This window comes from Glycine max, chromosome 6 (assembly GCF_000004515.6).
Source record: "Glycine max cultivar Williams 82 chromosome 6, Glycine_max_v4.0, whole genome shotgun sequence".
Taxonomy (NCBI): domain Eukaryota; kingdom Viridiplantae; phylum Streptophyta; class Magnoliopsida; order Fabales; family Fabaceae; genus Glycine; species Glycine max.
In genome coordinates, this window is record NC_038242.2 from 20560653 (window position 1) to 20632741 (window position 72089).

The 72089-nt window shown below is 34.7% G+C and overlaps 3 protein-coding genes across 3 annotated transcripts; 1 reads left to right on the plus strand and 2 right to left on the minus strand.

Moving 5' to 3' along the window:
* Window positions 1-7645: 7645 nt before the first annotated feature.
* LOC102669584 (uncharacterized) lies at window positions 7646-8562 on the minus strand. Its single transcript, XM_006581991.4, has one exon. It carries the CDS (start codon window positions 8438-8440, stop codon window positions 8036-8038), a length of 405 nt encoding a protein of 134 aa, XP_006582054.1. The 5' UTR covers window positions 8441-8562; the 3' UTR covers window positions 7646-8035.
* A 12847-nt stretch (window positions 8563-21409) lies between these two features.
* On the plus strand, window positions 21410-21973 carry LOC113001862 (uncharacterized). Its single transcript, XM_026128730.1, has one exon. It carries the CDS (start codon window positions 21410-21412, stop codon window positions 21971-21973), a length of 564 nt encoding a protein of 187 aa, XP_025984515.1.
* Window positions 21974-26373: 4400 nt separating this feature from the next.
* Window positions 26374-36545, minus strand: LOC100779773 (general transcription factor IIE subunit 1). Its single transcript, XM_003527086.5, has 11 exons — window positions 36266-36545; window positions 35998-36120; window positions 35503-35623; window positions 33938-34066; window positions 33645-33754; window positions 33371-33554; window positions 31583-31777; window positions 29282-29518; window positions 28951-29146; window positions 26739-26849; window positions 26374-26653 (listed from the first exon to the last, which is right to left on the minus strand). Exons 1-10 carry the CDS (start codon window positions 36283-36285, stop codon window positions 26755-26757), a joined length of 1410 nt encoding a protein of 469 aa, XP_003527134.1. The 5' UTR covers window positions 36286-36545; the 3' UTR covers window positions 26374-26653; window positions 26739-26754.
* Between the last annotated feature and the right edge of the window lie 35544 nt (window positions 36546-72089).

Below are 72089 nucleotides of genomic sequence, written 5' to 3' on the forward strand. Positions count from 1 at the left end.
CCCATTGCCGTATCATATAGTCACACTTTGTGCATGTCCTTCATGTTTTACATGCCTCATGACACATAAGCACACTTAGTGGAGAATCTTGGACTTGATCTTGGATTAGTGGGTTGAACCATAGCTAAAATTCACTAATCATAATTAGTGAAATTTTGGCTCCAAAATTTGGCGTCTCCAATCATCTTTCTTCCATCTCCATTCTGTTGTCATTGATCTTCAAGAAGCAAAGAACTCCATTGATGAAGAAGATCCAAGGCCTACAAGCTCCACATGGAGCTACATCATGTGGTATCAAGACCATTTTCGTCTAGGTGATGTTCTTTTGCTTCTTCTATCTTTTTGTTCGGTCAATTCACTTTAATTCCTTGTTCTTCATCTTATTCTCTATGTATATCCTCCATTGTCTTGTGGTTTGGTGCTGTTTAGACTAGATTAAAAAAAATAAACCGATTAAATCTTAGATCTACACTTGTTCTTGCATTTCTGTGGTTCAAATTTTATAGATCTACTCTTGAATCATGTTTTTGTGTTGATTTTAGGTTCTATCATTTTTCAGTCATAATCTTCTTGTGCTGAACCTTTAGATCTAAATTTTCTTCCAAAATATTGATTAGAAAAAAAAACAAAAATCTAATTGTAAATCTCTTAATCCATGTTTAGTCATAATAATTGTCACATTATGTTCTAAGTTTGTGTTGAATTTTGATTTTCGTTGATTGAATTCTAGATACATTTGGTCATGTATTCTTGTCATTCTTAGCCTATCTTTTGTATTTTGAGTCTAATTCATGCATGTTATTTAGTTCATAACATGTTCTAAATCAATTCCTAGAAGTAGTCTTGTTGTTGAACTTTGTTTTGTTTTCTAAGTTTCCTATATGATGCCTATGAAGAAATTGAGTTGTGGCTGGATTTGTGAATCAAAATAAGTCTTAAGCTCTTTTGAATTGTTTTATTCAAGACATTTGAGCATAAGCAAACACAAATTGTAATTATACAAGCCTTAAGCAACATAAACACTACTCTTGATTTCTAGGTTGAAATCGCTGGTGCTGGCAGCTTGAACATATGAACTTGTAAATATTACTGGGAATTGGCCACTATGAATTTTGAGCTGAAGTTTTTACTAAATTTTCTAGACATCTGGACCAAAATAAGAAAAAAAGAACCAAGTAATTTGGATAAAAGGAAAAAATAATAAAAATCACACACGTTGGCAGAAAAAATTAGTGTCTAGGAAAAAAAAGTGAAAGGGAAGTGTGCTTGTTATTTTAGCTCGAAATTTGTTCTATAATTGGTTCCTATTTTATACCAATCTTAGATATGAAATTTCAAATGAAAATTATTGTGAAAAAAATTGTCAAAACTAGAGGTTTCTTGAGTCTTATTTTTTTTAGTTTTTTTTTACTCTACTCTAGAGCCATTCTAGGTTTCTCTTTGAGTCCTAGCTTGTTTTTGTGTGCTTTTTATTACTTTAATTGTTGAATAATCCTTGAAAATTTGTCTTGTTAAAACTCTATGGGTTTAACTTTCATTTCATTTTTTGGTCTTTGGTTATTGCTTCTCTCTTTGTTTCGTTGTTTGTGAGTTGCCATATAGGGAATTGGAAATGAGGATTAGTGCCATCCCTTGAAGAATTTGAGTCAAGAAGCAAGGGGCCGCCTTAAGAGCTATTGGACTAAGAAGCACTCCAAATTGAGTGAATCACCAAAGAGAGCACAAACACCAAAATTAAGGATTGTTTTGTAATTTTGTAATTGGAAATTTACTTACCTTCATTGCTTTCAAATTGAGTGAATCACCAAAAAGGCCTTTCATTGGAAGTGTGTTGGGAGCCTCCAATAGGTTACCAAACTTCCATTTGTGTGTAATAATTTTAGGCAAATTTTCCATTAGGATAGTGAGTGTTTTGTTGGAAACCTTAAATGTGGTTATCCAAACACTTTTAGGATTCGCCTAGTTTACATTTCTTGCACTTTAATTTTTTTGCTTACTTTCATAGCTTATTTTCTTTACTAGTCACGCCTAGTTTATCTTGTTATTACATAATACTTTCTTCTTGCTTATCTTGAGTTCTTTTGAACCCTAGCTTTTACCTTTTTCAAACCCCCAACAAGAAAGAACCACAACTTAGGAACCACATGTTTCAACATTCATTTACTGTTAATGGTGAGGGTACTAATCATAAGGATCCTCTATCTAGAATCTTAGATGAGTTGAGTTCCCTCAAGTTATGGAAAGAAAAACTAGAAAGAAATGAAAAAGGAAAAGGGAGGGTAGAAATAAATCAAGATGAGAGAGAACAAATAAGAGAGGAAGAAAGAAGAAAAATAATGAAAGAAATGAAAAGAGAAAAACATGTCTCCTATAGTAGTCATGACTCTTGCAAGAGTTTAAGTGAAGAACTTAGCGACTATTGTAGAGGGCGTCATTGTTCACATACTAAACATCATTCCCAAAGAAGAGAAAAGGATAGAAGGCCTCAAGAGGTTAACATTAGCCTCCCATATTTCCATGGAAAAGATAATGTTGAGGCCTACTTAGATTGGGATATGAAGGTTGAACAACTCTTTGCTTGCCATCATATTAGCGAAGAGAGAAAAGTTCCATTGGCTAAGGCTTTCAAGGGTATGTCCTCTATTGGTGGACTTCCCTTGTTAGGGAACAAAGGATTCATGGGGATCCTCCAATAGAGTATTGGAATGATCTTAAGAGTGCCTTTAGGAAGAGGCACATTCTCTCCTACTATGAAAGGGAGCTTATGGATAAGCTCCAAAGGCTTAGACAAGGGAGTATGAGTGTTGAAGAATATAGACAAAAAATGGAACTACTACTTTTAAGAGCTGGACTTAGGGAGAAGGAAAGAACAAGCATAGTTAGGTTCCTTAGTGGGCTTAATATGGAAGTGAGGGACAAGGTTGAACTCCTTCCATATAAGGAACTAAATGAGATAGTCCAACTTTGTATAAGAGTGGAGCAACAACTTAAAAGAAAGCCTTCTTCAAAATCTTATGGCTTTCACTCTTATCCAAGGAAGGACCAAGCCTAAGGAATTTTGGGGGCTGCACCTTCAAAACCCAAGGAAGATAAGGGTAAGACCATAGAGAAATCCACCCCTAAGACTAGTTCCCAAGAAAAGACTAGCAACATTAAATGCTTCAAATGTCTTAGGAGAGGTCACATTGTCTCTCAATGCCCCACAAAGAAAACCATGATTATGAGGGGTCAAGACATTTATAGTAGTCAAGAGGAGACTACTTCTTCCTTTTCCTCTAGTGGAAGTGAAGATGAAGTAAGGGGTGAAGAGTCTAGTGAGGAAGTCTACCCCCATGAAGAAGGTGACCTCCTAATGGTTAGAAGGCTCCTTGGAGGTCAATCTTGTGATCTATCTCAATCCCAAAGAGAGAACATCTTTCACACAAGATGCAAAATTTTAGATAAAACTTGTTCTCTCATTGTGGATAGTGGATCTTGTTGCAATTGTTGTAGCACAAGGTTAGTTTCCAAGTTGAATCTCACTATCATTCCCCACCCAAAACCTTATAAACTTCAATGGCTCAATGAGCAAGGGAAAATGATAGTTAACCAACAAGTGAATGTATATTTCTTCATTGGGACATATAAGGATGAAGTTAATCGTGATATAGTTCCCATGGAGGCAGGGCATATTCTTTTAGGAAGGCCATGGTAATTTGATAGGAAGATCATTTACAATGGCCTAACTAAAGAGATTACTTTCACCCATCTTGGCACCATATTTGTGTTGCATCCTCAAACACCTTCACAGGTGGCCAAAGATCAACTAACTATGAAAGATAAGAGGGATGAGGAAGAAAAACTAGAAAAACAAAAGAAAAATAAGGATAGCAAGACCTTGTCTTCAAAGGCCAAGGGGAAGGAAAAAGAGGAAAATAATTCCTCCAAGAAGATTTTTAAGAAGGAAAATCATTTTGCAACAAAAGGTGATATCAAAAGAGCGCTCCTTCTTAAACAATCTTTCTACCTTCTCCTATCAAGGGAAACATCCTTTAGCACTGCCATACCTCTTCAGCTTGAGGTTATTCCTCAAGTAAAGGATTTGTTGGATGAGGGTTTGGTTTGTAAGAGCTTAACTCCTTGTGCTTTGTTGGTGTCCAAAATAGGTATTATGAGGCATCGAACCCCTATGATAGGTGGTATGATGAATGTGTTGAGTAGTGCAATCCTCTTTTGTAAAATCACCCATGCATCCAACATCTTCATGATTCGCATACATAGGGACTCATTAGGTAGGTTTGTTCTTATTTTTAGCTTCAATACAAACTTAGGTGCTCATATGGAACATCTTAGGTTTGTTGTACTTTTTGGTAGGAATAATCAATGTGAAAATACAGAAAAATGTATGTTTTATTGCATTACTTTCCTTAATTTTTTAAATAGTGATCAAGGGGTTCCCACGAACCCTAAGAGAATAAAGGTTCTTCCTGAGTGACCCATTCCACCAAGTATAAGGAAAATTTGGGGCTTTCATGACTTAACAAACTTATACAAAAGATTTGTCCCATATTTTTCTATACTTATAGCACCACTCATTGAGTTGGGGAGGAACCGTGTTCCCTCATGGGAAGATGCCCAGAAAATGGGTTTTCAGAAATTACCTTACTCCAACATACCAAACACCACAAATATATATGTTTTTATTCTTTTTACAAGTGTTGAGGGAAGAAGCCTAGAGTTTTAAGAACCTCTGAATTTGAGGTCAAATCCTTTTCAAGGGGAGGGAATAATGCAATCTTACCCCCCAAGGGCATTGGATAAAAGACTCCAAGAAGATTGAGCCAAAGATGCAAGAGAAGGTCCTAGGGTTCTCATGAGCCTTAGGATAGATTTTGGACCCATGGGCTAAGTATGAGCCCACTTATCTTTGTACATATTAGATTAAGGTTTCATTATTTTTGGGCCTTGTATTTAGGGCTCCATAATGTAGGTAGGGTACCCTAGAAATGTAGGATTTTTCAGTCCTTGTATTTTAGGGCACCTAGACTAGTTTTTGTATTAGGGATAATTTTATAATTTCACATGCATTAAGTGAATATTTGATGTGTGTCAGGAAATAAATTTAATTGAATTGGGAGAAGCCCAATCTAATTAAATTTTAGAGGGAGAGGTGAGCATTTGCTTGCTACATCCCATTGCCACATCATATACTCACACTTTGTGCATGTCCTTCATGTTTTACATGCCTCATGACATCAAAGCACACTTAGTGGAGAATCTTGGACTTGATCTTGGATTAGTGGGTTGAACCATAGCTAAAATTCACTAATCATAATTAGTGAAAATTTGGCTCCAAAATTTGGCTCCACAAATTCAATTTCAAATTCAAGTGAAATTTGAATAGAAATTTAAATTTTCCTCTAATTTTGTGTGACACTTAGGCTATAAATAGAGGTCATGTGTGTGCATTTTTTTAACTTTGATAAATGAGAGTCTTGTGAGACACATTTCAAAGTTCAACTTCTCTCCCTCTTTTCCTCCTTCAATTTCATGCTCCTTCTCTCCCTCTCCCTCCACTCATCTTCTCCTACCTTTAAGCTCTTATCCATGGCTTCCTATGGTGGTGAACTTCTTCTTGACTCATTTTCTCCTTGAAGTGGAATCTCCAATCATCTTTCTTCCATCTTCATTCCACTGCCATCTTCAAGAAGCAAAAGACTCCATTGATGAAGAAGATTCAAGGCCTACAAGCTCCACATGGAGCTACATCATGTTATTTTGAGACTCTAAAGAGTAGAATGCACAACAACCTTTGGCTAACCAATGACCAATTTATGCATGAAATCTATTACCAACAGTCATCCATAGATGCAGGCCAACAATCTTTTTTCATTCTTTGCAATTGAAAAATGATGATGATGTTTGCACAATGTTAATGTGCAATTAGCAATATCCGTGTGTTGGCCCTATAGAATTATCATGTACTTTCAACAAAACACCCGACGGTATACTCAACTTACTTCAATCTATCATCACTTCTGCTCATGATGCAATGTTGTATTACAATGACAAGTGGAAGATACTACGACGAGACAATTTTTTGGGTTACTCCTTCACTGGAAAAAACCCAATAAAATTTGAAATTCCTTCGGGATGCAACATCGAGACACTCAAGATGTCATCAAGCAAGTTGCACCTCTAGGAGTTCCCCCTTATGGAATTCACAAATCACAAGTGGTCAGACAATTGTTCTTTCAACAATCAGAGCATACAAAATATTTAGAAAAATTAATCGAATATCAAATAATAGAATTGAAAAATGATAAAGACGTGTTAAAGGTGTTAACAAAATCTAACTACTGAAAGCGTTTTTATACAATAGAAATTTTAGTTATTTTTAATAAATCAGTAATCCAACTATAGGAAGAAGACATGTTTATTGCACGACACCTTTCAAACTATGATTAGTTTTGTCATTTTCATATTTCAATTGTTATTGTTAATAAGTTCTGTTATTTATGTTCAATTTATTATGTTTGTCTCTCTAATTGTTATTATTTTTTATTATTTAAATGTTTTAATTTATTCATATAATATAACTGGGATACGATAACTATATATTTACTGTGTTTTTAATCAATTTTTTTAATCACTTTGTCTTTTTATTTATTTTAAGACTATTAATAAATTATTAAATAAAAAATATTCTCATTATTTTAAAAATAATTGTTTTCTATTAAAAAATATTTTTTTAATAAAACCACTCGTTCAAGGTTAGATTTGCTAACTCCAACTTCTTAACTTTGAAAAAAAAATATTTTTTTAAAAAAATTAATTAAAAAAACCGATTGGAAGTCAGATTTCCCGACCCTAATTCTCTCCTTAATAACTTAATAAAAAAAAGGTGTAGTTGGAAAAATATTTTTAAAACATGTGTAATTAGTAAATATTGAAGAAAGAGAGTGTCTAATTGGGGAAAAAAACCTTGTATGGGTATTGCTGGTACTACAAACATTTTGTATCTCTTTTCTATATACATATTCTTTTGGTTGACAAAAAAAAAATTGAGGTGCATTGAAACTGCGTTTAGTGGACGCAGCAAAGCATTAAGAATGCCACGACCACAATAAATACAAAGTTGACTTCTAGTGGACACCACTGCCTAGAAAAGTCAATGGTCTTTCATGCGCAACCCATGAGTCATGACATGACATTAGCTCGCAGACATTGACCCATGAATTCAATGGAGCTAATAGCTAGTTCGTGCAAATGTTTGAACAATTATTAGCCGATCCTTTCTTTTCTCTCCATTATTTTTTTTTCCTGAATTTATTAGATGTGAAAAACTAGTGCCCACAAGTAACTAGAGAATGTTCAAAAGAGAAGCAACAAGGTTAATGTGAGACTGCTTTATAATTATATAAGTTGACTTGAAAACCAATTACTTGTTAAAAGTAATTTGGAATATAGCTATATGATTGATTTAACATGTCACAATTTATTATTTTTGTGCTACGATTTATTTCACATGTGTGCTAAGTTGTTTAACTACTCCCTCAACATTTTGAGCTTAAGGTCCTTATAAAATTTTCATTCTAAAATGGGATAAATTTAAAATCTCATTTATACATAAAGTAAAAATAACTCACACTTGTATACCCAGATAAATTCAGAATCATCACGTAGTAATCATATAACAATTTCTCCCACCACACTCCCTTAATACAAAGAGAAGAAAAGCAAAGAGAAATTTAAAATCTAAACATACTGTAACACAAACTAGATTATTTATCTAAACACTAAGAACTCATTAAAGGAACAAGTCTCCCCCACTTTCACATATCCTATACAGATTTTTTTCATTCAACTTTTCTTAATCCGATCCATTAGAACTTGTGATAAGTCGGAATAACTCATGGGATTCGGACTCACTTTATATCTCTGTCTAACAACCACAAAAATAAAATAAAAGACGCATGTGCAACAACAAATGTAAGCGCGTGTCCTGGCTTATAATCGTAGGGTGCATCATCATCATCATCATCAATGATTTGATTCATTGGTGGTGATAGTAGTGATGGCTATGGTGGATAAAATAGTGTCCAGGCGGCACGGGACTGGCACGTGGCGACCTGAGGGGCATCTCGTTCACCTGCTTCCCGTTACTATCGTAATAAATGACGCCCGAGAAATCCAACGGTTCACACTTGTCCCCCATCAGGATCGCCTTCTGCCACACCCCACCCTTCCCCCAATCCTCCTCACCCCTCTTCTTCTTCCTAAACGGCAGCGTTTTGCTGCTTATGTTGCTCAGAAGCTTCTTCGGCGACCGCAGCTCCATCCTCCACTGCTCCCTCACCGCCAGCCTCCGCTGCAGCCGGCTCACCCGCTTTACCACCACCGCCGCCACCGCCGTCACCGCCACCAGAAACTTCTGCCCCTGCCGCTTCGGCGAGTCCATGCTGAACGAAGAAAATATAAGTAACAAATATAACAAAGAGTATAGTATGAGACTTTGAGGTTTATGGTGCAAAGCGAAAATATTCGAGCATATATATAAAGTGCCGGAGTCCCTGGTTCTTTGAATATGAATTTTGTTAAGTCAAATATTTTATAACTTAAACCATAAAGTTTGTTATGTCATGCTGAGTATGTATTTAATTTTGTTTAAAATAATTAATTATTTTTAATTAGTTCTGATTAAATATGGATTTGGTTGTACAGATAGTTTTTTTTTTCTAATCAATAAAATAATTTCTTAAAGCAATAATTAATTTTTATTGGATAACCTTGAATGAATAAAAGGTGAATATTTTTTTAACATAATTTATTTCATATTCATGTATAATCCAGAGTAAAAATCTTAAGAAACACAAATCATTATATTCGTCAACTAATTTTTTTTTGCATGTAATAAAGATAAATTTGACCAAAAAGGCATTTTCAGTTTTACGGTATTTTTAATGGGATTCTTTGAGTTCAAGAGTTAGCTATCTTGAAGTTCGATTTCAAGGGAATAGCTACTTTTTAAAAAAAAAATAGTTTTTTAATATCATTTGAAAGAAAAGAGAGACTCTATTTTTTCTTTAAATAAAATCCAAGATTTTAAGTTGAATTCAAATATATGATATTATGAGACCCATAAAAAGTGGTCAAATAACTCAAAATGGATTTTTTTTACTAAAAATACTCTTAAATCCTTTTAAACAAATTTTTCATTATTTAATAACTAATTAATGTACCCATTAATTTTGCTTATTAATGAAGATTTGAGTAATTTACAGAAGATTCTAGGTTTAAATACTGTTATCATCATTAAAAAATGATTAATTAATATAGCCTAATAAAGTAATTCTTTTTTTTGAGAGAACCTAATAAAATAGTACAAATTTCATTGCAAAAATTACAAAAGAATAAATAATTAAAATATATATGCTATATCTTTTGGACGTTAATATTGTTTTAATCATTATATTATTATATTAGTAAAACAGCAATAAATATTCATTAGAAACTTGAATGCATCCAATTGAGTATTTTTTTAATATGATTTATTTTATACCCACAAATTACTAGGATATGAATTCTCAACCACTTGGTTAAGCCAAGTGGATATGAAGTTTTTTTTTTCTTTCGATAACGGGTATGAAGGATTTAATGCTCGATAAGATAAGAATAAATGATGTTTCCACGATGACAATAGCTTTTGTTCTTGATATATATCAGCATCTTTTTTTTTAAAGCAATATATCTGCATCTATTAATTGCGTATTTGATAAGATTTCAAATTTGTTATCTACAGATGTATTACCATATTAAGTAGGATACTGAAATCTAATGACTGATACCATTTATAAAAAAAATTATGAAGCGCTTTTGTTTTCCAATGGACTTTTAGGAAATTTATCTGAAAAATGTTTCCCATTTATAGAAAAGGATAATTATATACGTATAATTTCTTGTTCGACATCTTAAAAAAAAAAAAAAAACTTCCTTGGCACAAGACTAAAACATCTATGTATGATTGCTTAAATAAATTACTTGTGAGTCTTACAATATTACATAAATTTAAAAATTTTATACAAAAATTTATTTCAATATGAAAATTATTAGAATACTGTTTAACTTGGGTAACATTAAATTTTATAATTAAAAATTATTTTTCTAATAACTAAAAATGAATTAAGCATGGCTTATATAAGCAACAAATCATCTATTATAATGATAAAAATTTATAAGGTAACAATACTTAATTTTAAACGATTCATAAATCACCTGCCCTGTAGATGCTCGAATTACATTTATATAATAATTTCACTTGATTTTAGTCACTATTAATTATGAAGACTGTATACGTTCAGTAGACTTGATCTGATAAACTTTGTACAACTTGAATGGTGAATATGGAGATAAAAAGATCATGGCATTGGATGCCATAGCTTTAAGATTGTTCAATAACAGGATTTTGTTGTTTTACCTAATTTTTATAATTACTATTTACAAATTGGGGGTGGATTTTAATTATATCTATTTGATTTTGAAGGATATTATTTTGTGTTGAGATGTTTAAACGTGAAAAGAGGGAAATGAGATAAACTAAATAGTGACAGTGACCCGATGCTAGTGTGAACGGCTATTTAAATATGAAGATATTTTTTTATTATTATAGGATTTTATTGGTGAATAATCGATAAGTAATTTTATAAAAATTCTTTGAATCTTGTGATTTTGTGCTAATTCTGTTGAGTTCCCAATATCCCACTGATCTAAATTTTACTATATATTTTTTCCCTCTTAATGATAAGTAATTTTAATATTTGGTTAGATATGCTATGCTTCCTGAGTTCCTGTACATGGTAACGTGTCTTTGTGGTTTCTTCTTAGGTATTTGGTGCCAAGTGGTCCTTTTTGGTCTCTGTTACATTTTGTGGTGCCAAGTTCGGTGGGTTTTGTTTTTGATATAGGTAACAACAACGTAGGCTATTGCCTCCGTTTTTGTACGCTTTGCACATCTTGTGCTTTTTTTACAGCCATAAAAAGGTTGTGAGGTTATTCCAATCTAATGAACACGCTAATTACATGTCTTACAGATTTTTATATATCAAATCCATTTTTTTGTCTTAATCAGTAAAAGAGAATTTTAATCTTGTTAACTATTTTGGATGGACAGATATTAAGTTACTACAGAAGTAACTCTGTAATGTTCTCTTCATAATAAATAAAAAAAAATCTGTGTGATGTTACTTTATTTTTAAAAAATGTGTATATTAAATTTTATAAATCCAAGTTTAAATATTTTGATATAATTTCAGTTATCATGCACATAATTTTTTTTGACAAATCAGACATTTATAATTATGTATTTTTCTTACTTGAATACAGTATGTAATTTTATAACCAACATTAACTATACTATTTTTTTGAAGAAAGAAAAAAGTTTAACATACATTAATTGCGTACTGGGTATGGATGTATTGACAAGATCAAATTAACCCGACGAACCAGGTTGAGCTCATAAGACAAAAGTAAAAAATGGGCATGTTTGACCCCATTTTAATATTTATTTATTTATTTATTTGTAAATTTATCTATCTACCTATCTATTTATAATAGTGAAGCTTTGCAAAATAACAAAAGAAAATAATTTATAACTTATATAAAAATGATTTAATCATATTTTGTCTTCGGCTATAAAATCATTTTAATTAAACATATAACAAGAACTTATTCAATAAATATTTAATTAAGTTATTTATGCAAATACACCTTAATCATATAAGAAAATCACATGAACATAGATATATAGACTTAGAAAGATATTTTGATTAAGGAATCTATAGTACTGAATACAAATCGATGCAAGTTTTTTTGTGAAGTACTTAGAAAATCGAGTTTTAATGTACATTGTCATTGACATGAACAATTTAATTTTAAGTGATATATTTATTAGGTCAGCTAAATTATGTTTACTGCCGGGGAAGAACCTAAATTCCTACTAAAATAAACGTACTGGAATGAAGTTACGATTTAAAAACGAAAAATTAATGTAATGTGATCAGCGACATGTCAAGATAGGTCACCAAAGTTTCTAAGATCATCATTATGTTTTTCACGTGTCGAGATCCCAGCAACTGTGAGTGTAATGGGAAAGCACAAGTGGTTGAGTCAAAGTAGGTGGTGTCCTTGTCTAGACACATTGCGGTTCATGTTGGAATTTTTTTCCCCAGTTCGATTATTTATTTGTTATTATTATTAGGTTTAATTGTAATTTTTATAATCAATTTTTTATTATTTTATGAATTTTATTACTTAAGTTTTATTTTCACAAACTTTATCATTTAATTCTCATAATTTCATGAATTTTATCATTAAAATTTCTTTTTCACAAATTTTACCTTTCAAATTTTTTATTTTTATATATTTTATCATCACATTAATGATAAAACAATATAAAAAATTAATTTTCTAAATTATTATATATTAGTTATAGATATAACTGATCTAAAAATTGATTTTTTTATATTGACTGTAGTTAGGACGGATGTAAAAATTTACTTTTTACATGGATGATAATTACAAATGATATTCAAAGTCAAAATTATTTATCTTAGGTTAACAATACATAAAAATTGAAAATTTTTGTGATAAAATTTGTAAAAATAAAATTTGAGTGGTAAAATTTATAATTAAACCTTATTATTATTATTATTATTATTATTATTATTAAATATTTATTTTTTAGAAAATTATAATTATCAATGATAGCATAAAAAATTCATTCGTATTTCCTTACTGAAATAATATTTTATTTTTCTGGCCAGCAGATAATTTAGAAATTAATTTTTAGCTTATGGGGATTGACTCAATTGAGCACTTCGCGGGCCAAGTGGGTGCTTCTCATGGCATAGATAGCATTGGAGGCATAATCAACTAATTCACAAAATCGTACAATGTTCTTGCGTTTCTCATTTGCATTGGTCCCACCAACTCGCGTGACACATTTACCACCATCAACATCCCACCTTATAAATTATAATTGTTTAATTTAAGTTCTAAATGGCGTGGAACCATGCATAGTGATGTTTTCAATGAGGCCACTTTGGGGTGGCATTTGTAGGATTTGTTTCATTTTTTAAAATGAGTATAAAGTTATAGTTTTAGATTTTTTTACTGGTTATAATTATAGATTTAAAGATTAAGAGAATTTTCGAAAAATAAAAGATTACGAGAATTAATTTAGTAATAAGTGTTGAAGGGAGGCTACACAGAAGGATCTATTTTGTAAAAGGGTTTTGGGGTACCCTTGTCTAATTAAGGAGGTTTATTTAATTATAATTTTAAAATATTTTTTTATTTTAATTTTTTTGACGTATTTAATAAAGATTTTTAAATAATAGAAATAAGTTTTGTAGTATTCAATTAATATTATTAGGATTTTTTAAGAAATTCAATAAAGTTCTTTGGTGTTTAATTGAAAATTTTTACAACTTAAAAAAAGTCTTCTCATATATAAAAGTATACAAATTTTGATAGATTCTTTCTTATAATAAATTTTAATGAATTTCATAAGATTTTTTATAAAAAAAAATACATATTAAATAATCTCATTCAAACCCTTAAGATTTTCGGAGACTTTCTTTTTTCTTTATTTTCTTTCAAATTGACATATTTTTCTTTTTTCATCACACATAATTCCTATCTTTTCGTTGAAAGTAATAAACATTTATAAATTTTTTTTACTCTTTCGACCAATGGTTAACATATCTTGGAACATGTAATATGAGAGTTTTTTCAATTCTTTGAATTTGAGAGTCATCTTAATTACGTGCTTATAGATATAAATGAATGTGAATATATATGACAAATGAGAAATATATAGTTCTAATGAAAGTGAAAAGTTGACTGATATATAAATGAATAAATATATAAATAAGATTTAAAATAATTATTTGACATGTTTTTTGTTTGATGAGATCATTATTGTAGGAATAACTATAAATATTTATACTATTCACATACATATATAATTTTTATATAATTGACATGATTGATTATTGGAAGGGAATGAATTTATTGTGCTTGTAAATATGTTGGGCAAAATTGATTTGTTATATAGCATGTTTATGATTCTTTGTATAAGATGAGTTTTATTTAAAGTGTTAAAAGAATTTATGGATCTTTATCAATAATTTTGAATGTTTTAAAAAAATTTACAGAATCTTTTTAAATCCTAAAAATTTATATTATTCTTTTAAATCTTATGAATTCATATTTTATAAATCGATTAAAATCTAAACTACAATATCCTAATCAGAAAAGTCTTTTTTTTTTTTTTTAAATCATTACATTCTTACAAAGTCTTTTAAAATCTATAGATTCTTTATGTCAAAATAGTATTTTAAAATCCTAATTTAATATACTCCCCTAAATCTATTATTTTGCTGATAAAAAATTAATTTTTACAATCTTATATTATTATTAGGATCTGAATCTCAATCATAAAGCTTAAATCAATAATTTAATTTATAAATTCAAAGTTGATAATTGGTATGAGTACGATTTTACAGAGAGTACAAATTTACGTAGTATGTTATTGTTATCTCATATTTTCATAATTATTTGTATGTATTTTTTTTTATCTTGTAACCAATTTTTTTCTTTTATCTTTATGTATCACGTCACTCCTACGTTTTTTTCTTTTTTGTCTTCCTGCCTTATGTAAAAATTACAGTAAAAAAATATATTGAAAACTAATATGGACTATTACTTTTTGTTATTTGTCAATTTGAGTTAGTACGCTTTTCATAGTAAACTTTTTGTTATTTCTAACATCATTATTCTTATAATTGATACTTTTGATTTTTCCCATTAATAAAAAAATTGATACTTTTGAAAAACATATCATGTTTTAAAGACGTTATATATTTATTTGTTTATTTTAACTACTTTTTAAGTTCTGGATGAATCCATGACGTATCAGTTGTGTGATTAATCTTTAGTCCCTTTTAAATTTGTCTTTCTGAATTCTGATGATTACCGAACTCCCCACACGAAAATCACTTCTCTCCCCATGTGTTTCACTTTAGAAATTCTAACCATGATTTTTTTATTTTATTTTTTTATCAGAATGAACGATCACGAATACTTCGTCCACAAATTCGAATCTCCCAAAACGGATTAGACAATAAAGATAGCCTTTCATTCGGAGAAACACAACATTTGTTGCCATTTCTACAAACAGAAAGAAAATAAAAGAAGGAATTTCATAACATATGCTAATAAAAGGACCACACGCTTACGGAAAACAGTGAAATGAGCTTCCAAAATAGAATGGTATCGAATTAATTACAGAACAGTAGGTTATCAACTTCCATTTCGTTTAACGTGCGTGTATTTGCAACCATTAAAAATGTTAACTAAGTTTAGGTCAAAACTTGTGTCATGCTCTTTGTTAGGTCGCTGTCATGCAAGCTTCAACTCTTGCCAAATTGCCCAATAATATATATATATATATATAAACCTTATTCACTAAAAAAATTAATAACTAAGTTTGTCTTTTAAAGTGTGAGACACGATAAATTTATCTCTGTAAAAAATGCGATAATTTAATGACAAATTGATCTTTAAATTTTGTAACTTAATGTTAAATTGATCCTAAAAAATATAACTTATTATTAAATTGATTTTTGAACATTACAATTTAATAATAAAATTATCTTATAAATATAATGACAAGGTTAATTTGTTATACTTTTTTCACATCAAGAGACTAAATTTGTATTTTCATCTTTTAAGAATTAATTTATTACCGCAACACATTTTTTAGGAAAAATTTAACTATTTATTTTTTTTTTAAAAAAAACATTATTCCCTTGAGTAGTATCAATGGATGTCATGCTTGATTCCCATCTAACCCATCCCTTAATTTAGTGGTATTAATAGGGCAACTTTGGATGATGCATAGGAATCGTTTATTATTATGTTTTTAAAAAAAAAAAAATAGAAATCATTACCATCCATTAGTTCTGACCAAGTGCGCTTTGGGATTGGCTGAGAAGGATGGACAACAATCTTAGCATAAAACAATCTTAGTTCTAGACAACATTTACTTATTGATCTAATTAAAATACACTTATGGTGTTGCATTCCTATCTTAACATAAATAACATAAATTATTATATATAATAAAATTATTGTTTTTATTATGATCAATAGAATTTAGGTGTAGCAAAAGAAATTAATCTCACATAATATGTTCATATGATAGTTTTAGTTTCAATAGAATTGTAAGAAATCAAACTTTTATAATAATTATTTAAAAGTAATATTTAAAATGATTTTTAAGTGATTTATAGTATAATTATAAATTTATATCGTAACTATAAGAAAACTAAACTCTCAATTTAAAAAAATAACTTTAAAAAAATTCATAATCATGTTCTAGAAAATTCCATCATCAATAAGTAGAACATAAAACAAAAATCCATCACCAAAAAGTCAATTAAGAGACATGAACAAAATTCTAACGTTAAAATCAAATTTCAACTAAACAATATCAAAATCAACTAAGAATACAGATAAAAAATTCAACATATAAACTCTAGACTAAGAACAACATCAAAATTCTACCATAAACAATTTTAAAATCAACTAAGAACACATAGCAAATTCAACTAAGAACGTAAAATCTTATTCTAGCATCAGTAATCAAAATAGAAACAAACAAAAAGGTAGAGTGAAATTCAACCAACAATACAAAACACCCCAAACTAAAAACAAAATTACATAAAGAAACGTTGAGTCATAAGACAAATCAAAATCCTCAATAATTTTGATTAGATGCAAATAATTACTTAGTTTTAAAGTTGCATCTTAAAATCTATTGGATGATATCTAAGACAGTCCTTTTACTAAATTGTTTTTGGATAATTTTGAAATATGTTTCAGATTGACATGTCCAAAGTTTTTGTGTCAAATCCATCTCTCATCTTCTCTGGATAGTAGACATGTTACATTCTACTTACTAAGATCTATCAGATCAATCTCATAAAATTGTTGTGTCATCTGGTAGTAACAAATAATTTGTCATCTTTTGTGTTGACTATACAGTTGTCTTTATTGAATGATATAATATAATCATTGTAACAAAATTGACTTATGCTCAGTAGATTATACTTTAAACCTTCAACATATAAGACATTATCTATAGAAGCTAGAGAAGGAATACCAATTTTACATATACCAATAATCTTTCATTTGCCCATGCCTCCAAAGGAAATTACTCCTCCTTCAAGTGGCTTTAGGTTGAGGAACATAGATCTTTCCCTTGTCATGTGTCGTGAGCAACCACTGTCCAGGTACCAGCTTAAACCATGGATATCTGTAACAAAAACAATCTGAGATTTCGGTACCTAAATCATTTTGGGTCCAATAGCATTAGTACCCTTAGACATTTGTTTCTTCTTATGGATGCATTTGAACTTAGAATGTCTAGACTTACCATAGAAGTCACATTTGTTTGTATCAGATTGTGACTTAGAGGAAGTTTTCGCCTTTTCTAAGTCTAAGCCAGACTTATCATGATGATGTTGATGGAATTTTAAAATCACGAGTAAATTTTTTGAACTTTCCATGAACTTCCCAAAGTCTTTTGTAAGATAGGCTACCTCCTCTCTTAGTTTTTCAACTATGGAGGATTTTTTGCCTTACTAGCTTAGCTCAGATTCTCTTCCAGAGTTTGGATTTTCTTTTTCAGAACTTCATTTGATTTCTTTAGCTCAATATTTTCACAAATAAATGCTTTGACCTTTTCTTTATACTTTTTGCACAGAAGAGAAATCATTTGAGAGTTCTGAAGAAGAACATCATAAGACATCTCTTCTTCATCGTTTGATGAAGTAATGGAAGAAGTTTCAGATTTTCTTTTGGAGGAGTGCTGGAGTTTTCTTTTCTTGTTCAACATCTGTTTGAAATTTCTAGGCATAAGAGTCACTTCATCATCAGTGGAATCTTTAAGATGTTGTCTGATCTATCAGACTCGACCATATGCACTTTAAAAGCTTCGAGTGTGCTCTTCTTTTCTTCTCTTTTGGAGTTAGTTTCTCTAGACTTGAGGACAACAAAATCTTTTTTGGGTAGATGATCTGTATTCGGAAGATGGACTTCGTGGACTTTTAGGATACCCAACAATTCATCGCACGCAAGAGTTTTTAGGTTTCTAGCCTATTGAATGGTTGTTAGTTTTGGTTCTCACACCTCCGAAAAGTTGTCTAAAATCTTCAGATTTATCAGAGCTTTGGTGAAAGTGTGTCTTAGAGCTTGAAGCCCATTCAGAAGAACTTGAAGTCCATTTAGAAGAACTTGAAGTCTTCCAAACATTTCATCCACAGACGTTTCGTCCTTCATGGTGAAGCTCTCATAATGTCTTGTCAAAGTGACAACTTTTGTTAGTTGAACATCGTTTATACCTTCATAGTTGATACTCAATGAGTCCCAGATCTCTCTGGTTTTCCTCAATCTACAAATTTTGTTGTACTTATTTCTAGACAAAGCACAATCAGAGTATAACGAGTGTTAAGTCAAAATACATTTATGTCTTAAAGATGAATGTAGACTCCTAATTATTTTGATTAGATTCAAATAAATTCAAATAGTAAAAGTTGTATTTGATGTGTTATCAGATCATGACCTATACCTTTGCGTTTGTATTTTCAGACGATACATCCATAAGACAAATTTGGCATAACATTTATGGAGTACATTTAAAAACTTCATTTAATATTCCGTGTTTGAGATTCTTTCATACACAAAATGTTCTCCTAGAATTTGTCAAAGTCCTATGAAGAATAAATGAAGTTCATAGTCTGGAAGCGTTGATCCTCATCAAAAGCCGCACCCTGTTGGTGCAAACCTACTATGATGAAATAAGTAACTTTCCAACTGAAGTACAAGACACGCTAGCCTATCAATATGGATTTTGCATGAAGAAGAGACGTGCATTTAATGCAAGTATTAAATTTTTCAATGGACTCAAGATTTCAGACAAAGAATAAAGTAAAGAATTCAATCGTTGTAAGACAATGAATACTTGAAGATGAATGCTATAAATAGAAGAAGCTTTGAACAAATAAGATAAGAATTATCTTTTGGAAACATACTAAGCTCTCAAAGCACCTTGTAAACCTTTAGAGAAAAGACTAAAGTGTTGAGTGATATATCCATCTGTAAGACGATCACAAATTAGTCATTGTACAAACTTCCTACAAATCTTGTTGATTTGTTTAGAACCAACAATGACTTGGTAGGACAAAGAATATTGGGTTAAAGTCAAGCTTTGGGTAGAGCTTGCATGTGTGAGAGCTAGAAGTGATAGTGAAAAGTACTTGTAACTTTGATAAATTAGTAGAAACTTGGTGGGTTGCCAAAAACTGGACGTAGTCTCGAGTTTGAGATGAACCAATATAATTTTTTATGTGCTTCCTTTTATTGCTTTAACTGACAAAAGGTTTGAATTTGATTTTAGATTTTATATCTTGTTTTGATTTACCAAGAAAATTGTTTTTCTCATCATCTGATGAAGTTTGTATCAAAACCTTCTTTAACTATTTTTAGGTTTATCTATACCAGACGATAAACATGTTTTCAGTCTTAGAAAAAGATTTAAATTTCTTTGAAAACACAATTCAACCCCTCTTCTTGTATTATTTGCTTCTACAACGAGCTTTTGTATTTAGCTTCAATATAACAAGGTTTGTGACTGTCCATTCTGCTTCTGGTTTAGGGATGGATATGTCTCCATTTGTAATAATCAACTAGAGTCTAAAATTAATGGACTTTATGTACATCTCCATTTTGTCTTTCCAATAAGGATAGTCTCTCTTGTGAAGTCTGTCGACCATGTGAGGGATGTTCCCTCAATAATAAATTGACTATTGTTGTTGTTATCTACCACTATGATCTTTTCTTCTAGACATTATTAGGTGCCAAACCTTTAGAAGCTAAGCTCTGATACCAAATTGTAAAGACAAATATCACAAGAATGGGGGTTGAATTATGATTTTATAATTTTTAAATCATTTTCTTCCAAAAATGATGTTATCGTCTTATGACAGTTTTAATAAAAACATATAACATATTTTTACAAATAGATTCATACGACACAAATTTTGTAAAAAACACAAAGTATTAAAAAAATTCAAATTCAAAACTTTGGTCAATTTAAAGCAGAAGAGAAGCAAAAACATATGACATAGAGGTTTATACTAGTTTGTCTCAACCACTAAGATTACGTCTAGGTCTTGACAGACCACTAAGTTTCACTATCTTTACAAAGATACAAGTATTCTGTCATGCTACTTATGATTCTATAAATTAAGCTTTACCCAAGCTTGACACAACACATTATTCTTTATCTTATCAAGACATTGCTGACTCTATACAAGTCAAATAGATTTGTTGTTTGTTTGCACAATGACTAACTCTATAAGCGTCTTAAAGACAAATATACAATCTTTGCACTTAGTCTATTCTCTCAAAGAGTTCAAGTTGTTTTGAGGGCTTCTCTAAACTTTACAAGAATTTACAGATAGCTTTTATTAGAAAGAATTTGAAAATGAACACTTAGGTTTGTAACCCATTTCTTCATAGACTTTGGTATATATAGGCTTTTATCTTTAAGTGCCTGTTGTCTCACAACAGATGGATTCACTTAAGCATGTGTTTGATGCTTATGGTTGTTTGAGCATTTAATGTTTGCATTAAATGAATGTCCTTCTTCGTGTAGTGAAATCACTTTGATCAGCTTTCTATAGAACAGTTCAGCAGAAAACCACTTCCTTTTGGTCAAAGCAGGTCTACACAATAAAACATGTCTATTGATGAATAATAGAGAATATTCGTAGTTAGCAATTTTTTGAATGTTTCAATGTTAGTTCCTAGAGTTGTGCATGCTGTCATTTACGTGCCATATTTGTAGGGGTAGTTTCTCATACGGTTACGTCTTGCACTTTCTATATATATTGTATTGTAAACTCACACTAAGATACATGAGAGTTTCATTTCTTTATGGTATCCAGAGCCACAATTTTTTTTTTTCACGTTCATCTTCATCCATGGCCAACTCAAGCTCTTCTCTCTTGACACTTGCTAATAACAACACCTCCAACCTAAGCCTTCAACATCCACCCATTACCATAAAATTAGACAGAGACAACTATTCACGGTGGAGATCCACAATAATTTCTGCTCTTGAGACCTTTGAACTTGAGTCTTTCATCCTTTCTCTTGCACCTCCGAGTGAGACACGCATCACTACAACCTTCGATGGTGTTTCAATACCGGAACCCAACCCAGATTTCTTCTGTGGAAAAAGAAAGATCGCCTTGTTCTTCTTTGGATCAAGTTCACACTGTCTGAGAGGGCTCTCTCCATCATGGTCCGTGCATCATCTTCTCACATGGAATGGACTGCCATTGATAAAACCTTTCAAGCCCAAACCAGAGCTCATCGTATGGCTCTAAAAGCTCAACTCCAAACCCTTAACAAAGGTTCTCTTTCGATGATTGAGTATATTAAGCATAAACTCTCCATTGCAGATTCCCTTGCTGAAAATCTTCACCCCATATCAGATGAGGATCTTGTTGGTTATCTCTTGAGTGGCCTAGACTCTTCTTATGGTCATTTTTCCATTGCCTTTATGATGAAGGATGCTTATGCCTCAGTTGATGATCTTGCTGGCCTGCTTCTTCAAGAAGAGGCCCGCTTGGAACAAGACCATGCACGTCACGCTACACCCGTAACCCTACCCTCTCAAGTCCCTCCTCTTTTACCTACTCCCACTGCATACACTGCCACACATTGTTCGACCAGACCTGCACCAAACAACACTCAGTCCAACAACTCTGGTTCATTTCAAAACCATTCCTATGACAATCGCCACAGGCGTCCTACATGCCAAATATGTAACAAACCAGGACATGAAGCCATTGATTGCTAGCAGCGTAATAACCATACAGATTACCCCTCTAGGCATCCCAATCCATGAATTTCATCACATCAAGCACATGTTGCCGAATCTGGAACCTCCTAATCCGTCATGGACCCCTCCTGGTACTTTGACTCAGGTGCAGCCGATCATGTAACTCCTGATCTGCATAAGCTTTCCATCGCAAATGAATATAGTGGTGATGACAAGCTCAAGGTTGGAAACAATACACATTTATCTATCACCCATGTTGGCTCATCTTCTTTACCTCCTCTCAAATTACCTTTTGTATTTGTGGTCCCTCACTTAACAAAAAATCTTCTAAGCATCTCACAACTTACACGTGATAATAATGTTGTCCTTGAATTTTGGTCCACTCATTGTAATGTCAAGAATTTTCAGGGAAAAACTCTGCTCCAAGGAGACATTAACAATGGTCTATATCGACTACCTTTCCACAATAAAGCTTCAGTTTCAACCCTTGCTTTCACTGTTGTGCGTACCACACTCCATGGTTGGCATCAACGTTTGGCTCATCCACATGAGACTCTCTTAAGGCGCCTCATTTCTTTTTTTCAACTACCAATCTCAAGTAATAAATTTCCAGATGTGTGTGAACCTTGCGAACAAGGGAAAAGTCACCATTCTCATCTCCCAACATCTCATGTTGCATCTGCCAAACCATTCGAACTCTTGTATTTTGATGTTTGGGGGCCATCCCCACATTTATCAATCAATGGAAATCGTTAATTCATTCTTTTTATTGATGATTGCACAAAATTTATATGGATTTATTTTCTCTCTAACAAATCACAAGTCTATAATACATTTGTGCAATTTCAAAAAATGGTTAAGACTCAATTCAATTGCCACATTAAGTCTCTACAATCTAACTGGGGAGGTGAATATCACAATGTTTCATAATTCCTGCAAAAACATGGCATTAATCACCGCATTTCATGCCCATATACCCAGGAACAAAATGGTGTCGCTGAGCACCATAATCGTATTATTGTTGAGAAAGGTCTTACCCTCTTATCCCAATCATCTCTTCCTTTCACTTTCTGGGAACATGTTTTTAAAACCCAACCTACCTCCATAACCGTACCATCACACCATTACTTACTTTCCAATCCCCCTATCAAAAGCTATATCACCAACCTCCTGATTATAGCTTTCTCAAAACCTTTGGTTGCTTGTGTTACCCATTCCTTCGTCCTTATCACCAATACAAAATGGATTTCCGCTCCTTACCATGTGTGCTTTTAGGGTACAACACTTCACATAAGGGGTATTTATGTTTTCACAGACCCACTTTAAGAATATACATCTACCGTCACGTTATTTTCAATGAAACCGTCTTTCCCTATGCCACCCAACCGCCACCTGTACACTCTACTACACCACCAATTCACCTTGCCACGACCCTACATCTCCTTGAACAAGTCACAGTAGTTCCCACTATAACTACTCCACCGACCCCACCACTTTCACCCTCTCCCTCTACTGTACCTAACACACAAACACCTATCACTCCTTCATACCAACAACCCACAACTAACTCACGTGCAAAACACACTCAACCTTCACAATCTCACTTTCGGCCTGCTGAAAACACAACCAATCCTATGGTCACATGAGCTCGTACAAACTCCCTCAAGCCAAAAACATTTTCGGCTACCATTATTTCTTCTCCCACTGTTGAACCCCGCATGTATCAACAAGCCATGCAACATTCCTACTGACAACATGCAATGTCCAATGAATTTTGTGCCCTACTCAATAACAAAACGTGGTCTCTTGTCCCACGTCCTCCCCATGTGAACCTTGTGGGTTACAAGTGGATTTTTCGTATTAAACAAAGATCAGATGGTTTTATTGAGCGTCATAAGGCACGCTTGGTTGCTCAGGGTTATAGTCAGGAACATGGTATTGACTATTTTGACACGTTCAGCCCCGTTATTAAGCCAACTACAATCTAGTTGGTCATTTCACTTGCCCTTTCCAATGGTTGGTGTATGAGACAACTTGACATCAACAACACATTCCTCAATGGCGACTTGACTGAAACTGTGTACATGCAACAACCACCAGGTTTTGAAGATCCTACCAAACCATCTCATGTATGTCGCTTACACAAGGCCATTTATGGGCTTAAGCAATCCCCACGTGCATGGTTCAATAAACTCAAGCACTTCCTTGTCACCCACGGCTTTACTGCATGCAAATTTGATACTTCCCTCTTTGTTCACTCTTCTAGAGGTTGTCTTCTCTACATCCTAGTGTACGTGGATGACTTGATCACCATTGGTACCCATGCAGCAAAAATTCAGCAATTTATCACTCAACTCCATGTAGCCTTTGCACTAAAGGACCTTGGTAACCTGCACTACTTTTTGGCTATCCAAATTTGAAGGACTAAGGATGGTGCAACTGTATCAAAAGAGAAATATATTCATGATATCCTTTGCCGCAGTAATATGACCGAGGCTGCTCCAATTTATACACCTTCTGTTCCAGGTTCTCATCTTACATGTCAAGGAACCCCATGTCATGATCCAACCCTTTTTCAACAAATAGTTGGTTCTATCCAATATGTCACCATCACTCGCCCAGATATTGCCTACGTTGTAAATCGGGTTTGCCAGTTCATGCATTCTCCCACTGAACTCCATTGGCAAGCAACCAAGCGTATCCTACGGTATTTAAAGGGTACATCCAACCACTGTCTTCATTACCAACCCACAAATGCTTCTTCACTTTTAGCATACTCTAATGCAGGATGGCTCTTCGACATTGAAGATAGCAGGTCACAATATGGCTACGCCATATTTCATGGATCAAACCTTATTAGCTGGACTTCAAAGAAGCAGCATGTAGTTGCACGGTCTAGCACCGAAGCTGAATATCAATCAATGGCTTATACTTTCGCTGAGCTTCTATGGATAAATCAATTCCTGCAAGAACTTCATGCAACACTGCCCCATCCTCCACGAATGTTATGTGACAATGTTGGAGCCATCTTCATGACAAAGAACCCAGTCATTCATACAAGGTCAAAGCATATTGCCTTGGACTTTCATTTCATTCGAGACCTTGTTGACTCTAAGCCACTGCACGTTTCATATGTCTCCTAGGTGGACCAAATGGCCGATATCTTCACCAAGCCTTTATCAAAGGAAAGGATGAATCTCTTACGTTCCAAGCTTCAAGTTCGTCCCGACCTTTTGCTTGTGGGGGGCTAATAGAGAATATTCATAGTTAGCAGTTTTTTGAATGTTTCAATGTTAGTTCCTAGAGTTATGCATGCTGTCATTTACGTGCCATATTTTTAGGGGTAGTTTCTCATACGGTTACGTCTTGCACTGTCTATATATATTATATTGTAAACTCACACTGAGATACATGAGAGTTTCATTTCTTTAATGAAGATTCACAACTTTCAAATCTTGAACTTTATTTATTCTTTATATAATTCTACAGATCCTAGGAGAATGTTTTTGCAAAAGGGATTTCAGACACAGTCTTAAATGTCATCTCTTAAATGTTGTATTAAATCATGACTTTAGCTAACTATCATTTGATACTTCAAACACATACTTGCAAAGTATATTCTAATGTCGCATTAACATTTGTATTTATTTGCATCTAATCAAAATAATTAGGAGTTTCAATTTGTCTTAAGATATAAATGCCTTTTGACAACTTAGAATTTGAGATCATTCCTAAATTTATTTCTAGCGTTATTATGGCATATGTAAGTTCTATTGTGTTTTTGTGCGATTTTTAGTGGCTCTTTTAGGACTTTGCCCCTCATTCACAAAACAGAAGAAGACAAGATTCTGATTTTGTTATGTGGAACCAATCTTCTCCTCGCTTACAAACTATCCTTCTTCAGGATAGTTTAGGATGATCTTGTTGGTTTTCTTTATTTTCAATGAATAAAAAAATCAATGTAAACGTATCACAACCATGCAGTTAAAAGGATCCAAAACCCATCCATAATCTCCAATAGAAATGAATATTTTGTAAATCTTATTTTTTTTTTATAAATGAATGTTTTATAAATTTTATTTAATATAAACTTTTTTTTAGTTGAAAAGTAAAGGAAACTAAAACTTCAAAATGTCAATTTCATAATTTAGGCTTCACAAGACAATCATATTCTAAATTGAATAAGATGACAGTGAACGATAAAATACTTAATACAACTTTATACTCACGCCAAATAATTCACACATTTGGTGTTTATTTTTTAAATTATACACCATGAGATCCGGACTAACGCGGCAAATCAGGCATGCTAAATACAGTTTTGGCTACCAGGAATGAAATAAGACAACTTCTCCAGGAATGAAAAAAAAAATAAAAAATCTTACCATGCATTATTTAAATGTGTATGGCAACGATTATTGCATTGGTAAACTAATTCAATTGGATAAGTGATGCCTTACAAAGAAAGCCATTGTAGCACGCATTCAGTAGTACAACAAAGCATTAGATTTTACTTCCCCCAGAAACACCAAATTAAACTTCTGGTAGAAAAAATATATATTGTAATCGAGTTTCCCACCGTTGAGGCCGCCGGAAATATAACTGAATAGTAGCATTATTGTGAGGAGACATCAGTCATATAACTGCTGCCATTTGTTGAATATAAGTATATGCCATCAAAAATTATATTTTGTGAACCTGAAATAGAAGATTGATGAACCAAATTAAAGGGATTAGGATACACATTATTTTGCAGAAGCATGATTGCAGTATGAGTCCTCACCTTACTGTTCTTTTCATCAACCTTCCTCCCAGTCCACTTCTTCATCGTCATCAGCTGGAGTATCATCAGCTTCAACATTCAAATCGACCTTGTAATTTTCATTTCCAATACCTGTATGAAAGCACCCAGATAAACAAATGTGTAAAACAAAACCAGCATATTGTATACTAAGATAAAAGTGCAGGGGAGTAAAAATTCAGAAAAAAAAAGAAATTTGGACGGGGACAGTCAATGTTAGAGCTTCTGGTGACAGTGATTCTGGAATATGTGATAGGGGAAACAATAAACAAGCTGCTATAGATAGCCCCATCATCGACATTTTAACATTTGGCTCTAGAATATATGATTTCTTGGCATGGAGACGAGGAAAGAGAAGAAATTATAATATAATTCAGAGTAAATTACATTACTTTGCTTGAGGTTATAATTACACAGATGATGAAAAAACCATTTTAATATTGAGGAATTATACTAACATCTATTTTCAATTTTCATCATACAATTATCTCTCCAAACTAATTTTATAATCTTTTTAATCAAATGCACTTTTTTGTCCTAATAATTTATTAGTTTAATCAAGCATCTTACCGCATAATTTAACATTTTGTACTGCAATATGCATAACTAAAATCTTATTTAAGGGTAATTAACATTAAAGGTGAAGAACACTCTCCTGTTTGCTTTCATTATTTTATATTTAGATGGACTAAAAACATATTTATGTTTAAAAATCAATTTCACACGTAAAACATGGGAAATTCTTTAGATTCTCACCATACAAATTATTATTTTTCAACATGTATACTTTGATCCATGTCAACCTATAATTACAGTTGTTGTCAACTCTACTGCAATCATCATCCGTAGCTACCACTACAACTGTCTTGCCACCTCTAATCAACCATCAACAAGGATTGTATTACATCATGCCTATTTGTTAGATATTAAGTTTTCCTCCTCTTGCCTTTCTTTACCATAGCCATCATTGCCATTACACCATGCCAATGTTGCAACTGGCAATGTCACTTTGATAACTTTTCAACCCCAAAACTAATAATCAAAACTAAACATAATAGTAACCCTAACCCCAATAGGAACATTTAATTTTCACATTTACGAGTTCAGAAAATTGATACTCTTTGACACATCCAATTTTCCATATAATAATTCATGAATGCAAGCCTTAAAATTGGTCCTCAATTGGATTAGCAAAGTCTCTTTTGTCCAAAAACAGAAAAGATTCTTCTAAATTTTGCCACTCCCATCCTTATTAGTGCGTCTGGTTGAGAGGATGGAAACAGAGAAGATGGAAATAGAAGAGAGATATTTGAATTAAAGTAGAGTGTAGAAGGTGTGAGACCCACGTAGGACCCACCCTATTTCTTCTCAATTTCTCTCCTTCCCCCCTCTACCAAAGACAACCTAAAAGTGTCTTAACAATTTAGACAGCCCGATAAAACAAAGTCACAGAAAATTACAGCAATGCATCCCCTTACATGATTTATTAGTGTTTAGAATTCCCACCAAATTTTTGTAAGCTGGACCACACTGGCTGGGTTAAAATGGTTTAGAAAACCAGCTACTATTATACAAGTCCATCTAACACCAGCCAGATGAATGTGATCCAAAGTTCAAACCATGAAAAGATTGGTAACCAATTGATTCAAAGAAAGCCAATTAACTAGCTATTAGTTCTTTGGTTGACCCTGAGAACATGGATTAGAACATTGACAAAGTAACCAACCATGGCCTGTTCTTTAATAAGGATTTAAAACTAATATATAAAGTTTATAAAAAGAGGTACAATAAAATAACATTCCAAATACAGAGAACTGTCCTCCAAATTTTGAAGTTGAAATGCTGGATAACACTATTATTCTGTCATTGTGGTTGTCATTTGTAGTGTCTAATAATCTTAAATTGACACATAGGAATAGGATAAAGGCTTAAAATCTAAACATGAATATAAGGTGATAAGATCCGTATTAAGCGCAAAAGGATAGGGTTTTTTTTTGGTACATTTGGGAAAATATAAAGTATAGTTTCAATCAATAGAATCAAATTTTCAATCAACTATATAATAAAACAGTCAAGAAATTACACAATGTAAAAATATTCTTTTTGTTTTTACCAAGCATACATTTGTAAAATGCACATATAAACTTTATCGATCCAAGGTGTGCTCTAATAACATTGGAAAGACACAAATTACCTGCAACTGGAGCCTCCTCCCATTCAGTACCATCATCATCTTCCTCAAGTTTTGATTTCATGCCAACTTGACGATTAGAAGCACTGCTAGAAGGATCATTTGCAGTGAGTGTATTTGGCAATTCTTGTTTACTAGCAGCTTCCAATTCATGTTGTTGTTTAAGCAAAGCAGCATAATAAGCTTTAATATACTCATCCTATAAAAATACACAAAAAACCCAGATCCTTAGTGGATAAAAGTTTCAGAACCTTCAGATAGAAAGAGCAAGGAACTGAAGTGAAAAAGACAGAAGATAAAAGAAAAAGAAAATTGCTCATCATATAGTATATGCCTGTATATTTTTCTTATCATCATGGTCAACTGTTGATTTCTTGTCGTCCAAGTACTGTGCTGATGAGGAAGTTGAAGTCCCATCCATCTTTATTTCCTCCTTCGCCTCTCCACGTTGTTCCTTTGTAAGAACCATCCCTGATTTAATCATCCATGGTGGCAAAACCTTTAGAGATGCACTTCCAGTTTCAGACTTAACATCCTTTATGTCTTCAGTCCCATTGAAGTCCACCACAACCTGTTAAAATTCAGCAGTGGATTACAAGGCATTTTAGGTTAATGATGCTCAGTGCCTAAATTTAAAATTCATATAAAAGATCCATTATAAAATACTTCAGAGCAACCAGGCATCACCCTTCATATTTATTCATGTATCACTTATTTTTGAGACAGCAACATAAGTGTCAAATTAAACTGCTGATAAGGATATAATCCCTCCGTCCCATAATAATTGTCGTGTAAGAAGAAAAAATAAGTCCCAAAATTATTGTCATTTTAGTTTTTCGATGTAATATTTTCACTTATATTCCTTATAATATTAATGATGAGCACCAAAAACTATAAATGAATTAAAAATGATAAGGTTAATTTTGTAAAATTGTCACTCTCTTTCATCCATTTATTAGTGTTTCTTGGTCTGTGTAAACAAACCTAGGACAACAAATATTCTTTGATAAAGTGAGAGAAAGTAAGAGAGAAAATTTAGAGAAAGAACTGATAGTATTCCAATCTGAAAAGTAATAGTTACAAAAGAGGTATATATAGACCTCTGAACCTCTGAACTAACTATAACAGAAACTAACACCAGTGAGGTGTTGTTGGCAGAAGCTAACAGCCCTTACAAACATATTACCAGCTTTCTAACACTAGAGAGGTGCTGTTAGCAAAAGCTAACAGCCCTTACAAACATATTACAAAACTGTTTTCACAGTTATACAAAAACATACTCTAATAAATATTATGGGACAGAAGGAGTACTTCATTAGAGTAATGCTACATATACAAAATCTAATGGACAGATCTGTTTATACACTATTAGATTTACCTATGAATTCAGATCACATTTTTTCTACACATCCACACACAATATAAACCTGCCTATGTTGTGCTTTGCTACTAATCTGTACATAGTCGGTTCCAAAGCTCAGATTTAAAACTAAAGAGGGTTGTGTTAAGCAATTGGCAGCTAATTTTTATGTAAAACTTTGCTGAATTTCTATGGCATGGATCAATGAGGTGATAGTGTTGGTGCTAAGGTAATTTATTCAACTATGGACTCACAGGTTGAACCAGTGACCATAACTTTGCTGAATTTCTATTACATGGATCAATGAGGTGATAGTGTTGGTGCTAAGTTAATTTATTCAATAAGGACTACAGGTTGAACAAGTGACCATTGAACCAGTACCTCAACTGAGTCGATCACCGATTCAAGTTTAATAGCATTGCATGGAGGGTATACAAATGCTGATTATGCAACATTAATTATTGAATGTGGATCAACTTCTAGGTATTGTATTCTTTTGGTGGAAATTTAGTAACATGGAGGAGTAAGAAACAAATTGTGGTTGTTGACCCAAGCTCAGTCAGAATTTTGAGCTATGGAACAAGAGTTTTGGGAACTGCTTTTTGTTGAAATTTATTAGACAGTCTTAGGATAAAGTAAGAAGGCCTATGGAGCTGTACTATAATAATAAATTACAATTAGCATTGCTCATAATCTAGTTAAAGAGAAGGAATAAAAGACAATGAGATTGTTCGTCACTTCACCAAGGAGAATTTGGATAGTGAATTGGTTACTACTTCATATAAAGACTTTAGATAGCAGATGTGCTGATTAAGAGGCTACCAACAGAGAGACTGCAAGACATCAATAACATAGACATCTATTCACTATCTTGGAGGGAAGTGATGTATATAAAACGAATAATTATGCAATTATTGTAGTATTAGTAGGACACATTTGTAGGATGGATATATTTCCTATTAGTTTCCTTAGATGTATGCACAGCCATAACTTAGGCAAGTTAGCATTGATATAGGTCTGTATAATGTACATACTTACACCATACTGTTTATCAGATATAATTTTCAGAAATTTTATTCTTTCAATTACATATGAAAAAATTATGAGAGAAAAAGAAGGGAAAGCATAATTATGTGGAGGATAAGATATCCTCTAGAAAGCAAGATAAAACAAAAATAATAAGAAAGAAGAATAATAAGAATAATTAGCAAGGCTCTAACTGCATAGTTTATTTACATGCAATAAATGATAATCCATAAAACAGGAAACTCTTACCTTAGTATCTCCACTATAAGGCATTGGTGCTCCATTATATCCAAGCTGAGACATTTTAGAATCACCAGACATATCTCCGTTGGCTGCACGCCCCATAGCACTAGCTCGAGCTTCCCACGCTAGAAGACTGCCAAATTCTGGAACAGGCAAATCTTTCACCCGGCTGAGTTGGTCCATCAAAGGCTTCAGCTGTGCCTACAACCAGTTTAAACATACTATCAGATGACAGTTTAAGAACCTGAAATAAGGATTCAGGTGTTGTACCTATGACCATTAGCATGCCATTACACATCCTATTTTCCACTGTCGTTTATATTTCAATTATACTATGCCCAGAAACATATGTCAGTGGGTGAATCATGCACATCTTATTTTAGCATCGAAAGAATGGTAGGGACCTAGGTATTACAGGGTGACTAAGTTCCACATCGAGTGGGGATGCTTGAGGGAGTATTTAAGTCCTTGGTTCTCCCCCCTAAGCAGCTAGGGCTGACCGCAATTAAGGTGGCTTTCCAACACTCCCCCCCCTCGTGCTCAAGGCTACTCGCCTGGATCATGATAAACACAAGTGGCCTACCAATGGATTAGGATAGGCTCTGATACCAATTGATAAGCACTTAAGCACTAGGAGAACCCGCCCTTAAAAGCTAGTTGTTAAGGGGGGAGAGGAGAACCAAGCACTTAAATACTCCATCGAGCATCCCAACTCGATGTGGGACTTAGGCACCCCATAATACCTAGGTCCCTATCATACAAATTGATAAGCACTTGAGGAATCCACCCTTAAAAGCTAGATTTTAAGGGGGGAGAACCAAACACTTATATACTCCATCAAGCATCCCAACTCGACAAGAGACTTAGGCATCCCATAATACCTAGGTCCCAAACATAGCACTGCCCTTGAGGTCGACGTTTCGGCGGCTCACACTCTACGACACTTCATTCAATGGTACTTTACTCAATTTCCTTATTGGTCAGAACCCTCCATCGGTCAAAATCTTCCTCAGGTTGCCCTTTCCATAACACCGAAAACCAGCTTGGAAATTAATTGATAAGCACTTGGGAAACCCACCCTTAAAAGCTAGCTGTTAAGGGGGAAGAACCAAGTACTTAAATACTCCATCGAGCATCCCATAATACCTAGGTCCCTATCAAAGAAACCGAGAGATAAAGCATGCAAATGATCCCTGCAATCACCACCTTCAACTTCAAGGGAAAAAATGGTTTGGCATACTTAAAAGAAAAAGAAAAAAAAAAGGTTTGGTATATCCTTCCATTCTATACCTATAAAAGGATTTTGTTTTGACATTATTGATCAGTTAAACATACATATATGTCATTGTCAATATGCTGTTTATGTGAGTGGTATGTGATACATCAAAATATGTATTAAATAGTCTAAGAAGACATATGAACAACATATTCATCAAATATTAGCAATTGATATGATTGGGATATCAAACTAATTGCTGCTCCTAAATCTCTGCTCACAATAAACTAAAAAAAGTCTTGATGGTTTCCTTAAACTTAGATCAGCATAGGATTAGGAAACAGGACAAAAGCTGAACAGCCAATAGATTTTTCAACAAGATTATGTTAACCTCTCAGCATTTTTTATTCATAAATGTGTGTCCTTACCCTATAAGCCCAAATGAGTAATGACACAAATTTCTCAGTTCTAGCAAATGGCAGTGATAACCATGACTAAGAATAACAAATCTTAAACAAAAGGATCCATAATATGAAGCCCAAAAAAGAAACAAATAGCATAGTAAAATCATAAAAGACCTCCATCTTCTGAAGCATGTCTTTTAACTTTTCATGGCGCCGTCTTCTTGCATTTTCATCTCCATCACCCCCTTCTTGAGCAACAAATTTGTCATTTTCTACCTCAAGTTTTCCATTACAACTTTCACAATGGAAGTCATCATCTTCAAAAGATACTAATCGCAATGCATCCAGAGCATTATATCTAAAAGAATTCAAATCCCTAAGTATTAAGGAAGCATATAACAAATATTGATATTGAAATAAATTTGTATTTATAATGGATTACTGAAACCTTTTTCCACATTTTGTACAGATATATTCCTCAATTGTGTTCTTGTTGTCCAATTCATCTTTCAGCAGCTTTTTCATGCGATGTATTCTGTACCTAACCACATCATATATCTGCAACAAACTTCAACATAAGAATTTCTACATATGGAGGAGCCATAGTGTAGTTGATAACTGACTCAAAAGCCATGACAAGAAAGCACACAATAAAATTGATTTCCCCTTCTCTCGGAAACAAAACCACAAGCAGCATGGAAGAGTAACATTCATAGAAATATATAGTGGGAAGAAATGGACCTGTGCATAATCTAGACAACAGTAAGAGTGCGTGTGCAACTTGACCTTTTCTTCTCCCTCTTTTCCAGTCAGCTGAACATCAACTGTAGCAGCTGTAGCAGCACTATACATTTTTGCTCCTTTTGCTGTCTGGTAAAATCAGATAACAGAGAACATAAGAAAATAAGAGCATGACTATTTACATCATTGATAGCTAACATTCTAAAACTTCAAACCTAACAAGGAAAAATAATAAAACTGAACAAACATTAACAGAAGAAAATTCTAACAGAGACAACCAAATGAAAACTTGTGCGAGGGAAACCTCTGAATAGTTTAAAATAGCCTAGCTGAAATATCAACAAAAACTGACAAAGATGCCCAAAGATTTTAATATAAGCACAGCAACTATCCTGGTTAGAACAACTGATAAGAACCTTGGGAGAACTACACGGCAAAAGCTAGTTGTTGTAGATCGAGAGACCAAGGCCCTATAAACCTGATAAGCACCCAAGCACTTAGGAAACCCTCCCTTAAAATCTAACTATCAATGGGTAAGAACCAAGCCACTTAAGTACTCCACCAAGCATCCCATACTACTTTGATTCAATGTGGGACTTAAGCACCCAATAATGCCAAGTCCCTATCAAAACCCCAAACTAGAATCTCATACTTCCAATGTGGGACTCAAGTTAAACCCATTGCAATAGGATCCTAACAAAACACTACCAAGTGATCTAAACAAAAGGTTCAAATAAGTGACTGGAGAATCATAATTCTAGGATAAGAATCATTAAACAAATAATCAAAATTTCAGAGGCAGAATAAAGGACTGATGAAGGCTTCAAGTCATGGGATTTGGAGTATCAAGTCATGGGACAGGAACAAAGGGCATGAGGAAATGAATAGACAATATCCACAATCCATATGTTATGGACTTTGACACTAAAATAAGTTTTATTGGCAGTTCAGGGAACATAAAATCTTATTATATCGAAATTTAAAATCTGCCTATGAGCACAAATTGCATGGATGTGAAGATACAACAGATTAGAAATTACTGGACAACACTACTATGCTACAACAACAAACAACAGCAAAAAACTTATCCCACTAGGCACCAGGTGAGATCGGTTACATGAATCGTACAATGCCATTGTGCTCAGTTAAAGACCAAATTCTCAAGGATTTTATTACTACAACAAACATTGATATTTAATATTTGTAACAACACTTCAGTGAGATTGTTACATCCTTTGTGAATTCTAATGAGCAGATATTTTCAACAAATCACTCAGAGGCCCAGGGATAGCTTATATATACAACAAGCTTGGTGAATACAATATATGTACCGGCTTGAGGAGTGTTGAAATATCCTCTGTTTCCTTATTTTACCCAAGTAAATATTATTTGTTTCCTTGGATATATGACAGCTGTGTACCTAGTAATTACAGGCTTTAATTACTAGGTTCAATCCCATTTTATTTGTATAGTTCAGAAACACCCATTTGCATATGCATATAAACCAGTGAAATTCATAAAAATAGCACCAATGTAATGCACAGACAGAACCACCCAATAGTTACCTCTCTCCTATATTCTCGAGTAATGATCTTCTCCTCTTCAAAAAACCGGAGAGTTCGGCGAAGCTGTTTTGTGTGTAATTTGAGATCTTTTGCCAAGTCTTCTTCTCGGACCCATTGTCGCCTGAACAGAATTCACAAAATACCAACAATAATAAACCCAAACAATCAAAGCAATGAACCCAAAATTCTTTCAGAAGTCACGAAAATCCAACTGTGCACGAGATTCCAGATTCTCCAAAAAGCTCAAATCTCAAATCCACACTTCAATTATACTCAACAAACAGCCCCAGCTTCACTGCACACTGATCTACCCCTATCAAACTAAGAGGCAATGCACATAGCCACATACAATAACCCTTTCATGCCCCGACGTTTATGCATAACTATTCCCTCAATTTTTCACTTAAAAACTCGAATCATTTCCATTCATTAATCATTCCTTTGCTATAAGTTATTCTGCAATCAAAATCAAGAATAATTGAAGTGAGAGCAAACCTTGTGAGAGCGTCGAGAATCACCACAGCGATTCCTCTGTTATCACTCCTTCCCGATTTGGGTTGATTCTCTCCTTTACTCGTTAGATCATCGTAGAAAGCCCTCGCCGCTAGTTTAACCAGCCTACACCAAAATAAATCAATAAATAAAAATCCAATTTTCCGTGTTTTATTTTTATTGTTAGTGTCTATTGTTATTATTGATTATTTGATGAAGAAATCGCAGAGTTTTTGAAAATCTGGGATTGAATTGGAAGAGAAAGCCGTACTTGTTGTAGTGATCGACCATCGAAGCAATCTAAGAGTAGTTTTTGAAGTGGCTTCGATAGTTCGTTTAGGGGCTTAAATCGGAATAGAAGGATAAGTCATGTGTAAAAGTGATTATTCGATTCGATGATGTTCAACCGAGGTAGCTCTCAACTCGCTTCCATTGTCTGTTCTTTTCTCCCAACCCAAGTGGTGATCTACCAGAAACCGGAAGACAAGAAACCTGCTTGATGGGAGGGAGGGCTTTTCACATAGCACAATAAAATAATGGATAAATAGTGAAATTCATTTCCGCTAAGATGATGGGTGAGAAATTAATTAGCTTAATTAAATGTGTTATTTTAAAATTATTATCTCACATTCGTTTTTTATTTCAATCAAATATTTAAAAAAAATCAATTTCACTTTATCATTGTTGTGGTCATTCAAAGTTATCATGTCATCACGATGTCTTCTTATAGACATAGAGATCTCATTGTTACCTCGTCACTTTCAATGACAACGTGATAATAATGATGTGTCGTATTAATTATCAAATAAGTATTTGATAAAAAATAAATTTTTAGCTAGTTAATAATCTGGAAATGACTTATTATTTCATGTATGCAAAACTTATTTAAGGTAATCTGAATATATTTTTTTAGTTAACAAATGAAAAGTAAGAGTTTTATTAAAATAAAAAATTTAATTTCAAATAAAAGGATAAATGATAAATTTTATTATTTTATTAAAAATAAAAATAATAATCATACATTTAAGTTATGTTTAAAAATAAAGCTTATAAATCAATAAGAAAAAATCATTTTTAAACACTTTTATTTGATCAAATATTTATAAATTTGTCAAAAAATTAAAAATTAATTAAAATAACTTGATGAACATATATATAATTTAATTTTATATAAACTTAAAAAATTTTATCCTATTTATTTTTTTTAAGATAATTCCTTATTCAAAATAAGAAATACATTAAATTAATAAGATATTTTTTATTGGTAAGAATAAAAAAAATACTATTTGAAATTTACAATAACACACCTATTAATTTAGCATGTTTAATCAACTGAATTAAATTAATAAGATAATATTAAAAGTAAAATTAAAGAATTAAAATACGTACATGTAATATATTGACAAAGCTAAAAGAGAACTCGACAAGATCAAATGGTGAAATATATAATTTGGGTTGAAGAAAGAGTGAGGAAAGATATAACATGTTATATGTGTACATTGATCATAGACCGTAAAACATAAATTATATATGGTTGAAATAAGTTTTTCATATCATATATTAAATAAGTTTTTCATACTTAAAAAATAGGTCGTTTTTAAATTACTACATAAAAATTTATTTTTTGTCAAATATGTAGAAGTAAAGACTTTGATTTGATGATGTCATGTGATCATGCGCTTCTCAAGTTTAATTCAAGACAAAAATCCAAGAAATTCAAGATACATCATCAAGAAGATCTCTAGTGATTTAGGAAGGGAATTCCAAGTTGAAACATCAAGAGGTTTGGCCAATGAATTTAAGCAAAAATGTTTTTACAAGAGATTTACTGTCTGGTAATCGATTATCAGTGGCCAAAACACTTCCCGAAATGCTTTTAAAATAATTTTGAATATTTTTTAAGGCATGTAATCGATTACATGAGGATTGTAATCGATTACCAGCAGCGGAAAATGTTTACAACAGTCATTAGAAATTTGAATTCAAAATTTATAATGTGTAATCGGTTACACATGGATGGTAATCGATTACCAGTAGTTATTGAACATTTTGATTCAAATTTTAAAGCCTGTAGTCAATTACACAAATCTTGTAATCGATTATCAGAGGAGAATTTCATAAAATAATTTCTAAGAGTCACATCTGTTCAAATGATTTTTTAATGGCCATCAAATGTCTATTTATATGTGACTTGGAACACGAATTTGCTTAGAGTTTTTCAAAAAAAAAAAAAGGTCTTATCCTTTCAAAAGCAAAATTATCTTATCCTCTTAAAAAATTCCTTGGCCAATACACTTGCAATTCAATAAGGAATTATTTTGAGTGCTCCATTGTTCAATCTATCTCTTTCAAGAGAGATTTCTTCTTCTCTTCATCTCATTTCTGAAAAGGGATTAAGAGACTGAGGGTCTCTTGTTGTAAAGCAATCTGAACACAAAGGAAGGGTTATCCTTGTGTGGTTCAGATTGTAAAGGGCTTTTGCAAGATAGTGGAACTCTCAAGCGGGTTGCTTGGGGACTGAACGTAGGCACAAGGGTGTGACCGAACCAGTACAAATCTGAGTTTGCATTTTATCTTCCCTTAAACTCTTTTATTTATTATTACTTATTGCTTCTATTCAATAAGTTTAATTTGCATAATTATTTAGGAATTCTTTTTGAAAGGAATCTTGGGTTTCGGGTTAAAATCAAAATAGAATTTTTAATTCGGAAAAAGTTTGTGATATCTTAATTCAACACAACCCCCTTCTTAAGATATCTGAGGCCACTTGTCTAACAAGTAGTATCAGAGCTTCATTCTTGTATAAAGTTTAGAAGCTTCAAGAATAATGGCCTCATCAAACTATTTATTTCCTGAAGGAAATTCAATAAATAGGCCTCCTATTTTTAATGGAGTGGGTTACCATTATTGGAAAACCCGTATGCAAATTTTTATAGAGGCAATAGATTTAAATGTCTGGGATGCAATAGAAGTAGGGCCTTATATTCCCACCATGGTTCCTGGAAATACAACAATAGAAAAGCCTAGGGAAGATTGGAGTGAGGAAGAAAGAAAACTAGTACAATATAACTTAAAAGCCAAAAACATAATTACATCTACCCTAGGAATGGATGAATACTTTAGGGTATCAAACTGTAAAAGTGCAAAGGATATGTGGGATACCCTACAAGTAACACATGAAGGCACAACAAATGTTAAAAGATCTAGGATAAACACATTAACTCATGAATATGAACTATTTAGGATGAATGCAAATGAAAGTATACAAGACATGTAAAAGAGGTTCACACACATAGTAAATCATCTTGCATCTTTAGGGAAAATTTTTCAAAATGAAGATCTCATAAATAAAGTATTGATATGTTTAAGCAGAGAATGACAACCTAAGGTAACAGCCATTACTGAATCACGAGATTTATCTAACATGTCTCTTGCTACACTATTTGGAAAGTTACAGGAACACGAAATGGAACTGTTGAGACTAAATCAACACGAAGAAAATGATAAGAAAAAGAAGGGAATTGCTCTTAAAGCTTCATCTTCAATCCAAGAAGAAAGTGATAAAGAAGACTTAATTGATTTGAATAAAGATGATGATCTTAGCCTTTTTGTAAAAAGGTTCAACAAGTTCCTGAAAATCAGAGGAAATCAAAGGAAACCAAATTTTAAACATAAAAGAAGGACAAAAGATTCATCCTCTACTCCAAAATGCTTTGAATGCAATCAACCTGGACATCTGAGGGTTGATTGCCCAATCTTCAAGAAAAGAATGGAGAAATCTGAAAAGAAAAATTTTAGTGAAAAGAAGATGAAGAAGGCCTACATCACATGGGATGACAATGATATGGAATCATCTGAGGATTCAGAAAATGAAGAGATAAACCTATGTCTAATGGCTAAAAGTTATAAAAGCGATGAAGAGGTAACATGTTCAAATAACAACTTATCCATTTCTTTTGATGAATTACAATATGCATTTGCTGATTTGCATAGAGAATCAATCAAACTCTCAAAGTTAGTTTCATCTTCTAAGAAAACAATTTCAGATTTAGAAAATGAAATTTTAAAATTAAATAAAGAATTAGATCATCTTAAAACTGAAATTTCAATTTCTAAACCAAATGATAAAGTTTATGTCTCTACTATTCCTGATGAAAAAGTAATATCTGATTCATGTAAATGTTGTAGTAAGTATGAAAAAGAAATTAAAGATTTGAAAAACTCACTTGCTAAATTTTCTATTGGTAAAAATAACCTAGATGTCATATTAGGAAAACAAAGATGTGTCTTTGATAAGGGAGGAATAGGATATAAACCTGAAAAACAACAAAAATTTTACAAAAATTTCTTTGCCTCCACACAAAAATATAATTCTCCTTTCATCACTTGTTTTTATTGTGGAAGAAAAGGGCATGACACATCTACATGTTATTTTAAGAAAAATTACAACAATATCAAAATGATATGGGTCCCAAAAGAATCTTTAGTTAACACTAACACACAAGGACCCAATAAAGTTTGGGTACCTAAGGCACAAACTTGATCATGTAGGTGTCTTTGAAGAAGAAATGGTACATAGATAGCGGTTGTTCAAAACATATGATGGGAGATTCATCAAAGTTCACACATATCTCTCCCAAGAAAAGTGGGCATGTAACTTATGATGACAACAACAAAGGTAGAATTCTTGGAGTTGGAAAAATAGGAACGAATTCTTCAAACTCCATTGAAAATGTTCTACTTGTTGAAGGCCTTAAGCACAACTTGCTTAGTGTTAGTCAATTATGTGATAAATGCTATCTAGTATCATTTGATTCTCAAAAATTTCTCATTGAACATAAACATGATACTAATATAAAGCATATAGGGTATAGAGTCAACAATGTTTATATGATAGACTTAAGCCAAAAATTAGATAATAGTAAATGTTTTCTTAGCAAAGATGATGATCCATGGCTATGGCATAAACGTATTGCTCACATAAACATGGAACTTAAATAAATTAATTTCAAAAGATTTAGTTGTTGGTTTGCCTAAATTGAAATTTGAAAAAGATAGATTGTGTGATGCATGTCAAAAGGGAAAACAAACTAGAGTTTCATTCAAATCCAAAAACATTGTTTCAACTATTCAACCATTACAACTGTTACATATGAATTTGTTTGGTCCTTCTAGAATTATGAGTTTTGGTGGAAGCTATTATGCACTTGTCATTGTTGATGATTATTCTAGATATACTTGGACACTATTTATCACTCATAAGAATGATGCGTTTCAAGCATTTAAGAAACTTGCAAAAGTTATTCAAAATAAGAAAAATCTCAAAATTATATCTATTAGGAGTGATCATGGGGTGAGTTTGAAAATAAAGAATTTGATTTATTTTGTGAAAAGCATGGCATTGAACATAACTTTTTTGCACCTAGAACCCCTCAACAAAATGGAGTTGTTGAAAGGAAAAATAGGTCTTTGGAAGAAATTGCTAGAACCTTATTAAATGATACTCCTCTTCCAAAATATTTTTGGGTGAAGCCGTTAATACTGCATGCTATATCATGAATAGGGCTTTAATAAGACCCATTTTAAAGAAAACTCCATATGAACTGTTCAATGGTAGAAAACCAAACATATCACATCTTCATGTTTTTGGTTGTAAATGTTTTGTATTAAACAATGAAAAAGAAAACTTAGGAAAGTTTGATGCTAAGTCAGATGAAGGAATTTTCCTTGGATATTCTTTGCATAGTAAATCCTATAGAATATATTATAAGAGAACAATGACAATTGAAGAATCAATTCATGTTTCCTTTGATGAGTCTAATGTTATTTCTCCAAGAAAAGATATTTTAGATGATATTGCAGAATCTTTAAAACAAATGCACATTCATGGACAAGATTCTAAAGGAAAAGGAGAAGGAAGCAATGAATACCCACTAGTAGAAGTCAAAGCAAATAATGATTTTCCAAGAAAGTGGAAAACTTCAAGAGTTCATCCCTTTGACAATATTATTGGTGACATCTCAAAAGGGGTAACAACTAGACACTCTCTCAAAGATTTATGCAATAACATGGCTTTTGTATCTATGATTGAACCTAAAAATTTAAATGAAGCCATAATAGATGAAAATTGGATAATAGCTATGCAGGAAGAACTAAACCAATTTGAAAGAAATAATGTTTGGGAGTTAGTTGAGAAACCTAAAAACTACCCAATCATTGAAACAAAATGGGTGTTTAGAAATAAATTAGATAAAAATGGCATAGTTATAAGGAATAAGGCTAGATTAGTCGCCAAAGGATATAATCAAGAAGATGGAATAGATTATGAGGAGACATATGCTCCAGTTGCTAGATTATAAGCCATTAGAATTCTATTAGCCTATGCATCCATAATGAATTTTAAGCTTTATCAAATGGATGTAAAAAGTGCATTCTTAAATGGATTTATTCAAGAGGACGTATATGTAGATCAACCCCCTAGATTTGAAAACTCAGACAAGCCTAATCATGTTTTTAAATTAAAAAAGGCTTTATATGGCTTAAAGCAAGCCCCTAGGGCTTGGTATGAGCATCTGAGTAAGTTCCTTTTAGAAAAAGAATTCTCTAGAGGCAAAGTAGATACTACCCTTTTTATAAAGAGAAAATCACCTGATATTTTATTAGTTCAAATTTATGTTGATGATATTATTTTTGGATCTACTAATGAATTATTGTGCAAGGAATTCTCTCATGACATGCAAAGTGAGTTTGAAATATCAATGATGGGAGAACTTAATTTCTTTCTTGGATTAGAAATTAAACAAACCAAGGCTGGTATATTCATCAATCAATCCAAGTACCGCAGAGAGTTAATTCACAGATTCGGCATGGAAAATGCTAAGCACATGGCTACACCAATGAGCACTGCTTGCTATTTAGATAAAGATGAAACCGGTCAGTCTATAGATGTTAAGCAATATCGAGGTATGATCAGATCCCTTCTTTATTTATCTGCTAGCAGACCTGATATAATATTTAGTGTGTGTATGTGTGCTAGATTTCAATCAAATCCCAAACAACCACATCTTAGTGCCGTTAAAAGAATCATAAGATATTTATTAGGCACCATGAATATAGGTTTATGGTATCCTAGGAATTCCACATGCACCTTAATAGGATGCTCTGATTCAGACTTTGCCGGTTCTAAAATAGATAGAAAGAGCACAAGTGGAACTTGTCAATTTATTTGATCTGCTCTAGTTTCTTGGCATAGTAAGAAACAAAACAATGTTGCTTTATCTACTGTAGAAGCGGAATATATTTCTGTCGGCAGTTGTTGTGCACAAATTTTATGGATGAAGCAACAACTCTCTGATTATGGGATCTTTCTTGACCATATACCTATTAGGTGTGATAATACAAGTGCAATCAATCTTTCCAAAAATCCAGTTCAACACTTTAGAACCAAGCATATAGAAATTAGGCACCATTTTCTAAGAGATCATGTTCTAAAGGGAGATTGTGTGCTAGAATTTGTTGATACAAAGAATCAGCTTGCTGATATCTTTACAAAACCTCTCCCCAAAGAAACATTCTTTGCCATTAGAAGAGAATTAGGCCTCTTAGATGTTAGTGATTTGGATAAATAAGGATTGATTGATTGATTGAAACATTTATGCTTAATGATTGATTGATTGTGTTGGTTAATTAAGTATGTTATTGTGCATGATTTTGCTTTACTACTAGAAATTCTTGTTAGTATGATTGATTGATAGAGTTTGATGATTATTTTAGATTTAGACTTAGGAATTTTTAAGAGAAAAGGCTCCTATAGTGTTCTGGTAATCGATTACCAACTTGTATAATCGATTACACATGAACAAATGGCCTGGTAATCGATTACCACTGTGTGTAATTGATTACAATAGAACATCAGCCTTGTAATCGATTACAGTATCCTGTAATCGGTTACCAGTGGTCCTCTCTATAAAAGCTCACGTAAACCAGTAGCGTTGCGCAGCCACACTCCCCACGACATGCCTCTTCCTCCCAAAACTTCTAATCCTCATATCTCACTCGTTTCTCCACCAAATCACCTCCCACAAAGCCTATTCTTCATCATTTTTGATTCTCTTTCATTCTAACCGATCAAAATCTTCAACAAATTTACCAAATGGCAGAATCATCCAAGAAGCGCAAGGGTTCATCCTCCTCTGCTGTGACACATCAAACATCACGTTCCGGAGCCACCGGAGCATCCCCGACACCAATTCCACCATCCTTGTCATCCTCTACACTGTTTTCTTCAGATGAACAACATATTCGGTATTCCTCTCTCTTTCAATCTCGTCAAATTCTTGATCCCAAATATCTTGAACTTGAATTTTTTGATGGGGAAACATTTGATTGCTATCAAGTGTTTCAAAACACTGGTTTGATTCCTTTTATGTCATTAAAATTACCATATTATCCTGAGTTAGTGCGAGTCTTTTACTCAAATTTGAAAATTCAGGATGGAACTTTAATTTCTAAGGTGCATGGTATACCTATGATTATTGATGAGTCTCTTTTCTTTTCTTTGACACAATTCCCCAGTCAAGGTGAACCTTTTGAGGGTACCCTTGTTGATGACTGGAAGTTTGATTACTCTAGTCATGATGCTCGCCGCATGGTCTGCATTGACCAGGCGGATATGACCGGTAGATTGCTTGTCGGGTCATTGACATTTGATTGTCGCATCATGCATTATATCATTGTTAGAATTTTGATGCCTCGTTCTTCTAATCTTGCTCAAGCTTCTGAGGAGGACTTGATTCTGATGTGGGCTTTCTTGACCGGTCGTCCAATCGACTGGGCCCATTTGGTTCGTTATCGCATGCATAAGGCATTGTGGTCTGGTGTACCTCTCCCTTACCCTCAGCTTGTGACTTTATTTCTTCGACATTTTGAAATTCCTTTGGATTCTGAGCCTTTTGTGCTAGTTAAATGCTCCTTTGCTATTGGTGTTGCTGTGGTAACCTCATTTGGCTACCGTAAGGATGTAGATGGGCAATGGCTGAAGAAGGACACGCAACCTCCGCAAGACGAGCGTACTCCCTCTCCTCCGCCTCAACGAGATGATTCCTCAACCCTTATGAATGAAGTTATTTCGGAATTACGAGGCCTCCGCACCTATGTTGGCTAACGCTTTGATTCCTTGGATGGTCGCTTTGAAGGAATGGATACATGCATCACTCAGCTTGAAGAGGATGTGAGTTATCTTCGTAGGTGCTTCGACCTTCCACCACCTTCCTAGTTTTAGATTACTATTATCTTTTATTTTAAGTCGTGTATTTGGCTATACTTTTTAAGTTATCATTCTCTGAACTTTAGTTATATTTCGGTATTTGGCATTTAGTATTTTATGACTGGATTATATTTGGTTTATGAATGATTATGTGAACTTTAGTTATATTTGATTATTATTCTTCTGCCTTGTGTTGCTTACCACGTACTTTGGCTTTTTGATGTTGCCAAAGGGGGAGAGAAACGGGGTTTAGAAGCTTAGAAATCAAGAGATCATTAATTCCAAAACATAGGGGGAGTATGGAATGAGTGAGCGTTATATCTTGTATCTTGATTTCAGGAATTAAATTGTCATCATAAAAAAGGGAGAGATTGTAGAAGTAAAGACTTTGACTTTGATGTTTTGATGATGCCATGTGATCATGCGCTTCTCAAGTTTAATTCAAGACAAAAATCCAAGAAATTCAAGATACATCATCAAGAAGATCTATAGTGATTTAGGAAGGGAATTCCAAGTTGAAACAACAAGAGGTTTGGCCAATGAATTTAAGCAAAAATGTTTTTACAAGAGATTTACTCTCTGGTAATCGATTACCAGAGGATGTAATCGATTACCAGTGGCCAAAACACTTTTTGAAACATTTTTAAAATAATTTTGAATATTTTTGAAGGCATGTAATCAATTACATGAAGATTGTAATCGATTACCAGCAGCTGAAAGCGTTTACAACAGTCATTAGAAATTTGAATTCAAAATTTATAATGTGTAATCGATTACACATGGATGGTAATCAATTACCAGCAGTTATTGAACATTTTGATTCAAATTTTAAAGCCTGTGGAAGCAATGCTTTCCAAGGTTATTTTGATGATGCCAAAGAATCAAGAGTTAAGCAAATTCCAAAGATTCAAGAATCAAGTTTCAAGAATCAAGATTCAAGAATAATCAAGATCAAGATTCAAGACTCAAGATTCAAGAATCAAGAGAAGACTTAATCAAGATAAGTACTAAAATTTTTTTTCAAAACATTGAATAGCACAAGAAGTTTTTCACAAAATCATTACCAAAGAGTTTTATTCTCTGGTAATCGATTACCAGAAGGTAGTAATCGATTACCAGTAGCCAGCATTATTTTCAAAATTGATTTACAAAGCTGTAATCGATTACCATGAGCATGTAATCGATTACCAGTGTTTTAAAACGTTAGATTTCAAATTTTAAGAGTCACAACTTGTGTTTAAACATTTTCAAATCATTTTAAACTTGTGTAATCGATTACACAATACTTGCAATCGATTACCAGAGTTTTTAAACGTTTTGATTTTCAAAATTTAAACATGAAGAGTCACATCTGTTGATGTGTAATCGATTACACCTTGATGGTAATCGATTACCAGTGACTGATTTCAAAAAATAAATTTCCAAAAGTCACAATTCTTCAAGTGACTTGTTTCTGAAGATTTTTTTCAAAAGTCACAACTTTTTAAGTGACTAGTTTTCAAAAGAGTCACAATTTTTAAAGGGTGACTAGTTTTAAAGAAATTGCCAAGAGTCACAAACTTTAACTTGAGTCATCAAGAGATTATAAATATGTGACCATGGCATGAATTTCACAACAATATTTCAACATCCTTCAATGATGTAAGCTACATTGGAGCTTGTAGGCCTAGGATCTTCTTCATCAATGGATTCCTTTGCTTCTTGGAAGATGAATGACAGCGGAATGGAGAAGGAAGAGAGAGAGGAGATGCCACTTCAAGGAGAAGATGAGTCTAAAAGAAGTTCACCCCCATAGGAGGCCATGGATAATAGCTTGGAGAAAGAAGGAGATGAATGAAGGGAGAGGGAGAGAAGAGCACAAAATTTTGTGCTCTAAAATAGCTCTAAAATCTGAAGTTAATATTCAAATGATCAAAGTTCTTCTATCCAATGCCCTTGGGGGGTAGGATTGCATCATTCCCTCCCCCTTGAAAAGGATTTGACCTCAAATCCAGGGGTTCTTGAAACTCATGGATTCTTTCCTCAACACCTGTAAAAAGAATAAAAACATATGTATTAGTGATGTTGGGTATGTTAGAGTACGGTAAGGACTGAAAACCCCTTTCCTGGCCATCTTACCATGAGAGAATATAGTTCCTTACCCACTCAATGAGTGGTGCTACAAGTATAGAAAAATATGGGACAAACCTTTTGTAAAAGTTTGCTAAGATATTGAAGCCCCAAATTTCCCTTATACTTGGTGGAGTGGGCCACTCAAGAATGACCTTTATTCTCTTAGGGTCCATGGGAAGCCCTTGATCACTATTTAAAAATTTAAGGAAAGTAATGGAATAAAACATACCTTTTTCTTTATTTTCATGCTGATTATTCCTACAAAAAATTACGACAAACCTAAGGTGTCCCACATGAGCACCTAGGTTTGCATTGAAACAAAAAATAAGAACAAACCTACCTAATGAGTCCCTATGTACACAAACTATGAAGATGTTGGGTGCATGAGTGATTTTACAAAAGAGTGTTGCACCACTCAACATATTCATCATACCACCTATCATAGGGATTTGGTGCCTAATAATACATATTTTGGACACCAACAAAGCACAAGGATTTAAGCTCTTGCGAACCAAACCCTCATCCAACAACTCTTTTACTTGAGGAATAACCTCAAGCTCAAGAGGTATAGCGGTGCTAAGAGATTTTTCCCTTGATAGGAGAAGGTAGAAAGATTGTTTAAGAAGGAGTGCCCTTTTAATATCACTTTTTGTTGCAAAATGATTTTCCTTCTTAACAATCTTCTTGGAGGAATCGCTTTCCTCCTTTCCCTTCCCTTTGGCCTTTGAAGACAAGGCCTTACTATCCTTCTTTTTCTTTTGTTTTTCTAGTTTTTCCTCCTCATCCCTCTTATCTTTCATAGTTAGTTGATCTTTGGCAACCTGTGAAGGTGTTTGAGGATGCAACACAAATTTAGTGCCAAGATGGGTGAGGGTAATTTCATTAGTTAGGCCATTATAAATTATCTTCCTATCAAATTGCCATGGCCTTCCTAAAAGAATATGTCCTCCCTCCATGGGAACTATATCACAATTAACTTCATCCTTATATGTCCCAATGGAGAAAGGTACCTTCACTTGTTGGTTAACTATCATTTCCCCTTGCTCATTGAGCCATTGAAGTTTATAAGGTTTTGGGTGGGGAATGATAGTGAGGTTCAACTTGGAAACTAATCTTGTGCTACAACAATTGCAACAAGATCCACTATCCACAATGAGAGAACAAGTTTTATCTAAAATTTTGCATCTTGTATGAAAGATGTTCTCTCTTTGGGATTGAGATAGATCATAAGATTGACCTCCAAGGAGCCTTCTAACCATTAAGAGGTCAGCTTCTTCATGGGGGTAGACTTCCTCACTAGACTCTTCACCCCTTACTTCATCTTCACTTCCACTAGAGGAAGGGCAAGAGGTAGTCTCCTCTTGACTACTATAAATGTCTTGACCCCTCATGATCATGGTTTTCTTTGTGGGGCATTGAGAAGCAATGTGACCTCTCCCAAGACATTTGAAGCATTTAATGTTGCAAGTCCTTTCTTGGGAACTAGTCTTAGGGGTGTATTTCTCTATGGTCTTACCCTTATCTTCCTTGGGTTTTGAAGGTGCAGCCCTTAAAATTCCATGGGCTTGGTCCTTCCTTGGATAAGAGTGAGAGCCATAAGATTTTGAAGAAGGCTTTCTTTTAAGTTGTTGCTCCACTCTTATACAAAGTTGGACTAGCTCATCTAGGTCCCTATATGGAAGGAGTTCAACCTTGTCCCTCACTTCTATATTAAGTCCACTAAGGAACCTAGCTATGCTTGTTCTTTCCTCCTCCCTAAGTCCAGCTCTTAAAAGGAGTAGTTCCATTTGTTGTCTATATTCTTCAATACTCATACTCCCTTGTCTAAGCCTTTGGAGCTTGTCCATAAGCTCTCTTTCATAGTAGGAGGGAATGTGCCTCTTCCTAAGGGCACTCTTAAGATCATTCCAATACTCTACTGGAGGATCCCGATGAATCCTTCGTTCCCTAACATGGGAAGTCCACCAATAGAGGGCATACCCTTGAAAGCTAAGGGTAGCCAATGGAACTTTTCTCTCTTCGCTAATATGATGGCAAGCAAAGAGTTGTTCAACCTTCATTTCCTAATCTAAGTAGGCCTCAACATTATCTTTTCCATGGAAATATGGGAGGCTAATGTTAACCTCTTGAGGCCTTCTATCCTTTTCTCTTCTTTGGGAGTGATGTTTAGTATGTGAACTATGGCGCCCTCTATAATAGTCGTTAAGTTCTTTACTTAAACTCTTGCAAGAGTCATGACTACTAAAGGAGGCATTTTTTTCTCTTTTCATTTCTTTCATTATTTTTCTTTATTCTTCCTCTCTTATTTTCTCTCTTTCATCTTGACTTATTTCTTCCACTCTTTTTTTACCTTTTTCTTTTCTCTCTTGTTTTTCTTTCCACAACATAAGGGATCTCAACTCATCTAATATCTTATACAAGGGGTCCTTAGGAGTATAACCCTCACCATTAACACTAGATGAAGAATGAAGACTCGTGTTGGTTCCTAAGTTATGGTTCTTTCTTGTTGGGGGTTTGAAAACAAAAGGTAAAAGAAACTATGGTTGAAACTAGCCAAAATATTCACTAAAAGAGGTGTGAAAGATAAGGTAAAAACTAATTGGTAAAAGGCAAGTTATCTAGGCAGTTTGACAATGGAGGGTAAAGGAAATAAGCTATGAAAGTAAGCAAGAAATTAAAGTGCAAGAAATGCAAACTAGGCGGATCCTAAGAGTATTTGGATGACCTCATTTAAGGTTCCCAACAAAACACTCACTATCCTAAGGGAAAATTGGCTAAAATTATTACACACAAATGGAAGTAGGGTGACCTAGCGGAGGCTCCCAACTTGCTTCCAATGAAAGGCCTTTTTGTTACAAAATTCAGCTCAAAACACGTAGTGACCAATTCTCAGTAATTTATAAAATTTTGTATGTTCAAGCAGCCTGCACCAGCGATTTCAACCTAGAAATCAAGAGTAGTGTTTATGTTGCTTAAGGCTTGGATAGTTACAATTTGTGTTTGCTTATGCTCAATTATCTTTAATAACACAATTCAAGAGAGCTTAAGACTTATTTGATTCACAAATCCAGCCACAACTCAGCACCACAACTCAACTTCATCATAGGCATCATGTAGGAAAATTAGAAAACAAAAAAGAGTTCAACAACAAGACTACTTCTAGGAATTGATTTAGAATATGTTATGAACTAAATAACATGCATGAATTAGACTCAAAATTCAAAAGATAGGCTAAGAATGACAAGAATACATGAAAAAATGTATCTAGAATTCAATCAACAAAATAAAAATTCAACACAAACTTAGAACATAATGTGACAATTACTATGACTAAACATGACTCTAAGACAACATGGATTAAGTGATTTACACTTAGATTTTTGTGTTTTTTTTTTCTAATCAATATTTTGGAAGAAAATTTAGATCTAAGGTTCAGCACAAGAATATTATGAATGAAAAACGATAGAACCAAAAATCAACACAAAAACATGATTCAAGAGTAGATCTACAAAATTTGAACCATAGAAATGCAAGAACAAGTGTAGATCTAATATTTAATTGGTTTTTTTTTAATCTACTCTAAACAACACCAAACCACAAGACAATGGAGGATATACATGGAGAATAAGATGAAGAACAAGGAATTAAAGAGAATTCACCGAATAAAAAGATAGAGGAAGCAAAAGAACATCACTTAGATGAAAATGCTCTTGATACCACATGATGTAAGCTCCATTGGAGCTTGTAGGCCTAGGATCTTCTTCATCAATGGATTCCTTTGTTTCTTGGAAGATGTATGGCAGCGGAATGGAGAAGGAAGAGAGAGAGGAGATGCCACTTCAAGGAGAAGATGAGTCTAGAAGAAGTTCACCACCATATGAGGCCATGGATAAGAGCTTGGAGGAAGAAGGAGATGAATGAAGGGAGAGGGAGAGAAGAGCACAAAATTTTGTGCTCTAAAAGAGCTCTGAAATCTGAAGTTAATATTCAAATGATCAAAGTTCTTCTATCCAATGCCCTTGGGGGGTAGGATTGCATCATTCAACACTTTCTACAGAACTTTCTAATTCATTTCTCTTCATCTTTCTAAAAGTTTTTGTTCAAAACTTTCTCTTCCAAGAAAAGTTCATTGTTCAAAAACTTGTGTTATTCATCTTTTTCATTCTCTTCTCCCTTTGCCAAAAGAATAGAAGGACTAACCGCCTGAATTCTTTTGTGTCTCTCTTCTCTCTTCCAAGAGAATTCAAAGGACTAACCGCCTGAGAATTCTTTTGATTCTTCCCTTCCCCTTAAACAAAAGATCTCAAAGGACTAACCACCTGAGATATCTTTTATTTTCCCTTACAAAGATTCAAAGGACTAACCGCCTAAGAATTCTTTGTCCCAACACATTCGAGGGTACATCCTTTGTGGTACAAGTAGAGGGTACATCTAGTTGGGGGTTGTTATACTGATAACAAGAGAGGGTACATCTCTTGTGGATCAGTTTAAGTGGAGGGTACATCCACTTGGTTTTTCAAAGAGAACAAGGGAGGGTACATCCCTTGTGGATCTTTGGCTTGTAAAGGATTTTACAAGGTTGAAAGAAATCTCAAGAACCGCAGGTTGCTTGGGGACTGGATGTAGGCAAGGTTTGTGGCTGAACCAGTATAAATCTTGTATTTGTCTTCTTCTTCCATACACTCTTTAATTTCCGCTGTGTACTTTTAATTGCTGCTTTTACTTTTGGTTAAGTTTATGTTTCTGGTCTTTTCTTTCTTAACTTAGTAGTAAAAGCCTAGTTGAATCTAGTAACATTAAGAAGGATAATTTTTTAATTAGTCAAGGCACATTAATAATTAATTCAACCCCCCTTCTTAATTATTCCAAGGCCACTTGATCCAACAAAGCCGGTAATCGATTACACAATTACTGTAATCGATTACCAGACAGGAATTTCAGAAAAATAATTTCAAGAGTCACAACTTTTCAAATGATTTTTTAATGGCCATCAAAGGTCTATTTATATGTGACTTGGAACACGAATTTGCTTAGAGTTTTTTAGAAAAAAAAAAGGTCTTATCCTATCAAAAGCAAAATTATCTTATCCTCTTAAAAAATTCCTTGGCCAATACACTTGCAATTCAATAAGAAATTATTTTGAGTGCTCCATTGTTCAATCTATCTCTTTCAAGAGAGATTTCTTCTTCTCTTCATCTTATTTCTGAAAAGGGATTAAGAGACCGAGGGTCTCTTGTTGTAAAGCAACCTGAACACAAAGGAAGAGTTATCCTTGTGTGGTTCAGAACTTGTAAAGGGCTTTTGCAAGATAGTGGAACTCTCAAGCGGATTGCTTGGGGACTGAAAGTAGGAACAAGGGTGTGGCCGAGCCAGTATAAATCTAAGTTTGCATTTTCTCTTCCCTTAAACTCTTTTATTTATTATTGCTTATTGCTTCTATTCAGTAAGTTTAATTTGCATAATTATTTAGGAATTCTTTTTTAAAGGAATCTTGGGTTTCGGGTTAAAATCAAAATAGAATTTTTAATTAGGAAAAAGTTTGTGATATCTTAATTCAACCCCCCCTTCTTAAGATATCTGAGGCCACTTGTCTAACAAAATACCTACCTGAAAAAATTTTCAGATTCATTTTACTACGTGCAGTTAGTCGTCTTTTGTTAAGTGATAACGACGTGATAGATAGAGTGTCACGTCATCACATCTACTCAATGACATGCTAGTTAGTCGTCATATAATTACTTAACGGAAGATGAGTAACAATATATAATAAAATAAAACTAATTTTTTTTATGTACTTGGTTGAAAAAAAATGAATGTTAAGGTAATAATCTGAAAACGGTCTATATTACAGGTATAAAAAACTTAATTAAGCTATTCTTAGATTAAAATATGAAAAAATATAAATTTACTCTTTAAATGTGGAAAAAGTACGATGAATTAATTTTGTCGTTAAATTTGTAAGATCATTTTATCATTAAGTTATAATATTAAAGGACTAATTTGACAATAAATTATATTTTTCAATAATCAATTTGATATCAAGTTTCAAGGTTTAAAGACAAATATGTTATTAAATTGTCTACAAGATTCGTTGCACTTTTTACTTATTTAAAAATTAAATTTAAAGTTTTTATTTTTTTAAAAAATCAATTTATTAATATTTTATATTTCAAGAATAAATTTAACTATTTACCTTTAGGTGAATTGTCCACTTGAATAAAAGTCTTTTAATATTTTAATAATGGGACTAAAGTGAAAGATAAATTACAATCTTAAAAGCTTTTAAAATTTTAATATTACTTTTATAAACTTAACAAATATTTATTAAGTTAGAGTAAATACATTTTTATGGAGTAAAATAAATATTTATCCTAAAATATTCAATAACAAATCCTAAAGTATTAATCTTGACAAAGGTCAGGTGAACTTTATGATGGACCACTTTTATACACAATAAGATTAGTCTCATCCATATAATTATACGTTGTACTTTCTTCATTAGATCTTTTTTCCTTTGTCTCTCATCCATAAGTCTCCATCCTCTTCTTCTGTAACACCACCTTCTTCAAGAACCAACTTTCCGACGAAGGGGCTTAGTTCAAAAAATGCCACTATCCTTTATCAATAACATACAATCTATCCCGTTAAAGCATTGAATCAAACCTCATCAGTTAAAACATGAGAATAAAATATTCACTGTGTCTGTGACTATAAAAGAACTGAAGGAAAAATAGTTTAGGGTAAAAAAAATTTATAAAAATTTACTTTGAAACATCAAGACTTGATATTGAAGAAAAGAGGAAGAACTCAATGGGAGGGGAAAAGAAAGGTAAAAAGAAACGAAGAATCAAAATCACATACACTCTTGAATAGTGAATACAATTCTCTATTAGTTCTTCTGTATTCATAATGTTATTTTGAAGGAAACTTGTAGTAATATTGTTACAAGTATAGCAGCAAAAAATATATTAAAAAAATCGTGATGCCCACTGCACATGCACAGGAATAATCTGTTCTAACCTAATTCATCCACACAAAAAATAAAAATACATATGCTCTTTATTTATAAATCATCATATGTCTGAACCACCACAACTACAACCCTCACTGTGACCACAAACCTCTGTCACGCTCATTGCTCACAACGTCAGAGCTCACGCCGGAGGAGAACCTTCTAGATGCAAAACCTGAACGAAATTGAAAGTTATGAACCATTACTGCTTGGGTTTTGATTCGGTGTGTGCGAAATTGATATTGAGGAGGGGAAGAGGAAGAGGCACAGCCGTGCAACAATGCAGGTCAAGGTGAGGCACGAGCGCGACACATACGATGGTAACCGGTTATGATGTGGTGGAGGTCCTCCTCGTTATGTGTAGAGTGGAAGGGAAGCTTACGAAGGAGAGAGAAAGAAAAACTTACCGAAGGAGTGGAAGGGTGCTTGCGGAGGAGAGAGAAAGAGAAGCTTACGGAGGAGAGCTAAAAGAAGAAAGAAAAGATGATTTGACCGTGTATGAAAGTGGTCCATAATTTTTTTTTTGCTAAATTATATTTTTTTCTCTCCTAATTTCTTAAATTCAAAATTTTGATTAATCTGAATTTAATTATAATATTTGATTTCTTAGTTTAATAAATTGGTAATTTTGATCCTTTTAATAGATTATTAACAAATAATTATGATTAATTAAGTTATTAAGTTAATTATAAATTAATTAAAACCATTAAGCATATTGTTCAGAGTCTATACAATACATGTGACATCTTACATGACGCTCCAAAGCACGTGTCAACCCTGGAACAAGAGTATGAACACTCTGCACTTAGTAGTCAGACTCCTTATCTGAGTTATTTCTAACCTCTTAATATTTGAATATATTTAAATCTCCTTATCTCTAGGCAAGTATTCAATTATCTACAAACTACACATTATCTAAGGTACAATTATCTACTAGCTTTTATCTTTAAGCTACACATTATCTCTAACATTATTTATAAACTATCGGCTCTTATCCATAAGTTGAGAATTATCTACAAAGGTTATAACAACCCCTACAAACAAGGCCCCACAACTTCACTCCTCTCCTTTCCTATAAATATCAGGTTCTATCAGACCTTCAACACATCCCACACACACTAGCACGCGAGCAAACTCGTCTGTGCACATGTCTCTCGATCACTTACTCGAACTTACATTTACACATATACATGTTTTATTTGAGTCCTTTGCATTGCAGGTCCCCCCTTTTGTACTAAAGGCTCATCTCAAAGCCGACGTGCGAAGTCTAGGAGCCCACTTTGGCCACATCCACCCTGATGTGTGCTAGCTCCGAATTTTGGTAAGTACATTTGGCGCCCACCGTGGGGCTGCGGTAAAACATGTGAATGTATGAATACATGATTTTGATGATGTCAAAGAATAATCAAACAAGGTTGCTTTCAAGATTACTTCAACAAACATTCAAAGGTTAAACATTGCTTCAAGATTAAGACAAGGTTACTTCAACAAACAAGCATTGCTTCAAGATTCATTCAAGATCAACTTTTGCCTCAAAACACATTGTTTTCAACATGTCAAGGCTCTGATAATCGATTACCAGGTAGTGTAATCGATTACCAGAAGACAAGTATGCAAAGCAGCTTCTTAAAAGGGTTTGAAATATGAATTTTGAATGTGTAATCGATTACCACAGATGTGTAATTGATTACCAGCAACAGAACTCTTGAAATTCAATTTGAAAAGTCATGACCCTTCAAAATATAACTGTGTAATCAATTACTAGAAACCTATAATCTATTACCAGTGAAAAATTTCAAAAAAAAACTTTTTGAAAAGACACATCTCTTCAAACCATTTTGAAAAGGCACAAAGGGCTTATATATATATGTGTGTCTGACTTTAAAAAGCATGAGAGAAATATTCTAATAGAACTTCATTGTCAAATGCTCTCTCAACAACTCTTGGGCAAACATTGTAAATCTATTGAGAGTTCATCCAGGAATTTCAAATTGTATTATCATCTCTAAAAGAGAGAAATTCCTCTAAGTTCTTCAACTTATATCATTTTTCTCTAAAACAGAGAGAAACATTATTTTGTACTTCAAAGCAAACTATTGTTAATCAAGAAACAGTGAGCCTCTTGATTTGTAAAGTTTCCTGAACACAAGGGAAGGGTATCCCTAGGTGGTTCAGAAGTTGTAAAGGGATTTACAAAGTTAGTGGAAATCTCAAGTGGATTACTTGAGGACTAGACGTAGGCATAGGGCGTGACCGAACCAGTATAAAACTGAGTTTGCATTTCTCTCTTCCCTTATCTCAGTTATTTTACTGCAGTTTACTTTGTCTTGCACATTTAAAAGAACATTGTTAAATTGATTGCTTCTTCTTCTTCTTTTTCTTCTTCTTCTGCATTCTAAGCCTATCATTTAAAAGGGGGGGTTAAAGTTTGTTAATGGGAAATTGTGAAACTTAATTCACCTCTCTTCTTAAGTTATTGAGGCCACTTGTTCAACAAAACATACCTCGTGGTCTCTCGTCATCTCTCTTGTTCATCCATGGTTAGCACTTGGTCTGGCCTCAGACGCGAAACCCCATTTCAAAGGCTTTAACCCTCCACCAACAACTATGATAGACACATATGCTTTTCAGCAACTCCAAAACTACATTGCGGAGATGAAGCAACGTCATGAGGAGGAGCTGAGAAAGCTAAAGGCTCACCATGATCGGTTGAAGGCTCATGCCAGACGTCCCCAGGGCAACGAGCTATATGCTCACACATTGCCTGAGCGCACCCAATGAGAATCACACCCGTGACGTATAGTCAACACTTCATACGACTTAAGTCTCTTCCACATGCACCGTCCAACAGGTCGGACTACTCGTCGACTTCTCTTTGTCAACCACATCATGGAAGCTATCATATCCTTAGGCTGTAAATCACTCAACCTAGAGTGATATGATGGGACCATCGATCCATATGAGCATCTGGATGCTTTCTGACTCAGGAAAATCTATACACCAATGATGATGGGATCATATGTCGTGTCTTCCCAATGCCCATAAGGGGGAGGCATTGACCTAGTACAATGAACTCCCACCAAGATCCATAGACAGCTTCGAAACCCTCGTCGAATGCTTCAGTGCATAGTACGTAACCAGCAGGTCTCATCGCATGACCTCTTCCGCCTTAGCTAGTCTACGACAAGTAGACGATGAGTCTCTCAGAAAATTCATGGACAGATTTGGGCGCATCACCATCTAGATCCAAAATCTAAACCCAGAGGTAGCATTGCATTCCATGCTCCTCGCCCTATGACCCGACAAGTTCACGAACAGTCTGTACAAAACCCCCCCAGTAGCATGGACGAGTTGCGCAAACGAGCCAAAGGCTGCATCTAGATGGAAGAAATGTCCAAATTCAGGAACGGAGTTAAACATGTCACACTAAAGCGCGACAAGCAAGAAGGAAGCACCAAGGCTGACTCACACAAGTTGAACAAGAGGCACAAGCCAGACAAGTGCCAACTTCTCACAAAAGAGCCCAGATATGAGTATTACACACCCCTAATGTGATGTGAACCTGAGTAGGAGCGGATCGTTTGATACAGGCTATGGAGATTTGGATGACGCCACTTCCAGTGAAGGAAGATAAGTCAGGGTAGACGCCACAAGAATTACCTTGATAAGTCTGAGATTGGTTCAACAAGGAACTCAGAGAGAAACTCTCACCAAATTTTATCAAATGCCAAAATTTTTTTTTATTGAAAACAAAAACCAATACTTATAGTGTATCTGAACAAAAAGATAAAAATAGACATAAGCCTTCTAAACAGTTTGGGCCAAAATTACAATAAATAAAAATTATAACTAAAAACATTAACTTAGGCCTTCAAATTAATTTGGGCCTTCAGCAACAATTAATAGTCTTGGTAGTGTCTCTGCCTCTGGGCCTTCATCCTTCTCCATTTGGGCCTTCATCCTTCTCCACTCGGGGGCTTTATCCTTCTTCACTTGGGCCTTCGCCCTTCTCCACTTGGGCCTTTAGCCTATATTTGGCCAGTTTCAGGATTCTCATCATAATGGCCAATTGAACTACAATTCTGGAGGAAGCTTTCAACATGGAGGTACTCATCAGGCTAGCCCCGACGAAGCCTCCCAGGCTGGGGTTAGCCAAGACCAAATACTTCCAGTACCGTCACGGTATTGGTCATAACATAGAAAACTATTGGACCCTAAAGGACAAGATTGAAGAGCTTATACAAGATGGGTACTTAGCCCAATTTGTCAAAAGGTTGAACAGCCACCAAGCAGAAGCAAGACCTGAAGGACAACAAGAGAAGTAGCATAGGAACCACAAGGTAGACATAGACACTAGTAACAAAGGCATGAGCGACAACCTCTATAAGAACAGGAACATGCCCAACAAATCAGAAGTGTAATCAACACCATTGCGGGTGGATTTTCCTATGGAGGACAGTCCAACTAGTCCCGAAAACTTCATATTCACGCCATTTGGGACATCAACATCAATTTTGTCGACGCACCATTACAATGAAGTCTCCCTCCTATCACTTTTACAGATAGGGACTTCAACAGTATCAACCTCGTCAACCAGGACAACCAGATTCATGGTGTCCAAGGTCCTTATCGACTAAGGAAACTCCACTGATATCCTATATTAGAAAACTTTCTAGAGGCTCGAGGTCTCCCTTGACACTGTCCACCTTCACGCCGGTCCACTCCTTGGCTTTGCAGGCTACAAAGTAGACACCAGAGGCTATATGGACTTAATGACCACTTTCAGTTAAGGCTAGCTCTCCAGGAGATTCACAATAAGATGTCTACTTGTCAATGCAAATTCATCATATTTTGCTTTGATCGACAGGAAGACACTTAACGAGCTTGGAGCCATAGTCTCCATACCGTATTTGAAAATGAAATTCCCTAACCTGATTAGGGAGATTGTAACCGTCAAGGGAGACCAAAAGCAAGCACGACAAAGCTATGTAAAGAGCCTAAATGTAGCACCCTATCCTTTCACCAGGGAGCTTGCCAAGCATCACCCCACAGTGATTGAAGGTACTTAAGTCATGAGCATGGACGAAGGGTCTCCAATCTGAGCCCTAACCATCTACCAAGCAAGCCTGGATGATGAATTCAATATAGACTCGCGCGATGACACTTCTGATGGAGGCCCAAAACCCATCAAAGAGCTCGTCAAGCTACAACTCAGACCTAAACCTGGGTAGTGTACAGAACTCAGTAAGGACCTCACCAGCCATGAGTAGACTAGTTGATGGAGTGTTCGGGTTCCAAGTACTAAGCTTCCTGGACGCCTACTCCGGGTACAACCAGATTCGAATGCAGGCTCCAAACTAGTAGAAAACAACATTCATCTCTGAAGATGCCAATTTCTGATATAGGGTCATGCCTTTTGGACTCAAAAGCATAGGCACAACATACCAATGACTGATGGACCGAGTCTTTAAACAACAGATCAGACAAAACGTCGAGGTATATGTGGACGACATAGTCGTCGAGTCTCAAAGCATAGCCTATCATGTGGCAGACCTGGAAGAAGTTTTCAGGGAACTCCGCAAATATGAGTTGTGTCTCAACCCTGAAAAATGTACTTTCAGGGAAGGCAAAGTCATGTTCCTCTAAAAGAAATGCACTGTCATACTGGAGATGTGCAACCCGACCAATGTCCAAGAAGTCTAGAAACTGAATGGTAGGCTAGCATCCTTGTTCGGGTTCCTCTCGAAGCTCGCCAAAAAGGCGAAGCCATTTTACAAACTGTTCAAGAAAATTGAGCCCTTCCTATGGGACGAGACTTGCGAATAAGCTTTCCTAGCTTTCAAGAAGACCATAACCACACCACCAGTTTTGAGTAGACCCAAGCCAGGAGTACCCCTACTCCTGTATCTCTTAGTAGCTGATAAGGCCCTTAGCTTAACCCTCATACAAGAGGAAGGGAAGCACCAACTCCCCATATACTTTATCAGCTCCCCATCCATGACACTGAGAAGTGCTACCAAATGATAGAAAAGGTGGCGGTAGCATTCATTACCTCGGCTCAACGCCTTAGGCCATACTTCCAGAGTCACCGAGTGGTAGTCAAGACAAATTACCCCATTAAACAAGTTTTGCAGAAGCCTGAACTCGTAAGAAGGACAGTGGCATGGTCCCTCAAACTTTCATAATTAAACCTTCATTACAAACCTCACACAATTCATGGCTGACTTTCTAGCATAATTGACTAGAAACGACAAAACCACCCCAGATTGGTGGAACTTCTATGTGGATGGTGCGTCCAACGTAAAGGGAAGCGAGGCAAGAACAGTCCTCGAAGGCCCTGAAAATGTCACTCTAGAGCGAGCCTTCAAGCTCAACTTCAAAGCCTCAAACAACTAGGCAGAGTACGAGGCACTCATTGCAGGCTAAAACTAGCAAAAGAAGTCAGGGTCAAGAAGCTACAATGCTATACTGACTTGTAGCTTATCCAGGGGCAGGTTTCCAATAGATAACAGACCAAGGAGACAATGTTGCTCAAGTACTACCACATTGTTAAAACTCTCATTAACAATTTCAAATTCTTTAAAATGTACTACATACCCAAGGAGAGCAATACTAGAGCAAACCTGCTCTCCAAGCTAGCCAGCACCAAAAAGACCTCAAGACTATCATCCAAGAGACACTCCAAACTCCCACCATAGACACTAAAGAAGTTATGGCCAGAGAAGAGGAGGAACTAAACTGGATGACCCCTTACAGGAATTTCCTAATCCAGGGGGTGTTGCCATCAGACGAGAATGGAACCCGATGCCTAAAACGAAAGGCCAGCTACTACGCCATCCTCGATGGCGAACTATTCAAAAGAGGATTGACAAAACCCTTGTTAAAATGCCTGAACAACCAGCAGATAGATTATGTAATGAAAGAACTCCATGAAGGAATTTGCGGTCTCCATACATGAAGACACTCCCTTGCAACAAAGGTGGTGCATGATGGCTACTAATGGCTAACACCCAAGGCAAACACCCTTAAGTTTACAAAGAAATGTAGATGATGCCATATGGTGAATGAACATACTGAGACCATTGCCAAAGGCCACATGAGCAGTCAAATATTTACTGGTCGCCATCGACTACTTCACCAAGTAGATAAAAGCAAGACCACCGCAGGAGATTACAGCCAGTGACGTGGAGATATTCACCTGGAAACACCTCATATGTAGGTACGACCTCCTATGTGTCATTGTCATAGATAACAACACTCAATTCAAAGCTAAGACTTACGAAGAATTTTTGGCAAGGCTAGGCATCAAGCACCTTGTCACCTCTGTGGACCATCCTCAGACCAACGATCAGGTAAAGGCAGCCAATATAGTTATCCTTAGGGCCCTGGGTACTAGACTTGACAAGTCTAAGGATCTATGGAAAGAGGAGCTCCCCAATATACTCTAGGCCTACCACTGCTCACCCCAGACAACAACCAATGAGACTCCTCACCAACTCACATATGACACAAGCCATGATCCCCGTTGAAATCGGGGAACTTTCGACAAGGAGATTGTTGTTCCAGCAACAACAAAATAAAGAAAATATGAGGGTAGAACTCGACACAATAGACGAAGTCCAAGACATGGCAAGGATCAGGGAAGAAGCCACCAAAATTTGAGCAGCAAGGAGATACAATACAAAGGTTGAACCACGAGCCTTTCAACCTAGTGAACTCATATTGCGAGTTTGAGGTGAAGCAAAAAAAAATCCACGAGCGGGAAAGCTTGGCCCCAATTGGGAAAACCTATTCAGGGTCACAACAAGCCTTGACAATGAAATATACAAACTACAAGAATAGGATGACAAAGTAATTCCAAGAACATGGAACGCCACCCACTTGAAATTCTACTTTAGTTGACCTAATGCAAACCCAAATGTTGTACTCTTTTTCCTACTCATGTTTTTTGTCCCAAAAAAAGAAAAATCATAGTTTTGCCTAGAGAGGTTTTAACGAGGCACATCTGGGATAACAAAGGGAGTTTGTACTCAATCAAATACATTGAATAAAAATTTTATACCTCTTCCTTTTCATAATTTTCTTATCAAGACAAGAACATCCATAGTCATAGCTCCAAGGCTCTTAAAACCCAAGGACCGCCCTTGGTGAGCCCTCCTTCAACCACTAAGTCTCCAATACATGTTGCCCATAGCGAGTGACATGTATGCAAGAACACACCACTAAGTCTCTAGTATATGCCACCCACAACGAGTGACATGTAAGCAAGAGCACACCATTACGTCTCATGTACATGCCACCCACAATGAGTGACATGTATGCAAGAGCACGCCACTAAGTCTCCATACATGTCACCCATAGTGAGTGACATGTATGCAAGAGCATGCCACTAAGTCTCCAGTACGTGTCACCCACAGTGAGTGACATGTATGCAAGAGCACGACACTAAGTCTCTAGTATGTTCCACTCCATGAGTGACACATATGCAAGAGCATGCCATTAAGTCTCTAGTACGTGCCACCCATGGCAAGTGACATGAATGCAAGAGCACGACACCCAAAACCCAGGTTGGACAATTCCCTAATCGATCCTCCAAAGGACTCACAAAACCTAAGGTCCGCCCTTGGTGAGTCCTACAGATTCACGACACTATGACTCCAATACATGCCACTTCTTGAATGACATGTATGCTAGAGCTCGACACATGCACTGCACATGCAAGGCTCGTCAAACCTAAGCTCCTCACTTGGTGAGTCTCATAGTTTCATCAAACCAAAGGTCCACCCTTAGTAAGCCTCGACACAGCTTTAAAGGCTTATCAAAACCTAAGGCAAACACGTCCCCAGTCTAAGGCTCAATAAACCCAAGGTTCACCCCTTGGTGATCCCTTTTTGCTACTAAGTTCCATCTCTATAGAAACTCTAAGTACACAAGGTCTCTCCTTGATGATGTTTCCTATTCTTAATTTTTATCTGTGTAGGAATACAAGTCTACATGAACAACAAAAGCTCAAGGTCTGTCCATGGTACACATTATTGCAAAACCCAAGGTCTACCCTCGGCATCTCCTTGGTATACAAGTCTGCACTCTTACAAAACCCAAGGCATCTCCTTGGTGCGCTCATTCACAGCAACTACGACGACCATCGTCAAAGGTCCAAGTTCAACGAAACGAACTACCACTAGACTATTTGACAAGACCTTGAATCAAGTGGAAGTCATACTTACTCCTCATAACCATCAGAGGAGAAGCTTCACAGGTCAAAACGACCCATCACCAGATTAAGCGACAAGACCTTCAATTAGGTGCAACTTATACTTACCCCTCATAACCATCAACCAAAGGCAAGTCAAACATACTCCTCACAAGCATTAGGGGATAAGCTCTACAAAGCAAAAGGAAGTCCCACCAGATGGGTGACAAGACCTTTAACCAGGTTGAAATCTAAACTAAGATGATTTCATGTCATCTACTTTTTATAAGACCACCATCATCCTATCTCTACATCGACAAGGTCTTGCTTCCTGCATCATCAAAGATTCCACACTTACCATCATGATAGCCTATTCATACTACCACATGTACAGAGCATTGCATAGATAAAGGCAAACAAGACATACATAAACAATACAAAATTCGTCAACGAAGGAAAAGCATGCGCAACGAAGACAAATAATTGTCATAATTAGAAGGCCTGTGCGACCAAAATGTAACCATGAAGAAAAAAAGAAAAAAAAAACAAAAGGCAGCCTAAACAATGACATCATATTCTTGCTCCTCAGCATCCTGCTCCTCCTTGTCGGCCTCCTCCATAACAATTTATTCCTCGTCAAGTAGAACGCTGTCCTTCACATCCTTGAAAAGATCAAAGAGACTCAAGTCAAGGTCCTTGGTGAAGAACCCATCCTGCCTGATGACTTTTTTAAAGCCCTTTTCATGCTGCTCCATGACCTCCTTATTGAAAATGAGTAGCTCCTCCTTAAGCTCATTACTAGCCTCCCTCTCTCTAGCAGCCCGGAGCTCGAACTCCTCTAGCATGGACTCCGACTTCTTTAGCCAGGTTTTGAGATCTGCCACCTTTTTAGCAAGCTCATCCTTCTCTGCTGCAACATCCTCCACCCTATTAGCCAAGTTCTTTTTCTCTTCTTGCAAGTCCTTGTAGTGTTTGAACAGTTCGTCACCGTCCAACCTGGTGCACAACAACTTGGCCAATACATTGCGAACTTTAGAAGAAAGTTGGTGGTTCAATCTCACAGCCTCAACAAGAGCAATGGTGGCACTAGCTACCTTAGGGCGCTCCACTCTCTAGACAGTGCGAGGAGTCGCCTTCCATTTGGAAACTTCAGCGCTCCACTCTGCTCAGTGTCTCTTAATGTCGCTGACCATTTTCTTCAAGAATTGCTAGACTCCGCTAAAGGAAGACCTTGGTAGAATCTGTAGCATACTGGAACCCAGCTGACCTAATAAGATTTTTATCAAAGGCCGATACACAGCCAGTCGGGGTCTTCTGTTCAGGTTTTTACCCTATGCCACGCAAGGAATCAACATCATTGGAAGTGTAAATGTGATCCAGGGAAGCACGGGGGTGAGAGGAGGTGGAAGTTGAAGCCAATGCAGTGGATGGAGGAATTATTGGAGCCGAAGAGGAAGAAGGAGGCGTCATAGGGCCACTGGTGGACACCACACCAACACTCTGTAAAGGTGCGGCAACGGTGGATGAGGGCACCACAGTCGAACCAGCCAAAGCAGTTGGCGCACTTACTTCAGTAGGAATAGGAGGAGCGGCCTCCTGAGCAAGCACATTAGGAGGAGGTGGAGGAGCAGGAGTAACAACAACAACAACACCATCAGCAATAGGAGCCTTGACGGTCGGGGGAGCCGAGGACACATCTTGCACACTTGAAGGGTGACCCGCACCGGATGTCAACCCTACAACCTACCTCAGGGCACGAAGGCTCAAAGGGTCCCTCGACTTCTTGTGGCTAGACGACCCAACACTATCATCTTGCTTCCTCTTAGCGAATATAGAGGAAGGTGCATTGGGAGCAACCTCAGCAGTACAACCAACAATAGGGCTAACCTCAACTGCAGGTTGACCCCCTTTAGTGGGAGCAACAACAAACAATGGCACAGTCCCACCTACAGGTTTGACCTTGTCGCAACCTACCTCACGAAGGGACGACGAAGGAAAATAAAAAAGCATGTTCATCTCCTAGGGAGGAAACGAGTGGGAGTCACCACTAACGTTTAACTCTTAAGAAAAGAAAAGAAACCCATAATACCTGCAAAACGAGTGACCTCCAAGGAAAGTCACCCATAAGGGTACATGGATTACATTTAACTCTTAAGAAAAGAAAAGAAAAGAAAAGGAAGAAAGACTAACCGGCTATAGCACAGGGTACAAGGCTAGCAAGAGAAGCGATGTAGGGAATGATCATCGGTTGTGATTCGACAACACCTTGGCTTCACTTTTCTACTTTTTCCTTCCTCTCCCTTCGTTTTCCTTCCTCTCTAAACATCCTGAACCCTTTGCCCCTTCCCCTTCATGGTTATTTATAGGAAAAAGCCATTTGGGGCAAGGGAAGCTCGCCCAGGTGAGCTAATTGCTTAGCTCTGAAGGTATAAGCTCGCCCAAGTGAGCTGGTTACTTAAGGTTGAAGATATTTCATGGCCTTGGTGAGCTAGATGCTAGCCTAGGCGAGCTTGGGCCCAGAAAATTCCATAAAATGACTATTTTGCCCATTTCCTTGTGGTTTCGTTCTTGGATCCAATAATCGATTTGAGCGATCCCTCGACCTTGTGTTGCAACTGGTGTCGAACGATAAAAGCATTCCCCGGACAAAATTAGGGTCTAACAGACCTACTTCACGAGTGACCTCCAAGGAAAGTCACCCATAATACCTGCAAAACGAGCAACAACAACACAAGCAAGTGTTAGTTCAAACCTCAATGCAGTACAAGCATAAGAATGCAAGACAAGGCAAAATATTTACCGTCTAAGGCAGCGAGGGGATCACTCGCCGAGGAATAGACATAATGGCCAGCGCATCCTACAAGGCCAACAACTGCTCCAAGATAGCCTTATCCACCCACTCCATGCGGGTCAACAATTCTTTTTCAAAAGACTTAAACTTGGTGGGATCAGCCTAACTATAGAACGGGAAGTGGGGCTTCACTCACCCACACATCATGACTTTAGTACGTGTCCACTCAACGAGTGACACGTATGTAGGAGTACTGTGCATACGCTGAATGCACCTATGGTTGCGGACAGAACGTAATGTTTATCTTCAATGCACCCTCCAATAGTCAGAAAAGGGTAGAGTTGTCAAATCTAAAGACTTCCTTCACCTAACATGTAAGATCTAGCCTGCAAAATCAAAAGCATGTCCACTCCGAAAAACTTGACAAAAGTAGCCCGAACAACACTTGTTTAGGCTCGGGGGCTTGACAAGCCACATCGACCTGCAATTCTCTCACCTATCGAGGTTGCCCCACCTGGCATTGGACAAACATTCATCCATGGTTGGGGGCTTGACAAACTCATCACCCTCCTACTTGTCAAGGCTACTACCTTGGACATCATACAATCTTCAACACTGGACAACTTCTTTCTCTCGCAAGCCGACTTAGAGCTTGGAGGGCTTATGCACTTTTTAGGTTCCACAAAATACACGTGGCACCGTACATGACACTCTGAAATACGTGTCAACCTTCCACGCTAGCCCTGGAACAAGAGCACGGACACTCGGCCCGTAGTAGTCGGGCTCCCTAACTGACAAGTTATCTCTAACCTCTTAATATTTGAACCTCCTTATCTCTTGGTAGGTATTCAATTATCTACAAACTACACATTATCTATAAGGTGCAATTATCTATTAGCTTTTATCTTTAAGTTACATATTATCTCTAACATTATCTATAAGCTACCGACTCTTATCTATAAGTCGGGAATTATCTGCAAAGGCTATAACAACCCCTAAAAACAAGGACCCGCAACTCCACTCCTCTTCTATAAATACCAAGTTTCATCGAACCCTCAATACATCTCACATACAGCAGCACATGAGCAAACATGCATGTGCACATCTCATATTTCATATTAACAAAATTAATTGTAGCAATAACTACATAAAGATAAATTCTAACTAATTTATTTATGCATGGTAATTTGATTAATAGATCATACAATAAATGTAATTTCTTAAAAATTTTGTAAATTAATATTAAAATTATATATATATATATATATATATATATATATATTTGACTTTGTGGAGCCCACAGGCTGGCCCGAGATGGGCTGGGTTTTTTCGGGCCAAGCTCAGTCAAGCCAAAATTCATTTCGAACCTAGATTTTCACGACCCAGCCCCCAATTATGTTCAAGCTATTTAGGCCAACCCATTAGGCCTGACCATTTTTTAAGGCTCTACCAACGATTATATATCCATCCAAAAGTATTAAAATTAACTATTTGAATCCCCAAAGCTAATTTTGTGGCACACTCCTTTACCACTAAACCAAAATGTTCGTTTAAATATTCAGTGCAAAATATAGTATTAATATAAGTTTTATGCAAAAATAGTTCAAAATTCAAACTTTATTCTTTTTGAATTTATTATATTTTTATAATCTTATATATTATCTTTTGAAATATAATATATAAGATTAAATTCTATTTTCACATAAATTAGAATATGTATACTTATATAAGTTTTATTTTTATTTTATTTATTATATTTATCTTATATAGTGAGTTTTGAAATATAGGAAAACTCATATAGTAAATTAAAAAATAAGGGGACCGATTTGGTGAAATAGTCAAAATAGGAGGATCGATTTTACAATTTAGCCAAAATTGTATATATAAATTAAAATAGATATCTCGTGCGGGAGTGTCTTTAACTATTTTTCTTTAATGAGAGTGTTATTAGAGATTTTCTCAAATCCTTATTTTCTTTAATATGTTATTTACATTTTTATTTCTAAATTATATTTGAATATATTTGTAAATAGGTTATGAATAGTAAAAATAATTTTATATCACAATATGAAGTATTTTTTATAAATCTAAAAGATAATTTATATTTAAATATATTTATTATCTCAAATTTTATACATTAATTTTTAATTCAAAGAATTTAATATTTTAATAATAAATATGATGTTAGTAAATCATACATTTATAGAAGAAATATTTATTATATTATACTAGAAAATTAGTAATACATATATAAATAACTTTGACAGTATCCCGAAATAAAAACTAATATATAATAATAAATTAAAAGTAAACTTAAATTTTATTTGAATCAATAGAGTTTATTATATTATTGTTAGGCATTATATTTTTAACTTATATATTATCTTTTTAAATATTTAAAAAATTATAATTAGAAAGACTTAAAGTAAATTAAAAAAATATAATTAGCATATGCCTAAAACTCTTAAATCTACACTTCTTTTAAATTTAATCATGTTCAAATTAAAAATATAAAATACCATTCATTAATTTTAAAGACGTGACTGCCAATGCACCAAATCAAGGTTTATATAGATTGACTAGCCAAAGCGTTCTATTAAGATGGTTAATTAACTAACCTAGAAAAATGGTTAATTAAAATTTTAACAATAATATATTTACGGTAAAAAAAACACAAAGGAGAGTAAGTGTGTTTTATGTTATCGTTAGTTTTTCTTAAAATGTTTTTTAAATGTGGTATTTACAATGTCTTTGCACATAGGTTTCAAACAACATATGGATGTTCTAATATCATATCAGGGATCATTAGGGCAAAGTTTGATGGACCAGCTGCAAGTTGGTTGAAGGTATCAGTTGACCTTTGCAATAGATGATTTGGAGAGTTTAAGGTAATTTGAATTGTGGTTTAATTTAAAATAGATTGTTTCTTGTATCATTTCTAATTTAGTTCTTGATTCCTATTTTATGCAGAAAGAGTATAAGTGGTACCCAGTAGAAGAGCGAGCCATTAGAGTTATTTTTGAGACAAAAGGATCATGCATTTTGAAAAATGCAATGAACAAGATAAGGAATGGTCAGGATAAAGGAACTTGGATACCAACCAATGTTCGAGCAGCCTTGGACCAACATTGGGGTTCTATAGATTTCCTAAACAAGAGTTCCACTGCCAAGGCGAATCAAACTATTGATAGAGGAGCCTCAACATATTGTGGTGGTTCCATATCTACTACGGCTAACTTTGAAAAGCTGGTGTATATATATATATATATATATATATATATATATATATATATATATATATATATATATATATATATATATATATATATATATATATATATGTGATGTGCCATCATTTTCTTCTATTTTCTAAACCCTTTTTTCACCATTTTAATTATTGATTGGTCTTAATTGTCAATTAATTAGGCAGTTTTATTATTTGGGCTCATTTAGCTAATTTGATGTTTTTAATCTAATTTCAGGAATTAATGAAACATTGGGCTTAATCCGGATTTTAGTTGTGGACTTGAAGAGGGCAAATAAAGCAGCGCTTACCTTAGTTAATATCTAATTAGGAAATTTCGCAATTTTATGTTGTTCAGTGTTTATTTCGTTTTGGGCCAGAGTATTGTAATAGGGCCCAGTGACTTTAAGTGACTCTTTTTAAATAGCTGCCTTGGGATTTGTGCAAGGCATTCTGTTATGCTATTCATTATTCAGAGCTTTGTTTTAGGGTTTTCGTTTTTCTGTTTTGATGCTTCTGAGTTCGTAATGCAATTTTACGTTTTCTGCTTCTAATTACAATTTCGTTCTTGCTTCTTCTTCTACTCTCATTTACATTTCTGTTCCATTTTACATTTCTGTTCGTTTACGTTTCTGTTCATTTACATTTCCATTCATTTACGTTTCTGCTTCATGTTTCAATTGCGTTTTCTGTTTGAATCCATGGAAGGCTAGATTTTCTGGTGTTGTTTCCTTTTGAGGACGAAGCCCAACTCTCTTTGAGGTTTCGCTTGTAATGTGGTTTCCTGGCAGTTCTCCCTTCACCAGTATCCCAAATTCGTGAATATTAATCAGTGCACGCTTCGTGTTCGATTAATTGCCTCTGAGCCTAACTTGCGTTCATGCTTAATGGACGAAGGGCTAACTGGTGTATGTGGTGCCTAATCACGTATTGAAAACCCTAAGTTGATTTTCGCTTAGTAAATTGAAATAAGGTTGGATTAAGTGGTTGACTGTTAGGGACGAATTCTCCATAACCCAGGATAAGAGAATGGCTTCTGAATCAGAGGAAACAACCCGTTTTTAATATTAGTAGTTTCGTATTCCAGTTTACTTGTTTTGCTCTTTAATCACAAAACAAACAACCCCCCCAATCGTTACTGTTACTGTTACTGCAAGTATATTATGAACATTTGGTTTGTCACTGCTCGTTGGGAAACGACCTAGGATCACTTCCTAGTTACTGCATTTTCATGTTTATTTGATTCGGGTACGGTCTCGATCAAATTTGGCGCCATTGCCGGGGAGCAGTGTCCAAAGGTTCATAATAGCTAGCTAGTGTTGTGTGTTTAATCCTTTCGTGTTTTATGTTTAATTGTTAGTATTGTTAGTATGTGTGTTAGTGTTGTTTAGTGTCCTGGTATTTTGTTTAATGTGTGTTCTGTTTCAGTTTTTCCATTAAGCGTTTCCCCTGTTTCAGTCTTGGGTGTTTTGCTGTGAAGATTGTGCTTGCGGCAAAAACAGAGTAGTAGTAGAAATCAATTAGAGACGGATTTTAGCGACCACCCATGCTGAATTATTTGAGATTTTTTGTTTTAGTAGCTAGGGTTGTTATTTTTGGCTGAATTTTTTTGTGGTAACTTATTTTAATCCATATTTTGTGAGAAAAATAGCTAGAGCCTTTAGTTTGGTTAGATTTGAAAGTTCCAAAAAACTAGCAAATTTTGTGTTTGTCAAAACTTCAAACGGCCATAACTTTTGCTCCGGTTATCAGAATCGCAATTATTATATATGCATTTGGGGTAGAAAAAAATTTCCTACGTCGTGGCAGCCCGTCGTAGGCCGGCTGAGGTCTCCATCGTCCAAAAAAAGCGATTCTGTCAAAAGTTTTTTATTTTTCAAGTTTTATTCACTTATTTTTCTTAACCTACCATTTTTAGCTTTCATAGTTAGACTTTGAATTTTTGTCTGAAATTTTTTTGTGCTATCTTCTCATCATTTTATAGGGTTGCTCACAAAATTTCAAGTCATTTGGATATCATTTGAGGGTAGCTGTAGTTCAAACCTACACCTTTATTTACATGACAAGGCAACTAGTTGTGTGCATGCTGAATGTAGTGTATGACTAGAGGAAATCCATCTGACTTACAACCCTTTGATCCTGAGATAGATAGGACATTTCATAGATTAGTTAGGCATCATTTTATACCTTTTGATCATTCTGAGCATTCCATAACTGGTGAATCTGTGCATTCTGTTATTGGTGATTTTGAACATCCTGATCTTGAGCATTATAATTTTGAGCATTCTGATTCCGAGCATTCTGATTTTGCACATTCTGAGAACATGGCACAACCTCCACCTCGTGAGAGGACTCTAAGGGAAATGGCTGCACCTGATTTCACCTACGAAAGCTTGTGCATCCAATACCCTGATGAGGATGTCCCATATGTTCTTAAAACTGGACTGATTCATTTGCTTCCAAAGTTTCATGGCCTTG

Coding starts and splice junctions, on each gene's coding strand:
- LOC102669584 (XM_006581991.4), bottom strand. CDS start 8,440: ATGGACTCGCCGAAGCGGCAGGGGCAGAAGTTTCTGGTGGCGGTGACG.
- LOC113001862 (XM_026128730.1), top strand. CDS start 21,410: ATGGTCCGTGCATCATCTTCTCACATGGAATGGACTGCCATTGATAAA.
- LOC100779773 (XM_003527086.5), bottom strand. CDS start 36,285: ATGGTCGATCACTACAACAA. Junction 36,121..36,265: donor ATGGTCGATCACTACAACAA/GTACGGCTTTCT, acceptor ATTTTGGTGTAG/GCTGGTTAAACTAGCGGCGA. Junction 33,755..33,937: donor GTTGTCTAGATTATGCACAG/GTCCATTTCTTC, acceptor AGTTTGTTGCAG/ATATATGATGTGGTTAGGTA.